Source organism: Chaetodon auriga, chromosome 4, assembly GCF_051107435.1.
Source record: "Chaetodon auriga isolate fChaAug3 chromosome 4, fChaAug3.hap1, whole genome shotgun sequence".
Lineage (NCBI taxonomy): Eukaryota > Metazoa > Chordata > Actinopteri > Chaetodontiformes > Chaetodontidae > Chaetodon > Chaetodon auriga.
Window position 1 is genome coordinate 8,929,694 of NC_135077.1, and position 72,089 is coordinate 9,001,782.

General features: G+C 42.5%; 3 protein-coding genes across 5 annotated transcripts; 1 reads left to right on the forward strand and 2 right to left on the reverse strand.

Annotated features, from left to right (window-relative positions):
- Positions 1-3,151: 3,151 nt before the first annotated feature.
- On the reverse strand, positions 3,152-30,157 carry klhl5 (kelch-like family member 5). Its single transcript, XM_076728546.1, has 13 exons — positions 29,427-30,157; positions 25,072-25,260; positions 19,645-19,781; positions 18,273-18,469; positions 16,651-16,863; positions 12,285-12,471; positions 11,186-11,410; positions 10,425-10,500; positions 9,880-9,966; positions 8,486-8,560; positions 7,964-8,101; positions 7,566-7,737; positions 3,152-5,679 (listed from the first exon to the last, which is right to left on the reverse strand). The coding sequence occupies exons 1-13, from the start codon at positions 30,032-30,034 to the stop codon at positions 5,623-5,625; spliced, it is 2,361 nt and encodes a 786-aa protein (XP_076584661.1). The 5' UTR covers positions 30,035-30,157; the 3' UTR covers positions 3,152-5,622.
- A 22,484-nt stretch (positions 30,158-52,641) lies between these two features.
- Positions 52,642-58,862, forward strand: LOC143320030 (uncharacterized). Its single transcript, XM_076729396.1, has 10 exons — positions 52,642-52,949; positions 53,586-53,882; positions 54,198-54,503; positions 55,277-55,384; positions 55,522-55,575; positions 57,340-57,375; positions 57,491-57,529; positions 57,632-57,664; positions 57,767-57,814; positions 58,686-58,862. The coding sequence occupies exons 1-10, from the start codon at positions 52,862-52,864 to the stop codon at positions 58,745-58,747; spliced, it is 1,071 nt and encodes a 356-aa protein (XP_076585511.1). The 5' UTR covers positions 52,642-52,861; the 3' UTR covers positions 58,748-58,862.
- Positions 58,863-58,868: 6 nt separating this feature from the next.
- fam114a1 (family with sequence similarity 114 member A1) lies at positions 58,869-71,737 on the reverse strand. 3 transcript variants are annotated; one of them, XM_076729398.1, is made up of 13 exons: positions 71,697-71,737; positions 69,824-70,147; positions 69,086-69,170; positions 68,769-68,992; positions 67,690-67,824; positions 67,298-67,450; positions 67,055-67,205; positions 65,101-65,186; positions 63,237-63,464; positions 62,904-63,043; positions 62,710-62,782; positions 61,938-61,991; positions 58,869-61,588 (listed from the first exon to the last, which is right to left on the reverse strand). In XM_076729398.1, exons 2-13 carry the CDS (start codon positions 70,139-70,141, stop codon positions 61,463-61,465), a joined length of 1,773 nt encoding a protein of 590 aa, XP_076585513.1. In that variant the 5' UTR covers positions 70,142-70,147; positions 71,697-71,737; the 3' UTR covers positions 58,869-61,462. The 3 variants fall into 3 exon arrangements, with proteins under 3 accessions (XP_076585513.1, XP_076585514.1, XP_076585512.1); XM_076729399.1 differs by having other exon boundaries at positions 67,016-67,205; positions 69,863-70,147; positions 71,697-71,728; XM_076729397.1 differs by having other exon boundaries at positions 67,016-67,205; positions 71,697-71,728.
- Positions 71,738-72,089: the final 352 nt, after the last annotated feature.

The following is a 72,089-nucleotide window of genomic DNA, read 5'->3' on the forward strand; positions in this document are numbered from 1 at the left end:
GCTGCAGTGCTGAGGCTATAGATAAATAGTAAATCTGTAGAATCTCCCAAAGGCTGTTCACTGAGGCTTATTTACCCACAGAAGCTACGCTGTTGTCTCCTATGAGGCTGCAGGGGACAGCACACACAAAACACAGTGTACTGCTTACAATACAAACTCTGAAAGCCTCACACCTGTTAAACTATTCTTCCCTGTTTGTGCAATGTAAAATAAAGCTTGTTTGTTGGTTTTCTCATGCTGCACTGATCCCAACCACTCTGCTTCCAAGTCCAGAATGAAATCCTGCTCTACAGATTCTTCAGGAAACAATGCTCTCCGTCTTCATTCATCTTTCACTGGAGGCCCACGGGCGAAGCAGCTCTGGCTCCAGCTTCTTTTGCTGAATATTGACAATACACACAAGTTGACTGGATACTTGTAGGTGCTGAATTAGAACTGACAGTAACAGAGTCACAGTGTGATAACAGATTTCAATAGGAGATAGTATGTGATACATAAGAAATAGTATAGAAGGTGGTTAAAAAGCAAGATGCATGTTATAAAGTGTGTAAAACAAGTAAACATACAGTAGAAAGAGCTACAGCTGTTACAGGATTAATACACAGCCGTGTGTACATGGTGAATTCTGTGATCCTTATACAGCGTGCTTCCACCACACATCCAGTCGATGGCAACATCGCACAATTTTTAGGACTTCTTCATTCAGCTTTCACAGTTTTATTAACATCTGCTCTGTCTGATCTTATTCTTTCTGTTGTCCTTAAAGTAATCCGTGACGCTCTGCCATCATCGTCAGCTTCTCCCCCTCAATACTGAGCAGACTCACTGTATTCTACTTGTGTTCATCTGAAATAAATCAAGGTCAGCGGCTCCTACTCTTGTGTTATTTCATTATTGACGAAAGGCAGAGGAAAACACTGGTGACACAGCACCTTCTGTGCTTTCACATATAGTATTGATGGAAGGATGACAGCTTGTTTCCACTGCACAAAGCTGGGAGCTGGAATGAAATGCCAGCTGTGTGACACAAATATTCTTCGCCATCATGCCGAAGCAGAATACACCCTGCTGACTCAGATTTCATTAAGATGCACTGAAGGGAGCAGCTGCATGATTTCCAAGCAAAATGGTAAAATTAGAGCACGGTGATGAAAAAAAACAAAAAGCATGAAAAATGAATGTTGTGAAATGTTTTCGCCAGCGAGATAATAAAGTGAGTTGAGCGGCTCAATGCTATGCAGTCTGGGGGATGTTTTTTAAACTGAAGTGTTATAACATCCAATAACAACAGAGATATTTAATCAGTTTTTCTTGTTTTTCTTCTGGTAATCCCGCAGCAAATCATGACAAGTCTATGATTTACTGAATTTAATCAAATTCACCTGCCACCATTTAACTGCTAAGGTCAAACGTCACCTTTTCCACAGTGAATTAATCTGCTCCATAATCCTTACAACAAGCCCCACGATGACAGACTGATGTTCGAGTTGTTCCAAATGTGAAGGTGTCCTGCAGGATCAATGCAGATAGTCTGAAGTGCTGCAGAAGTGCTCGCTGTCTTGCGTCTGTGTATCACGTAGGTATATGTCTTAGCCCTGAAGGGCATAACAATGAAAGTAAGATTCTGAAGTGGGCGGGTTGATTCCTGTTGGACTGCTTTTCACTCCTGCAGGACAATCTGTTTTTTGCAGGATACAATTAATCAGCAAAATCCAAATGTTCATGCTTAACTAATTAAACAAGGAGTCTTTGTGCCACATACATATTTTATTATGGCTGCATGAATTATACAAATATATTGCAGCCACATGTTGATCAACAAATAAGTCTATTACCAGTCTTTAATACTGTATAGCGGTGCTAAATACACCCAAATTGTTCTATAAATCATCATGAGACTGCAGAACCAGAATACACAAACCTCTCTCTGATACATGTATCTGGGATGATTATCATAACAGTAAACAAAACCATCTCACCACAAGGTCCCTTTAAGAGCATATGAAAATAGAATTTAATATAATTAATACATGTCAAATGTGGGATTAAAACTCAAAATAACTAAATAAACACATAAAATTAATTTACATCACACAAAGTCTGCACAAAGTGATGACAGCTTTGGTGGATGAGACGCAGTTTTAGAGGTGTGTACACTATAATGAGACTATCAATGAGTATACTGAGTGATATATTGAACCCCCAGACTCCATGTGTCTTATGCCTGCAGCATTCAATCAAACAGAAATATTGTTGAAGTCTTCACTTTATACACATTCACCCAAATTCAACTTGTTAGTTTCAGAACTTCTTTGAAATCTGGATCTCCAAGGGAACTTAAAATAAATGTACGGGCTTGAACAATGTTTGGCTGCACAGCATAAGCAGGGACAGGGTTGTGGGGTAACTAAGCTGCCTGGTAAATGCAGCCTTGTGCACCTGCAGTAAAATGTTCAGCTGCATGTGTGAGCTGTTCGCAGGTTACTTCTAGATTTGGATGTCAAAAGTGGAGTCAGACAGTCTGGCACTTTCTGCCTCCTTCTTGTTCCTGTCAGCCATAATGGACTCAGGTGCTGTTAAGGCAGCGAGACAAGGTCACTGGCATTATTTCTCAGCGCCACCAGAAGCCGTTTGTCAGAGCTGGTTATGATTAAAAGCTTCCCCCGCAATAAATAACAGAGTGAATCGGTTGGCTACTGGCAGCTGTCCCGGGGTTAAAGTATCTGGAAATTGTGAGCATTCCTCTCCCTCATATACTTGTTTCTCTGTTCGAGTGGTTGAACCTGCTGTTGCGTCTCTGACTCAGGCTGCAGCTTTTAAGTTTGAGCATCCACACTTTAGAGTAATGAGGGTCCATATTAACCTCCAGACCCAGAGAATTAATTCAGAGCCATACTTAAACAGCAAAATCCGCATAAAGAAATGTCTGAACTGCAAAGGCCATTGCTAGGGCTGCTCCAATGGGTATGCTGTTAGAGATAAGAGCCACATATAAACACACAAACTTACACCATAATGACATTTATAGTGCTTTTGTGACACATGGAAACGGCTTGTGGGTACATCTGCACCATAAACAAGAATTACATGTTAGTGTTTAACTGCTGAACATTAGTATTTTACACAGGGGAAAAAAAACAGAAACAAGTGTTAAATCACACCTTGACTTTAATGTATAAAAGTCCAATAACAGCATATTACAGCAGGATATTTATTGTACATACATAATTCATATAGGAAAAGAGGAGGTGTAGTACTCTGGTACAAAAAGAGGAGATGAGCAGCTTCACCTTTTCCCACCAAGCATCATTTTATTACTTCTTCATCTCAATGCATGGTACAAAAAGAAACACACGATAACATGATATATTTAGTGTACACTATATAATATACAGCATAATGCAATAAGACTACATACAGATTTATTATGTACATAATATACACTGAATATATAGACTGACTTGGAATGTGTCTTTATTATTAACCTCTGACTGAAATCAAACTCTCTGACTACATCTACACAGTGGAGGTGACACACTTCTTCTGCTCTGATCTAAAGAGAATTACTCTCTAAATAAACAGTGGGCAGGTTTGAAGGGGAAGAAAATAGAATAATGCAGCTGTGCATTAGCCTTGAATAAACATCAGCTCAGCTGTAGGGAATCGCTAGCTGGCCCGTGTCTGCTTTTTAGATGTCATGCCGGCAAGTATGGGAGGCTTTTCAATCTTCGCTGGCTCCTGGGGCACTTGGCTTTCAGCTGTGTGGTTAAATGTGTGTGTTTGTGTGTGTGTGTGTGTATATGCGATATGTCCATGTGTGTTTATGAAGTGCATCCTGTGGGCTATATTAGCTCTAGATCTGTCAGTTCAGACAGGATGCCTGCTTTGCCTCTCACTGTCAGGAGTTTGCTCTCCGTACACTAGGCGTGCGCACACACACACATCCACGCAAGCACACATGCACGCACACACGCACCAGAGGAGCAGATTGAGCTACACAAGAGAAATAGACAATTAAAGACAAAGCAAAAGTGACTGTGGCATTTAAGTATTGAACCTGCACTCAGCAGTCATCTCTGTATTCTTCAAGTTTCTTGACATGTGAGTTTACCGAAAACAAGCCCCCGAATATGAACACATGAGGTCGTTTCATTTCCCACTAATGTCTGATACTTTGTCTGCAGCAGCATCAAATCTAATAACGCTTTGAACTCGACATCAAACAAAACGTCGCACCAGCTGAACCAATGTTATTAAATTCATGGTCTCATTATATGGTCTGTTGTTCATTTTGTCTGGGTATCCAATTCTGCACTAAAGCGTAGTGGTGCATGTACTTGTGTGTGCGTGTGATTGTGTGTGTGTGTGTTTGTGAGTGTGGTGATGAAATGGGAAAATGAAGATGAAGCGAAAGCAGCAGGGAATCGACGATGTGGAGAGGGGAAGCGGGAAGATTCTCATTTGAGATAAAAATACACTCCTTGCAATCTCTGAGCACCCCAACACATGTACACACACACACGCACACACACACACACGCAGAAAGAACTACTACAGGGGAAGAAAGAGGGGTAGGACAGAAAAGCTGAACTGACTCTGTATAAAACCAAGCTTGAAAAAAGAGCTGACCCTTTGCTCCGTGGGAAATTGAAAATAAAATTTCCCTACAGGGATCAACAAAGGGCCACACTTACTCTTATTATTACTCAGGCTGTAAACCCAATAATACTTCATGGACCTCAATTATGTGAACACTGGCAGGATTATAAAGTTGAAAAGAAAAAGCAAAAAAAGTTGGATAATTTGCCAGAGTAGCTTGTAAAAAAGCTACAATAACGTGCATATCACAGTGTACTCTATGCTTCAGATGCGAGCTGATGCAACATGGAAGACATACACACAGAAACATTAGATGAAGCCTGATGATATGTTTTTGACTGAGAAGAATAAAGAGCGTCACAGTTTCTTACAGCATGGCTGTTCATAAGGTTGTGCTGATTATGTCAAAAGTCTTTCTTCCATCCGTCAGCGGGCAAGAAAGGGAGAGAAAGAGGAGGAGAGCACTTGCAAACTGCAGCATAAAATAATAGGGAATATATTAAAATAGCATCAATACACACTATCAGATATTGTTAGGAAAACCGAGAGCTTAAAGCGATGAGGCATCTCAACTGTCTTGACAAGCTCTGCCTCTCTCACCTTTCTCAGCAGGAATAAAAGCTGAAGGCCGACATGTAGGTTTACTTGTGTGTGTGTTTGTGTGTGTGTGTGTGTGTGTCCCAACTTGTCTACAGGAAAAAAATAATAGGCAAGAAAAAAAAAGGTGTGAGACAGCTGTTCTGTCATGCTCAGATAAACTGCAGATTCCTCATCAGTGGCAGTGATGGTGGTTCACTTCTATGGCAGACTGACACATGACATAACTGTAACCTAATCCTAAACGTTAAAATGAATGGCGGGCGGTCGCTAAGGAGAGTAAATTCTGACTTTGCCGAAGTGTAAAACCTGATGTGTGTTCGTAATCAGTCTCCAACTCGGTGATCACATGCTGGCGGGCAGACAGGTTTCTTGGTGACACAGAGGGTCACGCCATGCACAGTCCTTCACTGAACGCTGGTGTTTTCACAGTCTGACGGCCACCACACATGCTCCTGCTCTGCCCACACACAGAGGTGCTACCTGTGAAAAGCAAAAAAACAGAAGCAAAACCACAGTCGTGTGAAATCACGTCATTTTCATGTTTTCAGCTGAGTTAAAAGATCCCGTGCTCCTGTTTGGAGTTGGGAAAATTCTATTATATTCTTGAGTGCTGTGGGGGGCTTTTGTCGGATCGTCAATACTGTACGCTCAACGACCTTGAAAACGACATTTCAAGCCAACATGGATGACAAGTCCTTAAAGCGTCTAATCAATATTTTGCAACAATGTGTAATGTTTAATAGGTCACTGGTGGTGATAGACAAACAGTTATCAGCCGACTCTGCAGCTCCCCTCAGCTTTTATACCTGTTTTATTTATTTCGTTTTCCGGCTGCAACTTTACTGCGTTGGTTCACTCTCACTGCTCTCATAGCATTGTTTCTGGCCACCGCAGGCTGCTGATTTAAGTGAAAGGGCTCCAAGGAGTCATTCTAAACTACCTGCTCGGCTTCAAACTGCAGATACACATAGTTAACAACTACCTGGTGAACATAGTGGAGCACTTAGCAGCAAAAGAGCCAGATATTTCTCTCACGAGTTGGTGGAGACCAAAAATAGAGCTAAAAGAGGTTGAATATTGGACTTTGAATCATAAGGTGGACACAAACACGACTCTAAATATTCCTCTGTGTCTGCCTGATGAATAAGTAAATGAGACACTGTTTGCCGAAAATTTCGTCACATCAGTTTCGAAGGTGATAACATGTCAGTGCTGTGTTGACAGCTTGCTTCCTTTGCAGCCGATTGCCCCCCCCCCCCCCCCCAAAAAAAACAAAACAAAAAACGAGTTATTGCAGCTTTAAAGTGCTCAGATAAAATGGAAATTTGAATATCAACATTTCAACTGGACAACTCTATCTGCTGACAAAGATCATGTGACGTGATGGAAAGTTCCTTTGCCATCTGTTGTTTGTAAGGTCAAGAATGAACTTCAGACAGCCAACTGAAGGGAAGCGATTATTATGGGAATGTAGGATATGCACAACATTGATATTCGGTGTCCTGACTCTGACCTTGTCACTCTCCACCAAGGAAACACAGACTTTAGCACAGCAGGGAGAGGGGAGTGACAATAATCCTTCGGCTCTGAGGGAAGCTTTGAGCCTTTTGTGGTTGTCTAGTCCTGTTAGTTTTAGTAGACACAGATAGTCAAAGCTGTCTGTCAGTCACCTAATTTCAAACATGAACACACCACCCACGTTATCTGTCGTGGAAATAAAAAAAATTGACAGATTTGTGCTAACACAGGCAGAGGAAGTGTTGTTACTAGGACAGGACAGACAAGCCATCTACTGGTGTGTTCATTTCAGTTTCTGACAACGAACAGAGGACACAGTTAATGGTCCCCTCACATCTCAGTTAGTCCTCATCCCCCCGCGTCACTTTGAGTGGTCCCTGAATCTGCCCACCCACACCCCCTCTTATTCTCAGCATGGTGCTTGTCTCCAAAAAAGCAGATTTCCAGCGACTTTGGTTGGAAATCCTCGGAGGCTATGCGGAGGTATAAACTGAAGTGCGATATGCTTCTATTGAATGAAACCGTTCAACTTTGAAACAGTCCCCTCTTTCCTCCACTGCTGCCGCGGCAAGGACAATATTAGCATGAGGAAAAGACACATTTACATAACAATGAAAACATGGCAAGATACATGGGAGAGGAGCTGGGAGAAGGTCAAACTGTGATTGTGTGTGTGTATAAATCAACTTTATTGGCATAGATCATGATTTACTACTTCTTCTTACTGAACTACAGTCATATGAGCAAGTGCATGCATATAAATCTCTGTAAGTGTGTACTATAAGAGAATAGACCTTATTAGATTGTACAGACTCTTTCTAGGTGTGTGTGTGAGTTTGGGTGTGTACCTGTGTCCACTCATTTGTCTGAGGGTCATAAGCCTCGACAGTATTGAGATACACCTGTCCATCATAACCCCCCACAGCATAGAGACGGTCACCAAGAAGACAAACACCAACGGCATCTCTGCTGATGCTCATGGGGGCAACTGCTGTCCACACATCTGTCTGAGGGTCATACCTGTACACAGAGACCACACACGATATAAACATGTTCACACAACACACAAAGTGAGACAAGAAATTAAAGTCAGTTCATTTTACTCCAGATCACAGTCAATCACATGTGTGTGCAGGGAATGGAGCAAGGAGGCAATTAGCCTCACTTAGCATAAAGACTGGAAGCAGGGAGAAAGACACACACAAACACACACAGACGAACACACTCTCAGTATGCACAGACTCACCTCTCCACGCAGTCACTTAGCCGAGATGCAAGGGATGAAGCCGGAGCATCGTGACCTCCGATGGCGTATAGAAAGCCGTGCCATGTGGCCACGCCCACTCCTCCACGCCTTTTTGCCATAGGAGCACAACCACTCCACCTGCAGATGGAAGTTGAAAATATCAGGAAGGGAAAGAGAAAAAAAGCTGATTTTCCCACTGTCTCAAACACTGAGGAACCGAGGAACTCAAAATCTTTCACAATGTATTCAGTTTTGTTTTTTATTTAAAAAAAAAAAGGAGATTAGGACCAATAAGAACCTCATCTCAGCGCTTCCAGTGATGACTGTAATGAACACACTTGATAAACAGAAGCTGTTTGAACGTGGTTTATTCTAACACCCTCAGAGGGTTAGGTGTCTCCTTTGATCTGTGAGTAAATAACCTTAAAAGCACAGAGGCGCTTGGCTACAAAGAGCAGCAGACATGAAATAAAACAGGAGTTGGCAATTAATTCTGGTCGAATGAGGTCCCTTGTCTCTGACCTGTTGGTGTGGGGGTCGAAACACTCCACTGAGCGCAGGCAGGATGAGCCGTCACGACCTCCTACTGCATACAACCTGAGGAAGACAGAAGGTGGTGTTATCCCTCTGGGCACACACTCACAAAACATTGCCCACATTTCTGGGCAATGTTCTGCCACTTTGGAAGTCCCTTTTCAATTTAGTGACACTGAAACAGATGGTATAAGGGTGCATTTATGTGTGCGTGTGTGTGTGTGTGTCTGTGTGTGTGTGTGGGGGGGGTGTATGCAGGATTTGGGGACAAACTGAGGTGAGCAAAATCAATCATCCAACATTCTTGAGGCATCACAGTCCTGAGCAGTCACTCAGTGTGTGTGCATGTGTGTGGTGTGTGTGTGTGTGTGCGTGTACAAACATCCACGAGTCTAGAGTTGGGGGGGTGAGGAAAGAAGTGCATCAGAACCAGTCAAGCAAGTAATGAGCTCCATCAGGAGAAGAGCCCAGTGAATACACAACACATACATGCACACTCACACGTGCACCCAGCCCTGCACATGCACGCATGCACGCACGCACGCACGCACGCACGCACGCACACACACACACACACACACACACACACACACACGCACACACACGCACACACACACACCAACACCCACACACCAACACCCACACCCACACACACACACACACACACACTGTTGGGAATGCTTAGCCGAATCAGTTGTTTCTGTATTAATTAGCATCTATAAAGCCTTTCTCTGAAGCGTCTCTCTGAGCCACTGAATAATAAAAACGACGGTGAAATATTGCAACTCTAATAAATTCTACTGTCGGCTGCTGGAGAATTCTGGGGCAAGTGAGGAGATTCAAGTCCTGAACTTATCAAATTTCCACTATTAATATGTATAAATGTGTCTGTGTGTGTGTGTGTGTGTGTGTGTGTGTGTGTGTGTGTGTGTGTGTGTGCATGTGCGTGTGGGTTTGCTGTGTGACTGTGAGTATTGTCATCATTTCCATTACTGTTTGATATTGCAGTTTGTGCAGGAAAGGAGGCATTTTCGCACAGCAGTTAGAGTAACATGACCTTGTCTCTGTTACTCTCATCTTCCAAACACACAGATACATGACGAATTCTGATTTTTTCCTCCTCTGGATAAAAAGCTTAGGTGCTTCCTGCAAGACTGAACCAGTTTGGTTTCATGCCAGTGAAAAATGTTTTCCACTGGTCTCTGCTCTCCTAACTGTTAACACTGGATTTATCTTACAAATGAACTATTTTTATGGCATATGGAGCCTATGTATCATCACGAGCAGCCAAAAAGCATGTTCAGTGCTACAGTGCGTGTGCTAATATTGAATGTTTAACTTGGATAATGTCCATATGTGAAGCAATGTGTGAGGTCACTTACTTGCCGTTGAGTACAGCTACTCCCACTGTGCTTCTGGGTGTAGCCATACTTGCAACAAAGCTCCACTGGCGAGCCTGAGGGTCCCACCTAGTAAAAATGATGTAAACAACTTCTCAGTCATGCACATGGTGAAACGTGACTAATCTGACCCTCTAAAAACGTTCCAACAAGAGATGCAGTGCAGTTAAGAGATTGTTTTCACATCACTGCATCTTTCAGAAGCGACACATCTTCCCACAAACATAAACATCCACAGAACCTGCTGTCAACAGCTTGAAAAAATATTCCTATACCGCTACTCCTATTAACTGTCACCTCATTGTGTTGGGATGGAGACAGAGATTTCAGACTCAAATATCTCAAAACCTTGTCAAATACAACCAAAACTGTTCGCATGGCTGGGTACCAAAGAGGTTAGTGAGAGAAAAAAAAAAAAAAGAAGAAGAAGAAGAAAAATATATATATATATTTTGTACGGTAGCTGAACTGATCCTTTATGCAAAGTAAATAACAGAATAAAACAGCTGTGTGGAGTATCCTCTTACCTCTCCACTGTGCTGAGGTAGCTCCAGCCATCATGTCCGCCAACTGCGTACATGGGCCCCTCTAGGACGGCTACCCCTGCGATACACAATTGCACATGTATGGTTAAATCGTGGCAACTCGCCAAAACACCATCAGCTCGGACAAGCTCATAAAACCACACACGTTTAGGACAAGAGTGTGTGTGTGTGTGTGTGTGCGCAAATACAGCAAGGGCATTAGGCGTGCAGAGTTAGCAGCATGTTGACACCTCCATACGCAAGGGATTTATCTGCCAGAACATCTGTGGTGCCAGATGTGTGTTTCAATCCCCATCTCCCTTCACGCACACATGCACACACTTATAAAAACAATGAAGCACCAGCACAGCACGCCTTCTCAAATGTTGTCATTCTAATAGTGGGCTTACACAGTGAGTGGGGAGACTGCCCTCCAAACAAGATAACACGGGTTCATTTCAGCCTTTTGAAGTGCTCTTGAGCATGACACTCAATAACTTACTGGAAAGGCGCTGTTCTGGAGCTGAAACTGATCTTTGACCTCACTGTGTTTGGAGCGAAAAGACAATTTTAACCAAAAGATAAAAAAATTAATGAAACAATAAATAAATAAATAAAATATTGTAGCATGTTTCTTTAAAATATGTGTACTTCTGTAATGTTATATTTATAATCCAAACAACAAAAATATTATCCATTGTCCTTCCGACTAATCAACCTTTGCAAACCCTTTTCAGCGTGTAACAGTGAAACAAGGGGCTCACCTAAGCCATGCCTGTGCGTGGACATCGGGGGCATTACGCTCCAGGTCTTGCTGTGCGGGTTGTAACACTCCACAGTGTTGAGGGTCTTGAGTCCATCTCGGCCGCCCACCACATAGAGACGGCCGTCGAGGACAGCAACGCCGAACTGCAGTCTCCGTCCACTCATGGTGGCCACCTGCCTCCATGTGTCCCGACGCAGACAGTACTGCTCGATGCTGGTAGCACCTGCAAAAAACAACAGGATAACAAATCAAGTAAAACCGTGGCCCCTTGTGTTCCAATTTTGCTCTTCTTCACATTTGAACTGTCCAGCTACATCGAATGTAGCGCCTGCGGCTACATCCTGTTCCAGTGCATTCATCTGCACCTTCCCAGGAACACCTTTCCCTTTTTGGTGTCGTTTTTGCTTCCCATTATCAACACAGTGTGTAGAATACTGGCCAACCTGACCAAGGATACCCACTCTTGAGATGTCAGGTCAAGGTAGGACTGTCCCACTTTCATTTATCCCCTAAAATTAGACTGTATCTTTGTGTGTAGAGACACAGAGCCTGCAAGCACACATGGATCAATGAGCTCTGTTTATGATTATCTCCACTAAAGATTGGACTTTTCTCATGATTACAAAGGTCTAATAACTATGAGACAGTTATTCCATCATGTCATAATTAAGATAAAATGTCTGTGAACTTTACATTCTTTAATTATACATCCTACTGGCTACATTAGGGCTAATTGTGTATTTTCTTATATACAAAAAAAGAAAAAAAAATCCCCACATTTTAGCCATTTATGCGTAAAAAAATCAATTGATTACCAAAATAGTGATTACTTTTTCATTGACCAACTAAATAATTGACTGATTTAAGATATACTGACCACATCATCACAATGTCCCTGATTTGAGTTTGACTTTAACATCTTGTCAGCTCTCTACTGTACACTATTGAATAAAGGCAAAAATGACCTGAAAAAAATAAAACTATACAACTCTATATACTATACACTATAACTATACTATACCTACAATAATATGAATTATATACACTATGCAGCAAATTTCTGGTTGTGTGTGGTTATGTGCAAGTGACTATTCTACCTTTTGTGGCGTCCATGCCCCCGACGGCGAACATGGCCCCAACGGTGGCCTTGCGGGGCCGGGTCCGGGGACTCTGAAGCAGGGGCCGGCGCTGAGGCAAGAGGTGATACTTCATCCCCTCCATCAGCAGCCGCTGGCACTCCATACTGTCCCGGAGCAGAGGGTTGGACTCTAGGTCTGCCAAGAACTACACACATAAAAAAGAAGAAGAAAAACACACACACATGAACACACAGGGACATGTGACAAATGCTTTCAACAAGCAGTTGAAGCAGGGTGTGTGTGTGTGTGTGTGTGTGTGTGTGTGTGCGTACTGCGGGTGTAGGTTACGATGTTATCACTGATTGTGGAGGTCTGAGGGTCGAAAGAAAGCTGTTCTCTCATTGATTGAGAGATTAGATCAGTTCAGACCTGCAGCCATTACTGCTTACACACACACATACACAAGAGCACACACACACTGATCATCTGACACACGAGAGGACTAATCTGTCCTCAATATCTCATCAGCTTTCAAGTCCATACCCTCTAACCTCATCTATGATCACACACACATACACACTCTCTCTCTCTCTCTCTCTCTCTCTCACACACACACACACACACACACACATATACAGACAGCCAGGGGCTGCAGCATGAAGCACTTAAATCCACCAGTCTGTTCCTTAAAATACATCCACAGGAAATCACTGCCTGTGAGAGAGGCAGGGTGATGAGAAACAAGTTTCCCCTGAGGGCAAGAAGGCATGAATTACATGATTTACATTTAGATAGGTGTGTGTTTGCGTGTGTTTGTGTACGCATGTGTGTTAATGGATGGAAAGCAGTCGCGGTTCCAGAGGAGACTGATTTTTTTCTATAAAAGTCATTTGAAGTTTCCAGACTGTGTGTATCCCTGCACCTATGTGTGTGTTGGCTGAAGTGAAGTCAGTGGGGACACATTCAGGAACGGCTGCTACCATTCAATCACAGAGTGACAAGTGCAATAGGAGATATTTGATAAAGGGGAAAGAAAATGCTAAATTATTTCTACACCCTCTTTTTCCTCCGTGCTCTCCGCCATAATTCCCACGAACCACCATGAAGATTTGGCCTAAATAATTCAATTTGGTCACTGAATATAAAATCAATTTTCCCAGGCAGACGTGGAGAGCGTAAAGCAAGCATGGTAAATGGATAAGCAGCTTACACGCCAGGGTGAACCCACGCTTCCACTGCATACAATCACAGAGGGACAAATTAGGGTGAACTCTATTTCAGCATTCGTTTGTGTGCGTGATAAAGAAGGACAGAGATAGAAAACCGTGTTTGTCCTCTCCTGTGCTATTTATCCATCACGCTGTGAGGGACTGAATGTGGAGGATGAGATAAGACTGCATCCTGCAGGCGTCCCACCTTCTCCTCTCTGTCCTCTCTTTACCGCACAGTGGGCAGTGAGAAAGTAGAGCTCTCTCCTCTCTGTTTCAGCTCACACTTAAAACACACAGCATGGACACTTCAGACAAACACATACACACACATTTCCCAGCAATGTATATTTTTCATGCTTTACCCCCCCCCCCCCCCGCATTCCCCTTGCAAGATATGCTCTTACCAGCATCTACCTGTCTCCATCTTGACTTTTTAAGAACAGCCTGCCTTTCCACCATCTCCACACGGTCCCCACAATGTAAATACATGGGCACACATACATGCACACACACATACATACACAAGACCTAAAATTATTAGACAGTTAAGAGTAAGTCATTTACATGGATGGCAAAATCAGTTTGTTGGTTGCTAATATTCATTGTCCCCAGAAGATGAAGCATACTCTCTATTAGTCCCTCGCTGGTCACCACTGGATGGACTGACCTGAAATGTTGTACAGCTATTTATTGTACACAGAGACTTAAACCTATGACCTTTGTTGATTCCTTGACCTATCTGCGCCATTATCCTGACAAAATTTTACCTCAATGCTTAGTGCTAATTTGCAAACGTTGGCATGCTAACATTCTAAACAAAAATGCTGAACATTGTTAGCATTAGCCTTGCTAAATAGCAGCATGCTAGCATTGTTATTGTGATTATGTTGGCACGGCTGTAGACTCTAGTTCTGTTGAGCAAAAATGCCAAAAATTCAACGGGAAAAGGGAAATTTCACTCATGTCCTTGTCCTCTATGTTAGGAAACTGAATATATTTGGGTTTTGACCGGTTTTCAGAAAATTAAGCAAATAAAATAAAAGAGAGACAGAAAAAAAAGCTGTGATGGGTATTTTTATTTTATTTTTTAAACAATTCTCTGCCATTTTTAAGACTGATTACTCAAGAAAACAATCAGCAGATTAATTACTGATTGTTGATGAAGACACCCACACACCCTGTAAATCTGTCCGATTAACAGCCCACAGATGCTCCACTGAGAAGATTACAGACCGAGTGAGTGTGTCTCTGTTAGTGCGTGTGACAGTAGGGAGAGGGGATTAAAGGTATTAATTTGATGCATTGACATCTTCTTGATGAGTAATCGCATAGCGGCCTAGATAGAGAGCTGACTAATTGGTTGATGAATATTGATCGGTTGACTGTGTGAGGTTTATACGTTGTTTTATTGGCATTTCACAGCTCATGAGGTTGCTGAACGTTAATTCATTCGGCAGTTTGGCATGGTGGTGGTGGTGGTATACACTGTTAAAGGTTGAATCGACCCTTACTTCCACGTCTGCCTTGCTGTTGCTCCCTCTGCTCTAGTGCTATTCTACTGCTTTACCTCTCTGCCATCCATCTTCCCCCCGATTACATGTTAGAGCTGCTTGTGATTTCAGCTGACCAGGCTAAAGCCATATATCTGAGATATTCATACTGTATACCACACAAGTGCAAAACCTGGGAGATGTATAGACTCTGGCAGACAAAGGGGAGGGGGGAGGGGCACAGGGGGAGTTTTATCTCTACAGTTTCTTTATATATAGTGTGGGAAATGACTGATGAGGGAGATGGAGAGAACAGATAATTTAGCTGCAGTTAAGAGAGATATCACATTTCATCAAGGTTTGAAATGTGTGTGTGTGTGTGTGTGTGTGTGAGTGTGTGTGTGTGTGTGTTTGTGTGTGAGTGTACCCGATGCCCTAGGCTGTAACTGAGGTTCTGCCTTGCATATAAACTTTTCAGCATCACATTACCAGTCAAGATACTGCTATACAAGCTAGGAAAGGAGAGAGGTGGAGAAAGAGTGTGGAGATACAAGCACACGCACACACAAACTCAAATACACAGATACAACCAAAGCATACACCTGTAATGGTTGTGTGGTTGTGATCTACAGTATGTTAAGTGCAATGGCAATAGTCCCTCTAATTGCCTAAAGAGGATACTGAGTGGAAATTAACCAGCAGATAATCAGGAGGAAGACTGATATAAACTCTTGCCGCACACTTTCGCTGTGAGAGCAACAAAGCTCCTACAATATTTATGTCGTAAAGTTTCAGCTTCAAAGTGTGTTGATTGATGGCACACATCAAGAAAAGCAGACAACAACCTCACAAACACAGAAGTTAACTAATGTGCGCTTGTTAACGCTTGTAATTAATCTTTCGCGTCTCAGCAATATACAGATTCATTATTGCCCATTTAACTGATTTAAGAGCATGAGAGAGAGAAGGAGACGACAGGGAAGAGACAAAGGAGAAAGGAGGGACAGAGACAAAGAGGGAGGCAGCTGAGAATGTAGTGACACTGACAGACATGAAACTGTTTTATGAGCTGTTACTATTTTACTGTTATTATCAATGATAAGGATGCATCAAGCTGACACACCAAATGAGTATCAGTGTAGATACTTAGTGGATAAAATACGTATGTATGTATGTATTTGTTCATGTTTTACAAAGTGTTAAACCAGAGCCAAGCCATACAACAATGATAACAATGATATCACATCCATACAGGGTTCGTGCCAATATGCAAAGTTCAGGTATCAGAATTGGCACTGCGAAAAATGGTATGGGACCATCATTAATTTGGAGTCGTCTTTCTAGCCACCAGACGGATGTTAGTCCAATATTCACCCTTCTTCTAACTCTATTCTTGGTCTCCACCTTCTCCTGAGGGAAATATCTGGCTCTTTAGCTGCTAAATGCTCCACTATGTTCACCAATGAGTCGCTAACTGTGTCTGTGGTCATTTGGTGCTGAGTATGTAGCGTGCACTTTCTAGAGCATTTTCTCAGAAAACAGCTGCCTGCTGGGGGCTAGACAGTTAAACACACACAAAGCTGCATCAAGCTGAGGGGAGCTGCAGATTCAGGTGATAATTCTATGTAGGTTCATTGTTTGGAGTGACCCCTTTCACATTGTTGAGCCCATCGCAGCTCTCACCTGTGGCTGCAGCAGCGGCAGTCGGATGTGCGCCAGCAGCGAGGGTAGGTGACGTTCTCGCGAGGCGGCGTCATGACCGACCCACGTTAACAAGGAGGTTACCACGGTTTCCTCGTCCGGCACGTTGACGTCATCAGACGTGAGGAGCCTCTCCATCTCCTCCACTGGGAGCAACAGGAACTCCTGGCCTCCCACCACATCCAAGAAGTGTTCCTGGTGGACAGAGAGATGAAATGGCTTTAAGAATAGAGGAGGAAAGAGTCAGATCAGTGTCACAAGAGTAAGGACGAATGAATAATGAATTGCAGATGAAAAAAGGAGTGAAAACAGGAAAAAAAAACTGTAGGAAGATATGAGTGGCGAGAGGAAAGGGATCGAGGGCTGGCAGGAGAGGGAAAAAAAAGGAAGGAAATGAAGGCTTGAGAAAGGTCAGTGGAAGATGGATGAAAAACTGGAGAACAAAAGGGTGGATGAGAAAAGGGTAGATTGATTTAGAGGTATAAGAGGTTGCCTGACAAATGGAGAGCAGGGCTGCAACTAACAATCATTTTCATTGTCGATTAAACTGCACATCATTTTTTTTGGTCTACAAAATGTCACAAAATAGTAACAAATGTCCATCACAGCCTCCATTAAAGCGTAAGGTTACTTCTTCAAATTGCTCTTTCAGTTAACTATCATAAAAGACAATCCTTGTAATTAAGAAGGTGGAACCTGAGGATTCCTTTAACAACTAATTGATTATCAAAATAGGCTGCAGGGCAATTTTCTGACAATCAGATAATTAACTTATCGTTTCAGCTCTAGCAGCAAATGAATGCAGACGGAGTAGAAACGAAAACTGGATACACAAACACAGAGTCCGTTCTGTAAATGATCTATTCATTTTGAGGGAAATATTGAAATTGGAGAAGGGGAAGAGCACGTAACATGTGAATGTGATCTGATTTCCACATGAATAGAATATCTCAAATGAAAAAAAGGAAACAATCTAGACGTCTCTCTGGCCAGTCTATTGTATTGTATAGCTCCTGCACATGTGTGAAGTGTGTGTGTGTGTGTGAGAGAACTACAGACACAGGCAGACAGTCACACCCAGATAAAGCCACCTCCACGACATAATTACCCCAGATTAAAGTTTAACAATAATCCACTTACAGAGAAACAGACAGAGAGAGGAAGAGAGGAATATTGACGCTGTCAGACTCACAGGAGGAGGCAGGGTGGAAAAAAAAAAGGCACGTAAAGACAAGAGAGAACAAGAAAAGAAAAAGAATGATCAAGTCGATGGAAGAGCTATTTCACAGTCACCATAGCAACCATGTGCTGAAAACTGCCATTGTGGCGATAATGGTGTGTGGTGTGTTGAGAACTAGAAACCAGTTTGTTACCAAGAATAACACGAAGGCTGGGAGAATGACCAAAGTCTGACAGATGAAAAGAGAGGTAGTAAACAGTCGAGAAAGGGAGGCTATTTATTCTTCTTCTGTGAATTGTTAAAACCTAAACATCACCCGTGGTCTTTCTGAAGCTACATGATCATTTTCAGATCCATATTTTCTCAAGCAGTTGTTTCATTCATTTTCTCGTGGCGGCTCTACGATCGCTGGAGGTGTACCCACCATGGTGTAGGCGTGAGCAGCCCTCTGCAGGTCATGGCAGCCCTGAGCGTCGGCGTAGGAGCGGATACCCAGACAGTTGGAGGGGTGGAGCTGCTTCATGAGGAACGAACAGCAAGCCTGAACCACCGACGACAACTGCAGCAGGCAGGAGGCCGACAGCAGAGACTCGATGGTGTCCTCCCTCAACTCGAGACGGCCTGGAAGACAGAGAGAGGAGATGGAGAAGAAAGAAGAAGAGAGAAGACAGTCAGATGGCAAGAAAGACAAGATATCACAAAAAGACTGCACATATTACAGTGTTTATCATTTAAATGGTTCTGAGTTCGAGAGGAGCAAATAATCATGAAAGTCCTTCATTTTTTATTCAAGTGAGACTGAAATGAACCATTTCGTTATCATGGAGGACATGATGGCTGCTGAAGACGAGTACTTGGAGATCCTTTTTCACCTCAAATCCCAAACCAAAACCCACTAAAAATTAATTATACCTATCCAGCCTTTCACACTGTTCTACAATTACAAAAGTTAACACATGCATAACAATAGCTGGAGGGGTTCTGAAGGAGTCTGTCGCCAACAGAATTATCGTGGCAATCCAAAAAATACTTAAAACTGTGTGACCCATGTGATGCAGTGGTGTAAACAGAGCCAATCCATCACTTAGCTGAGGCTGAGATGTGCATGGCTACTGCATGCGGTCCTCATATTGGAATCTGAATTGTTCATTTACTGTTAAAAATAACTTGTTACTGTTAGGTAGATGGGAACAACGTGTTAATCCGTCTGTGGCACTCAGCCCCAGGCCCATTTGTTCCTGCAATACTTGTATATATGAGATTAATTTCTTTTTTGTTTTGGTCTTTAACAGCGTGTCGATACAGGATGCATTTCAGCTGTGTATTTCAGTTGTCTGTCTCATGCACGTCTGTTGGCAAAAATGTGTTCCTTTAATCAATACAGCTGTCTACACAAACCAGGTAAGGGCTTGCTTTTTTACTCACCTCCAGCGTATTTTTACTCTTCAGGTCTATTTTCTTCTGTTTTATGTGTGTAACTACAGTGACTCTGTGTTGAGCTCTGAGTGCTGCCAAACCGTGGGTGACCTACTGTGCCTGAATGCATCTTGTTTAGACAAAGACAGAGCGCAGAAGCTGCCGCTCTGCTAATGTGCTGCTCATGCTACCCCTCCCGTGTAAACACAGTATAAGAAACATCTACGTTCTTTTAAAATCCGACATCTTGAAATATAATGAATAGTTAATGGTTGAACGTGACTGATTTACTACTTGTATAAAAATTTAACCAGGTCTGGTAACTACCAGTTCGTCACAGTACGTGATTTTCTCTACAGAAATTTGAGGAGCCCGTGTACCTGTGTATGCATATTGCACCAGGACCCACAATGCATCAGGGTCTACTCCCTCCATCTTCACCTCGTCCTGCTTAGCTTCTCTAACATCACTGGTGAACATGGCCGCAAAGTAGTCTGACACGGATGAGAGGACCAGTCTGAAAAGGGAGAGTGTCAGACATCACTTAGAGAGGATGGACAGCTGTAATGGAGGAAGAGAATGTTCTGACCTTGCTGACAGGACAAGTCTGGACGAGCAAGGAAAAGATGCTGCCTGGAAATGAAGGGACAGTATTATCATCCTGAAAGTACATCACAGAGTCACATTAAAAGCATGAGCATGCTCCAAAGGAGGAGCTTGTCAGATGATTGATTAGCGTCTCAAACCCCATGCCCCGACGCCTCACAACAGCTGCGTCCAACAAATCGTTCTAAAACCTGCAATCCAACATTCACACCCACGTCACGCAGTGATTGGCCAGCTGTGTGGAGGTGAGAAAGTAAGCAGGGTTTGAACCTCACTGTCAGGTTTTAAAAAACAGTTTCTGTCACTTTCCATGTGAACCAACAAGCGCGTCACTATGAAGTCCTTTGAGGACTGTGAGGCATATTGAACGTCTTAGTTTCCTCTATGACAGCCTGCTTTCCATTCTGCCTTCGAGTATGACCGTTTACTAGAAAACATTTCCTTGTAGGACAACATGTCGTAGTTACTATACTAGTTTCCATAAATCCACTCACTGCTTGATTTAGACTTAAACCCCTTTCAGACCCCTTTATGTTAATCTGATGGTAATTAAACAAGTGGGTCTCATGTCTGAACATGCACCAGGATTACTTTTACACTTTCAACACAGCACAAGTCTGAATTAAACGCCGTCTAATGCCTTTTATCTCTCCAAATGGTTACAGGGGGACAACCAAGTGGGCTGAAAAACAGTAAATAAATGGACCATAATTATTATTGTGCTAGAGCGCAAAAATCCTCAATGTATGCACTCCAGACATAATAAAAATCACTCATTAGTGCATGTAATATTAAATATTAAATTGCCTGATTTCCCCTAAAGAAATAAATCTCCTCCAAATGGGACCCATCTTGGAGGCTATACTCCTCATTCTGAATAGACGTTGTTGGAACAAAACTGTGCAAACAAAAGCCTGGCATGGGCCTGAGGCTTCTCCAGATGTCTGTGCATAGTGAGCATACTGAAGATAAAGAGCTTGACGTCCTCAGACGTTTCAATGCCTTATAGTCAAACTGCAGTGGAGCAAGTTTCTCCTCAATAGAACCATGTTTTTAATATTGAACATGAATTTTCATGACTTGTGACACAAGGGAGATTTACCTGAACTTATTTGTTTAGAGTTATTCACTCTTTGAAATCAGAGCAGCATTAGAAGATCTCTCAGTTATGTGAATCTAAACTGATATTTGGAAAAGATGCTGGAAGAAGTGGCACAATGTACACAGAGATGCCATAAGGGCCAGAAGCTCTTCTCGCATTCACACACTTTAACAAGTCGGTAACACATCTCCTGGCTTAACATAGTGATATTCTCTGAACACTCATAGATTTTACAAAGCAAACAAATGAGCAAAAATAACCATGGTCATGCTACTCGAAGGTCAGCGCTGTACTATAATTCAACATACAGCCTGTTTCCTTATTTCATGTTCTAACTCTCAACAGAGGTTTTTGTTTTTGCGTCAACCCTGTAAAATAAGCATATTTCTATTCACTACATTTCTCAATTCTTTAGTTACACATGGCTTCATCTTTTTACACAGACGTGTCTACACAAAACAACAGAAAAGAAGTCAAAGCCCTGGCCAGATCAAGTCCTGGCATGCTTTGTAAAAGACATGCCAATCCGTGCAGTCGGAGAGGAGATTATTCAATTTGCACGTATCAATCACAGCAACTGAGCTCACGGACGAGAGGGAAAGAAACAGAAAGAGAAAGAGAGAGGAGCATGCTTAGTGAAAGGTCAATGTAAAATTTAGAGGCAAATGAGTCGCAGAAAAAGATAAATGGCATAATGGAGAGCAAGCCAGATGAAGGACAGAGAGGAATTATCTTGAGGACACTGATAAAAAAAAGTAAATTAATTCCCCACCGCAACAATCCATGACCCTGCCGTGTCACTGTGATTAAATAGCACCAGGAAATACTCGTTATTTAATATTTCACGAACAGTAGCTTCGCTCTTTGCTCTTGGAGACGATTTTGTAAATGACTTTGTGAGTGTTGAATGGGTGCAAAATGACAGTGACATATACATACATACATACATACATACATATAGCAGTCCTGTGATCACTGCAGGGTTCAGTATTTTTAATATCTTGATCTGTGTGGCTGATGATAAGTAAACAGATCGCGATGAAGCTCATGTCAGAGCTCTGTTTGACAGATAAATTAACAGATCTCCACAGGTTCAAAATGATTTTGTGCATGCACAATTTTCGGCTGATTTTCTGCTTGCACTGTTTTTGTCCTTGCGTGTGTTTTTGACTTCACGGCTGACATGACTGTGTGTGTGTGTGTGTGTGTGTGTGTGTGTGTGTGTGTGTGTGTACTTAATGTGTATATGTTTATAATTTCATTACTGTGTGTGACACTGGGACCTTGACAGATAGCCTGAAGCAGAGAAGAGTGGTGCGAGCGTGTGTTTTACAGAAAAAGATGTCAAAATACACTATACTCAGCAGGAAGTTGTCCTGCCAGTACTCTAGTCGGGTATCTCTTTCTTATCTCTCTCTCTCTGACACACACATACACACACACACACACACACCATTTTTACTTCTTAATTTTTCATGTGGGTCTCTGTCTGACTTGCAGTGAGCGACACAGGCTATATACAGCGATGGGTTATTTACACACAAATGCATCTTGCTGAAGACAGAGACATGGCAGGCGGTGTGTCACATTGCAATGGAAAGAGCACAGAGTAGACAAAATGCCAGAGTGAGGAGAGCAGGAAACAGCCGAGTTGGACTCAGGAAAGAAGGCAAGAGCTGGAAACTGAACACTGTGTGTCTGTTTGTGTTTGAACGTGGATGGACTGTTTGGTGCAGAGATACAGCAATGGAAAAACAGAGAAGGGAAAACAACAGGAGGGCTGGTACGAGAGACTTATTCAACTACCGGTATTATGAATTTTCTCTACACATACTCACAAATTAGGGTATAGAAGACATACCTTCGGTTGGTCACCAGTTTAGCCTGAAATACCTCAACTATTGGATGAATTTGCATAAAATTTAATACAGACATTCATGTTCCCTGGAGGATGTTTCCTGATCCCCTGACTTTTCACACCACCAGCAAGACAAAGTTTTGTCATATCCAGTGAAATATCTCTACATCTACACCACGGACAGGCATAAAAGAAGACATTCATGATTGACGATGCATCCTACTGACTAACTTTTCCTGAAGAACCACCATGAGGTTTTGAGCAAAGTGTCTCCACAACCATTGCACCGACTACGATGGAATTTAGCCTAAATTTAAAATTTGTCCAGCACTTTGTGACCAAGTTCCTGCAAAACTAATGAAATTAAAATCTACCTCAGCTGTGCTTTGTTAGGATTTAGCTCAAAGCTAAGTGTAGCGTCACAGAGAGCATGGCTGTATAACACTCACACACACAGTCTTACTGTCTGTACTAAAAACAGACAAGAACCATATTACGCACATGATGTGCCCCAGAAGCATATCTACTGACCTACAACAGTAGCACACTAAATGTTTCTGAACTAAAGGTATACTAACTAAAATAGTTAGGTAGCACTCTTACAGAAGTGTCTATGTGGGGGTACAAAAATAGACTTGCAAGGTAATGTATTTCTGTAGGGTATAGCCCCAGAGAAAAAAGCATAATTGTGCTCTACTTTTTTAAAGCACGTATACAGAAGAGCTTAGGTTTTGCTCAAAATGCACTGCTTGCAACATACTCCACAAGAAATATGCAGCTATATACAGTATAAGTGGCCTATTCAGCATGTACAGTGTATCTGTCTGTGCGTACAGGTAAGACACAGAGAGAGGGAGAGAAAGGAGGTGCATGTTTTGTTCTGGGAGAAGCGCTTTTATCCTACACATACAATAAATCAATTGCAAACACAACAACCACTTTCAAATAAAGACGTCTTACTCCCACCCCCTTGCTGGCACACACACTCTCACACACACACAACTTCTGATGCCGACACACTCTTTCACATATACCATTAGGATTCTCGTAGAGCAGGGTCTTTTGTTTGTCACCATCTGTGCCTGGAGGACTAAATGAAATGAGGCAGAAGAGGAAGGCAGTGAGAGAAAAGGAGTCTTTCTGCTGGTGGAGGACCACTCTTCAGTCTCATCCTTGTGCAGATGGACCCTGCTGCTGCACCAGTGGCCACATGCCCAGAGAGCAACAGGGACAGAGCAGTGTAGTAGGGACTGTGAGGTGGGTGACAGGCGTGTGTGTGCGTGCGTGCGTGCGTGTGTGTGTGTGTGTGTGTGTGATGCATGATTCAGAGGCTCAGTTGACTATGTGTAGCACAAAGAGACTACAAAAATAAAAGGGACTTTTATGTGTGTGATTGTGTGTGTGTGAAAGATTCTTTCCAAACAGTGTCCTGTGTCCATCTGAGCATGTGTCTGTGTGTACACACATACTCAGCTGTGATCGATGTGTCATCATTGCATGCAAGAGTTAATGGTAATGTGTGTGCTTGTGTGTGCATAGTAAAAGCTTTACGTACTTTATGTACATGTTGGATTTAGGGCTGCGACTAATGATTGTGGAATGATCGATTAGCCAGTATCTTGTATATAGACATGAGTCTATAGAGTGATAATAAGTGTGTGCGTTTGTGCATTAACATTGATAATGTGTATGATTTACAGAGTGACCAGCAGGTTGTGGGTAAGAAGGGGCCAAGATAAACCTCTGTCTCAAAAGAAACATTTTCACAATATGAAAGCTGAAATTCCTTATTATACTTCTGCCTTCATTTTCCACAATAATGTAAAAAGCAAGTTTTGATGATTGCAGTCATCATCAAATCTTTCATTCTGTCACTATAACAGTAGTATTACACAGCTGTTTACAATGGCAAAGAACATTTATCATTCATAGTGCTAAAATTAGTAGCTGAATAATTGAGAAAGTCAATTAACTACAATTTTGATTAATTGATGAATGCGTTAAGTCATTCAGAAAACACTGACAGGTTGCAGCTTTTCAAATGCATGTTTGATGCTTTACTCTATTTTGCATCATGTAAATTGAATATCTGTGTGTTGTGGACTGTGAGTCTGACAATTGAATGAATGAATGACTGAATCTAACACATAACAAAGAGCTTAATCGATGATGAGAATAACCATTAGTTACAGCCATAACATCTTCTCTGCAACGTATATTCTCGTGTCTCTTTGCTCCTACCTGTGAGCAGGTATCCGCCTGTCTCCAGCCACCAGTATGACATCACACAGCTGTCGGGTCCTCAGGTAGCCCTCCATCTTGCGGAAAGTGACGTCGGCGTGGGACAGAGCGGTGAACATACACTCCTCTGGACATGCGCATGGCTCCATCGACACACATGAGGACAGTGTGGCGCTGCTGTTTGACGTCCTGTGCCAACACAGGGACATGCAGACAAAGACAGGTATTAACACACACACACGGACAAACAGACACAAAGAGAAGGAGACAGAGGCTCTGAGTGCGTGTGTTGATGCTGATTCCCTTTTGCTCAAGACAAAGAGACAGATGTGTGAAAGGAACTTCACCAGCTGCTCTGTGTCTTCCATGTGCCATCTTTTTCTTTGTACCATTCCTTCACATGTATTCGCTCCTTCACTTTTCAACAGGGTTACTGTATGTCGCCAGAAGCAGACAAAAGCTCTTTAATGGTCCAATTACTAGGAGTAAATGGCCAGATAAATTTAGCCCACTTAAAAGAGAAGCTGCCAATTAAATAGCTGTGGGAGCTGAGCCCATAGGATATGCAGTAATTTACTCTGCTCCCTAATGGCAACCAGTTTCCTTGTATCTATACCAACAATGGGAAATGAAGCAGGATTTCGGGCCAGGATGGCTTCAACATTCACTACCCACTGGTGGATGTGTAAAAGCCCAGGGCTGTTATGTCTTATTCTTCTAGTCTGAGCTGATGAGTTAGTGTGTTCATTTGTGTTCATCAAAGATAAGCACTGAAGTATGGCTACCCTGTGAATCATCAGCCATCATGGCTCCCAAACCAGCATTTAATTTATGAGAGCAAGAGCTCAGCTTCCATTTTTAATTTAACAGCAGAAGAGGCAGGACTGGCCCTACAGCACAAAGAGATAAGAAATGAACTGATACTCCAAGGATGAATCACTTTGACTCTACAGTGTCAAGAAATCGTGCTCTTTTAGAGATGTGGAAGCACGTGTTTGTGTGTGGGTTTGCTGCTGTCCTAAATTGCAATTTTCCACACGCATATTCTCTCAGGAATAAACAGAGAGAAAGCAAGACAGAAATTCTGGGAAGGCACTGGAAAATGTGGCTCTGTGTACATAACGTGATCTTAAATGTGAAGACTAAATGATCTTAAACAGGATTATAAATCTGATATCATTCCTGTGTGTATCTGTAGTGTCTCCTCTTTCTGGTCCAGATCCTATTAGCACTTAGACTTACACTCACCAACTCCATGGAGCATTTGAGTATCTTTTTGATCATTGGTTTTATTTTCTGTCCCTTGGCTTGACTGTTTTGGTTCACTCTCATCTGCGTTATTTTTGCTGTTTTATGCATAAAACTTTCTGATAAATCTACTGTATGCTCCTGCCCAGCACCAAACGGTAGACAGACAAGGTTAGCGAGTAGCTAATGAACACAGGGGAGCATTCAGAAGCTAAACGACCTGATATTTCTTTCAACAGTTGACGAAGGCCAAAAACAGAGCTAAAAGAAAGTCAATATAAGACTAACACTCATGAGAGAGACATGCAGAAATACGACTCCCAATGAATGCTAATGTTGTTCCATGTCTGCTGTTTGCTAATGTATTCACTATATCAACTTCAAAGGTAATAAAATGTCAGTGTTGTTTACATCCTCCTTGCACTGCCCACAAATAACAAAAAAACAAACAAACAGCAATTGTAGGTTTAAAGGTTTATCTCAGATACTATTAAAAAAGTTTTATGAATGGTGTGAGTGGCGTTCACAGGATGTGCATTCATACACACATTCAGGGTTTTGTGTGTGCAGCTGCTGATGTGTCATCTTCCATCTGCCTCTGTCCTCTACACCTCTATATCCGTCTCCTGTCCTCACTTATATATCTCCAACTAGTCCATAACTCACTTCATTCCACCTCATCCCATCATCCCAACATCAATCTTTGCCTCTGTTTTCTCTCTTCCCTATCCCACTCTAACCCTCCAAGGAGGCTTTTTGGCTAGCTTTCCTGCCCGCTTGTGTGAGCGTGCACGCATGTGTGCGTACGAGTGTGTATGTAGACGAATGGTGTGGCTAAATACTGCCAGAGGAGATGGCTTTGAAGTGGGGGAATGCTGCCTTCCAGTCCTCTTAATTGAGCCCGGCAGGCACTCAACATGGACTGAGAGAGAAACAGAGAGGGAGGTAGAGAGAGAGAGGAGAAAGAGAATGTGTCTGGGGCAAATCAACACCATGCAGCCAGATTTTTTAAACCCCTGCACCAGGCAAGGACACTCACACAACTGCCATTTAGTGTCTCTCTCTCCCTGCCTCGCTCTCTTCCTCTCTCTTACACACACATTTGCACACAGGCACACTCCCTTGCGATTAACTATCTAGCCTGATTAGCCTGTGGGCTAACAGCTAATGCAAATGAAACTTAGTTCTGTTACTTGATATACGACGTGATCATAGAGCCATGATGCCTGCATGGTCACATGTTACACCCTCCGTGACACACATACAAACGCTTTTGTTTCCCCAACACATTAGCAGGGGAAAGAAGAGAGGGCAAATGAATGGACAAGGGTGGGCAGAGATGAACACGGGACAGAGGGGGGGGGAGAGCATAAGGGAGGCACACCAGGATTAAAGGGGGGAAGCTGGGTGGGGTGAGAAAGTAAAAAGGGAGAGGAGGAGATCAGTGGAGTCGAGGCGAGCCTTCAGCCACTCTGGGATTCTGTACGCGTCCCTTCCCATGATCCCATTTGGGATTCTGCCACTCGTGTTCTTGGAGTATCATACTGTACCCAGGAGCTCTCGGAGGGAGGGGATGAATAGCATATAGGAAGACACAAATCACAAAACATACATGCATGAGGCTGCACATGTATGCTGCAGAAACTAATATCTGTGCTGGTATGAAAACTATAGCATGTGCAAGGCCATGGACATGCACAATATGTACTCAAAATCTGCTCAGATTCACATCATAAAATCCTCTTTGTCAATGTTAATGAGGCTGGTGTGTGTGTGTGTGTGTGTGTGTGTGTGTGTGTGCATTGCTATTAAAGATAAGTAATTTCCTGTCTAAGTGCTGCCAGACTCCCATCATCACTGTAGATATGACATCAAGCCCTGCATAATAATAGAGAGGCTATTTTTAAAACCATATTTCTCTGCTTCTTTCTGTCTCTCACATAAAATCATACAGATTTGTGGAGAAAACAAATGGGGTGGGTGTAGAATGAATAAAATCAATTTTAAAAATTAAACCTGCATTTACTCCCACTGAGAGCTGTTTTTTAAGTGTGAGTGTGCATGTGTGTGTCTGTTGAATCATTTATTTTTTCTGATGTGTGTCTTGGGAACACAGAGTGTAATGGGAGGCTTTCAGATGCATCATTATGCCAGCATAGTAAACTCACACATAAACACACACAAACACACAGACACACACACACACACACACACACACACACACACACACACACACACTCTCTCTCTCTCTGCATTTCTCCCTTTACTTCATCACATTTACTGCTGCATCATAATAAAAACATAAATCTGGGGGTCTGTGCAGATGCGCTCAAAGAGGTGTTATGATGCCCTAATTGCTTGTTTCGCTGTCTCCATGGCAACTATTAATTAAATTCCTTGTCACACCAATGCAACACACTCCATCATGCATGTGCACACAAACATGTAGGGGCTGAGGGTTGTGAGTAATAGCTGGAGCATCAGTCACTGAAAACAAAACAACGTAAATGTCAAGTGCAGGATGTGGCTACATGCGGAGCTCAGCCCTGGAGTCATAATTTGACTTTGAAAATCTCATAATCACAAGAGTGTGAATTTTTGTGTCTGTGTGTCTTCTAAATGAGCCCGCTTGGTGAAGCCTCATTAGGTGGTTGAGGGGAGAAATCAGTGGGCCACATGCTGTCCCAAAGGTACTCAGCCATCATTTTCCGTCTCCCTCTTTCTGTCTATCTGTATGTAATGAGCGGACCTCCACTACTGCTTATACTGTTTCAGCAGCATCTTGCTTAGCGGACACCCCATCTACTTTTTCTATAGACTCAGTGGGAGCACGTTCAGTTTCCACCTGCCCTGTGTGTACCAGAAATGATGAACATGATACCGTTGAGGTGACACAATGTGAGTTGGCTGGAAGACGGTGGTGAAATGTGATAAAGCAGAATGATTCATCGCTTGCTTAACTGTAACTGTAAAAGCTGATTCAACGCGTGGAGAAGGTCTCCTTCTGCTCTAACTTTTTAGGAGTGTGTGTATTTTGTGAATTACCCTGTTAAGTTTAGTTTCTGTCCCAAAGCAGACATAAAACTCGAGCCTCCTCCTCCTCCTACCTGCAAGAGCTGGAGTCTGTTTCCGGGTGGTTATTCTCCTCGGTGCCCGACGCTCCCGGTGCCGCCGCCACCTCCTCCTCCACCCCGACATGAGCGTAGGGCTCGGGTACCAGCTGGGGCACCGGAGCCTCGCCGGGGGGTTCCATGCTCGTCACTGGCCGAGAGCGACGGTGAAGCGGCGGGGAGACCCACGACAGCGCCGCGGCGGAGCTCCTGCACTCTGGCTGGCTGAAGGAGCGAGGGCAGGAGCTCCCCGTCGCTCCAACTGCCGCTCCCCCCGGACCGCCCCGACTCCCCGCCGGATCAGCAAACTTTCTGTTGCTGCCGCTGCCGTTACACAGGTTAGACCCAGCGCTACCGCTGGCCACCAGACCGCCGTGACTCCCCGAGCTGGGGTTTACGCTGGCTGAAGTCGGGTTGCTACAGCCGCTAACTGAAGGTCCGTCCCCGGAGCTGCCACCCGCTCTTCTCCCGGCGAAGTAGTCTCCCAGCGGCGGGGAGTGAGGCGGAGGGACCGTGGGGTGACCGAACCACCTCCATCGGATCCTGAGGATCTGCTTCACATCGAACTCCTTCCGCGAGGAAGAGCCCGAGCCGCTACTCGACATTCCAGGGCTCGGCACGAGGAAATGGCGGGGGAGAGCCCGTGCCGCTCTGCCGTTAAAGCTCTACGCTGTACTGCACGCGCGTCTCTCCTGACAACCGCACGCCCGTTAACCGCGACTGGAGCTATTGAGCGGAATATAGCGAAGTATATGAAGAGAGAGAGGGAGCGAGAGAGAGGGAGGGAGAGAGAGAGAGGTCTGCACAGAGTTTTAACATCAGTGCCAAAGCCTTTTCATGCACAAACCAAACCACAAGCATTTGCCACAAGGACAAATTAATGTCACATGTCTGCCAAGTAATGCAATGCAGGCCACAGGCATGTTGTAGCAGAGAGGAATGATCATTATTGTTATAATCATCATCATCATCATCATTCAACCGGCCAGGCAATCAGTCAATAGGCATAATACCAGTCAATCTGTTTGGCCCCAGTGTACAGCCTGGAGGGCAATAGGTTTCTCTTTTTGTGTGAAGGATTGTTTGCAGCTCAAACAATAAATCTATAAACTGTCAAAACACAAGATGTTTATCACATAAAACAGAGGTGCCAATTCTCACAGTTGAAAATTCTTGCAGCCACGTGAAGATTCACCTCAAAAAGTACATTCTCATGAGGTAAACCCTTACATTTCTGGGTTATGGCTTGGTTTTTGAGGATGCATTTTCCATGGAATAAATATACCAGGGGTAGAAAAAGTTTTTCCCTTGGAGAGCCAAAAGCAAACATCTCTTGTATTGTTCAAGCTATGGTAGGTAATGTGTTTTAAGTAGCATTTTTGTTATATTTGTTGACCTTTATTATCACCCTGACAGCAATCAATAAATCAAATGCTCGGACCATCGGCCGGAATGGAAAGAATGGAAAGTGCAGCCAAAAGTTTTCAATACTAAAAATCTAGCTTGAGCTCTGAGTACTAACAATAGCCATGTTCATTGTTGAAGTTCTTTATGATAATGTGAGGTGCTTTCTTTCGTGTGAATCAGACTTGAAGTAGTTGTATATGATTAGCAAAGACAACATGTGCTGCGCTTGCAGCACAGCACATAGCCCCTGAATGAGAAAGCAGCTGCACAGTGACAGACTGGTTCAGCAGCTAACCCAGCAGCACAGTACACACTCACAGCAGTGAGAAGGAACTACCGGGCCAGGCTGCCTTCTCAGACCAAAAGTATGCTCCTTATGGATAGTCTGCTAGTGTTTATATGATTGTGGCATTTAACAGAGTTAGTAAATGTATGTATTAACCTGAAAAAGCTGAGAGCTTGTGAAATGAAGCCAACTTGCCACTCACACACATTTCCCAGCTGGCCAGCTGGAGCTATGGAGCAGTGAGCCAGCCAGCAGTCTCCAGGCAGTGCATGTGTGTGCATGGGAGTTTTTTGGAAGCTGGATAATTTCAAAATATAGCTTACTCTTACTGGTTTCTCCAACTTTCCAGATGCAAAATGGTACTAGAATCCCAAGTTTGTGTACAAAGTGTGACTCAAAACTAAACTAAAAGACTAAAAAAGGGATCCTTCATATTTAAAGAGAAATTTTACCTCTCAAAAATAACACAGCACAAACAGTGGTTTATCTTAAAACATTTTTTGGATGATTTTTTTTTTTTTCTTGAAACATCAGGCGGGCCAAATCGAATTTGGCCTGTGTGCTGCCCTTTGGGCAACTCTGGAATGTATGTAACTGCAGTGTCTTCCTATAAAAACATGTGTCTTTGAGGTTGTGTGTACATGCAAGTATGCCAGAGAGAGTGAACAAGCTACAGCAATCATTACATGGTAATCAAAGACTCTGAAATGTAATGAGGCGGTGGACACATCCTCTTTATCATCCTTATGTCTCTGTCTTTCTGTCTTCATTCACTCCTCTCAGCACCTGCCTCTCTGTGAGTCTTATTGCCTCCTAACAATCACTCTTTGTTTAGAAGTCTGGCTCCAATAAGCTGATGTGTCAAGTTGTTGTTTGAGCAGATATTGAAAACAGAAAAATAGCCAGCATTAGTGTGAATCACCACGCTGGGGGTCCTGAGTGTCCTTGAAAATGAAATTTCCCTTGTCCCTCCCCTCATTTGCACACAAACACACACACACACACACCTTCTTATTCCCAGTTCCCTGTTTCTCCACAAACCATTGCTCTTCTCCACCCATCACAGCACTTCCTTCCCCATCTACCTCTCCTCCACTTCCCTCTCTTGCCTCCATCTGCAATGCAGCAGCTATTCTTAGACAATAATGATCAGTGGGAGCGGGTCCTGTGGGAGCCATCTTCCAGGCGCCCGGGGCACCCAGCAGTCCAGCTGCAGACCAGCCAGCCAGAGCCTTCCTCACCTTCTGCAGTAACCCCAGGACAACCACAGGATGAGCCGGAGCCACCGAGCCGGAACACAGTGTGTTCTGGATGGAGTCCCACCAACAGGATGGGAGGGATGCTTTAGGAGCCCCAGTCTAGTGAAAATCAATAAGTCAAACAGCCGAGGTCAGTTTGTGAATTACACAGACGGGAGATGTGTTACTCATAAATTGGCCGCACAGACTATAACAGCCAGGCCCGCAGACTCATTTTTTCCGTAAATAAATGACTGAACGGAGCAGAGGACTACAGCTGATTTAACTTTTACCGCTTTTGTTTGCCAGATTCTGAGAAAAACATTGCTTTTCTTTTCAGGACCACCCCGCTGCTCTAACTGATCAATACTACAAAGTCAATATACACACACACACACACACACATACACAAGCCAAGTCTGAAAGGAGGCATGAAAACAAGCAGAAGCAACTTAAAGATGGCGCAGCGCGAGTGGCAGCCAGTTACAGCAGCTCCTACCATTTTTCCTTTTTATAATCTGTACATAATGTACATATGCATAGTTGATTTTTTTTTTATCCTGCATCCCTTTAATCTTTGATCCCTCTATGCCACTGCTATTAAGGCAAAGAAAATAATGAAGGGTCAGAGCAGAGGAGCAGGATGTCACAGTGAGCCAGACTGGATACACACCTCGCTGTTGTTTGGGATGGTTTGCATATTTTGGTTAAAGCGCCAACCAAATAGCTAATACACTGCCTTACCCCAAACAGACTTTGTTATCACCCATGTGCACGTTGCCATAACACCATGAAAACATTATTTTTCACATCCAAGAGGATTTTCAAATAGGAGCATTATCACATGTATTACAAAGAATGTTGTTTATATAGTCACATCCTATCTCTTGAAAGCCTTAAAGTGCCTGCATAAGCTCTATGATTGAAAGCTTATGAATGTACTAAATTTCTAGTGCGTGGCAATTCTTTTTTATGGTCAAAACTCAAATGAAATTAATCGCTTGTGCACCTGTCTTACATATTGTTTGACTCTCTTAATTCTAAACTGCCTCAGGAGACAACTTTGGCCAAGTTGTAGTGGTAAGGATGGTGATATGTCTACATCAGCCTGTGATTTGGGAAAAGAGAAAGGATTTTGCATGCTGTTTCATGCTGTTTGAGTTTAAAAGCCCCACTATTAAAGGGTTATTGTATTCCTTCATAATGTTATCTTTCAAATTTCCAACTAAAGTTATTCTCCCTCCTACAGAACCCTGCAAAGAGAGTAAACCAATGCATTTCTGCAACACTCAGGATGGAAATGCCGTCCTGTTACTGGGGGAGGCTGGGAATGGGACTCTGAGGGCAAATGAAGCTGAGGAATGACGGGCCATTCAGCTCTGGTCTCTTTGAGTTGGATCTAATCATTGGTCACTTGGCAGGAGCCTCCTTAAGCCGCCTACTGTTATTGGTCTCCTGGCTGTGGTAGTCTAAGGCTATCACTCAAAACTCTCTGGCACAGCTTTACAGCTCTACGGCACTCTGGACACACACACACACACACAAACATAAACACAGATACACGTGATAAAGTGACACCATGAAATCCCATTCACACACTCTTCACACTTGATAATCATCCTGTTTATGTGCATTCACACATGCAAGCATGCATGCACGCAAGTGCACACACGCAAATGGCGGCATGCGATCTCATTTATGCACACTTTGTACTCTATAAACATTCAACTACACACACGCACACAAGTACACACACACTGTATACACACAAATACAAATACAGAGCCAAATAAAAACAGGTAGCAGTCATCTGGGGAGAGCTGTCGTAAAACATTTTATGGGGCCAGAAAGTGAAACATTATCTGTCTGGCCTGTCTGTGATGATCAGCTCATCTCTCATGACTGATGCTCATCCTCCAATGGCTTTCTTCCTCTCTCTCTCTCTCTCTCTCTCTCTCTCTCTCTCTCTCTCTGTTTCTTTCTTTATTTCTTCTCGCTCCCTCCTTTCTGTCCTCTCTTCACTTCCTTACACTGCGCTTAGTTTGAACCTTTCTTTCCTCCCCACACGCACTCTCCCCTGTTCTCTTCAATCTCCTCCCCAACCTCAATTTCCTGCTCCCCATCCCTGCTTTTATACTCTGACACCAAGGGATTGTGTGTGTGTGTGTGTGTGTGTGTGTGTGTGTGTGGGTGTGCGTGTAATGGTGGGACGGTGGCTATGACTCCCTGAGGTGGAGACCTGCAGGGACGACTCTGCAGGAGCCATTGTTCTGGATAGGCTCACAGGCATAGACACATCATAACGCACACACACACACACACACACACACACACACACACACACACACACGGCTTTGAAAAACATATACCCACTATAAATTCAGCATGCATACACATAAAAACACAAGGACAGACTTTCATTCAAGTCACGGCCCATACATCACAAACACACACATGCTTACACACATTCTCACTGCCTGTTTCCGTTGTGTAATCAGAGTGTTGGTTGGTACTGTAGCTGCAGGCGAGTCCGTCCTTGAGACTCAGAGCAGGCTCAGACTGGCCAAGCAAATAATTACCTCTCCACGCTGACATGGAAGCTCCTCCCAACATATGAGCGAAACGGAGAGATTGTGTGTGTGTGTGTGTGTGTGTGTGTGTGTGTGCAATTAAATTGATCTGGAGGCACAATATTCAATGTTATTGACCAGAAAATTTATTTCACACCAAGGTTTGCAGAGTGGAAGGAGATCCACGGTTTGAGCATGTGTGTGTATAGTTGTATTTTTGTGAGGACCAATTTCAGTTTTAGACCTTGGACATTTGTACAAAATGAGGACATTTCGACCAGATCTCACTTCAGGCTGGACCTCCAAAGGACAGTTTGATTTAGACCTGTTTTCAAGGTTAAGATTAGAATTAGGTTTAAATTCAGTTGAAAATTAGGATTGGGATTAGGCATTTAATTGTAATGGTCAAAAGAGTACTGCACCCCTTCAGCATTGCACTCCGACTGTATAACACTGTTGGACTCACGGACAGTTAAACAAAAAAGATCAAAATTGACGAGCAGAAACAGACACATAATTTTTTCTGTTTCACACATTCTTCTTCCTTGTCAAAACCTGCCACATAAATTACCCACAGTGCAACGTTCGTTCGGAGATTCAGAGATGCTAGTAGCTTATGTAGGGTTCAAGCTGCTGGAGTCAAGCAGAGATGAGGAGCGGTTTACAGAATCTGCTCATATCTTTTTAACTCCACACCGGCAGATTTTCTTCATTTTCAAACTCGTAGTCTTGACACCACTGGAGGCAATTTATCAGATTTTCAGCCGCTCCCTCTAGAGCCACAAAATGCATTATACAGCTATTTTTTTTAACATTTGCAGCCATCCTCAAGACCTGTACATCGATGTTTGTTTGTAAAATTGATGGAGATCCCCCTTTAATGTTAGGGGTAGGGGCAGGGGAATGGCGAAATTTATTTAATTTGCCTCATAATGTTTAGGTGTAATTGTTGGTATGGTTTGTACACGGTGAAGGTCGGACACTGGTGTAATCAGAGAACCTCCCCTCCCCCTTACTGTTCTGTATGTCTGTGTTCTTTGAACTGTACTATGCCTTGCTGTGCAACCAATTGTCCCCTGGGGACAAAATAAAGCTGAAAGTTGAATATGAAAGATGCATTATGTCAGTGAGGGTCCTCACAAGTATAGAAGTACCAAAATTTGTGTGGCTAATCTCGATAAAATGCAGACCACCTTCAGCTGGTAATTTTCCTCTTATCCCCTATCATATCAGTCAATAGGAGATGCACACAGATCTATGATGGCATTCTCTGTGGTCTGTGCGTGTGTGTGTGTGTGTGTGTGTGTGTGTGTGTGTGTGTGTGTGCGCGCATTGGACTCTATCTGCATTCAGGGAGTGTGTGTTTTAGCTCCAGATGGACTATGTTGTCCCAGTTTCCCGAGAAGTAACTAATAGGAGAGATGAAAGAATAAAAGAAACTCAACATCAGTCCATCAGCAAATTTTAGATTCCCCACTTCGCCGCTCCTCCCCCACTCTCTCTTTTTATATTTTTTCATCACATTTGTGTGTTATCAGATTAAAAACATGCAATAAAGTTCATGAAGGGGATTCAGTCTTGCATCCGTCACAGCGAATGGTGCCTCAGCTCGTGATCAGTGGAGCAGCTCCTCCATTTCTTTAATGCCTCCTTTTTTTTCTATTCTTCCTTTGATCACCTCCTTTAATAACCTCCCCCTGTCCATTTAGCATCCTCCACTGTTCTCCTATCCATTACCCTTGTCCTCTCATTTATTTGCTATCCTCCCCCCTGTAAGAGATGGATCTATTGTATGAGGAAGTATTAATTAAGCGTGTCTTGTGTGTGTGACTAGAAGACAGCTTTGAGTGCAGAAAAGTGGGAGGAAAAGTCGAAAAAGACAGACAGACAGACAGACAGACAGACAGACAGACACGGAGGCAGAGAGAAGGAGAAAGAAAGCCTGTGTGATCTGAGAGATGGCAACACAGCGGGCAAGGATCAAAACACCCAAACTGCCCACAATTACATCTCTGCCTTTCACTGACAGAGGGAGGCACATGCACACATTCTATCTGATCTCATATTGGAGCCGAAACCTCCTGCTCCGTCTGCGCTGAGCAAGACTTTGACTTTGACACACTTTTACTGCCATGTTTTATTAAACACAAATGTAGAGAGAAAACTATGTTATTGAGTGTATGTGTGTGTGTGTGTGTGTGTGTGTGTGTGTGTGTGTGTGTGTGCGCAGTTAAAATGATATGTGCTGTGTGGAAGCATTTTGCTACCAGGTCTGCAAGGCAGAGGATACACACAAAACAAACACACACACACACACACACACTCATATGCACACAGGGCTTTGGAGTGTGAACCAAACTGTCCAATTACTTTGATCCATGCCTGTTGCCGTGGGAAGAGGAAGTAGTTTCTCCCTTTTTGCTTTAAAACATATCACCTGGATACACAAACACAGACACAGACACACACAGACACACACAGACACACACAAACACACAACCACCCACCCACCCACACACACAACATAATGGCTAAGGTCTGGCTTGCTAGCTCTGGTTCCTCTAATTGCCCAAGAGGAGGGAGAATGGAGGATGCAAACTGCCAAATTTAACCACATTTGTCGAGCTGTGCATCTGTTTAGCGAGCCCAGAGCATGAAGAGGAGGAGGATGATGATGATGATGATGATGGGAGCAGTCACAGCTGAAAAGCAATGGCTTCTGGCTGTCATCCAGTCTAATCAAGCTTCTTGTTATATCAGCTCCTGCCTAAACATGCAATCACATTTACATCTTTTTGGAGCAGAGGCAGCAATCGATCTGCCGTCAATCTGTCGGGATCTGACCTTTGGCCTTAGTGTGTGTACCTGTTCAACTCTGACATTAAATTCTGCCGCTGCAGGACAAACAAGTTTATGAGCAGATGTTATAAGATCATATGACCCCTGACAAACCACACTGGTCCCTCCGGCAGCAGCATCCATCCAATGATACCATGCGGCAGGAAAACAGTGCTCTGACAGCTCATCCCATTGATTCCCAAAATAAAAAATATGACACTGAATTTGGATGTTGTACTGCTAAAGAATATACAAGCTTGTTGCAATTACAGCCCGTCTATAGCATGGAGCATATGTTTCATTTGTGTGTTATTTTATTAAACCTGTCCTTAAACCTGGCTTAAAAGAATTTTTTATTCATGTGTATAAAAATATTAATTGGACCTGCTTTGAAGACCAAAGGCTTATACAGGAGAAGCAAGACAGAAGATTAAGCGGTAGTGCAATTATTTTGGAGAAGTGCAGTATCAGATTATGTTAAGTAGGTGCTGGCTGATACATTCAAAAACAACAGATTAAAAAGTAGACTATTAACCGGACCTAACCCTTTTCTGTAGTCAGAATTTCTTACAGCAAGAATCCCATCTTTACATACATTAAATGTCTGTGTGCAAAATGACACAAACGACCACTAATCCTCCCGGTTGCGTGTGCACACGTGCGCATGCCGTGTTGTTTGCTGCTATTAAAATCGCTGAGGCATGAAGTCTACAGATACACACAACAGGAGATAATACACATCCTGAATTATTGATGGAAATGAAAACAACTCCATTTTTCCTTTCTGCTCTCTTTCTCTTTCAGTAACCGCCTCTCCTCCTCTGTCTCTTCCTTTCGCTCCACCCTCGCCCATTTGGCAGTTTAACGGCTCACTAATGGCAGCAACACTCAACTGTTCCCTCTGTTGTTTAGTTTGCACGCACATTCACATACTGTGCACATACAAACACATGAACACGTGTACACACCGGCTAATAGTCTCTATTCTTAGGTATAAAGCAGGTGTGTATGTGTCTGCTGATGCACTCCGGTCTCCTTGAGGGCAGGTTGCAGGTGGAGGATGGCCTGCTGTGCAATTCATCAGCACTCTACCTCTGTCAGTCCTCCCTCTTTCTCTTTAATGTTCCATAGCTCCTTTTCCCATTTCCCTACTGACATCCTCTCTCCATTTCTGTCCATCTCCACAAACCACATTTGTCTCTGTGCTATTTTGCCTTTGCTTTTTCCCCCCTCGCTGCAGTGCCTTCTTATCCTGTTCACTCTCTTCCTAAATGGGCTGAGTGCTGAGGGAGGACAGGAAGCAGAAAACAAGAGGGAGAGAGCTGGAAAGAGAGAGAGAGAGAGAGAGGGAGAGAGAGAGAGAGAGAGAGAGAGAGAGAGAGAGAGAGAGAGAGGGAGCATTTATGGCCAAATACAGAGCAAGCCTTAATAATTTACTCTGACCTGCAGCCACAAGCCAATCACTCTCTTAGAAATGAGAGAGAAAGGGGGGTGGGGGGTGGTGGTGGTGGTGGTGGTGGGGGGGGGAGCTGCTACGTTGCTCCTGACAGTCCCTTGATACTGTGATAAATTGTTTGAGGCGATACGCTGGTTTAAAAGCCTTGAAACATTCACTGTCAAATGTCAGGAAGAGAGAAACCGAGGCATCCGTGAAAAAAAACTGGAAAGGAACAAGAATTTTAAATAGCTAAATTTAATGACACACAGCACGGCTCTGTAGCAAACCAGTGTTTGGGTTGTAAGATCTTACTGGGATTTTTTTTTTCTCAACTGCATGTGAGAGTTTCACCGAACAAAGTGAAATATTTATAATTCGATGGTTTGAGGTCAGAGACTGTGCCAGCATATCTTGTTCAGGAAGCCGTTTTATACTGTGGTGGAGAACGCACTGCAACTTGAACCTGCATTAATTGATTTTTTGGGGCCAGTTTGGAGCAGCAGAAGAAGCTATAAACACAGCACTGACATTTTATCACCTTTTAAAGTTCTTGCGGTGAACATGCTCACAAACAGTTGCCTATTTACACACCCAGCATTCATTTTGCCTTGTGTTTCTGGGCAACTGATAGATGTAAATCCAATATTCACTCTCCTTTGAACTCTGTTTTGGTCTCCACCAACTTCAGGAGAAAATATCTGAGTCTTTTGCTGCTTTTGCTTCACTTTGCTCACCAGGCAGTCACAAGCTGTTTGCTATTTGTTTCCTTGACAGATAGTGTGCAGTTGATTTTTAGAGGATATTCACTGAAAACTGCTGTCAAGTGCAGCTGAAACCTCATGAGAGCGTTGAGAGTGAACCAGAACAGCTAAAGTGGATTCATGCTTAATGCAGGGGGTTAAGGTTAAACATGCTGTAGGTACCTAAGGTGTTGATTTATATTTGAGCCGTTGGTGACAACAACTGAATTCACTAATTGATATCACCACTAACATGCAAGATGCACAGTTTTGTACATCTATATTCCCCACAGTAGCTTCACATTCCTTCACAGTGGATTGGAACTGGAGTCACAGCCACATAACTTTTAATGTTATTTTATCTTGTCCTGTTATTAAAGTGGAAACACTCCCCCCACCCCCCACCCCCACCTCCCCCGAAATGGTATTATTGTTGGCACCACTGTCATAAAGAGAAGCAGATCCTTTTTCCTCAGAGCCCAGCAGCTACCAAAAACACAGGATATACTGCATTTCCAAACTCTCATGAAGAAACAATCAACACCACTTCAGAAAGAAGAGAGAACAAAGACGCATGTTCACTGAAGAGGTAAAGTGAATTTGTTGTAATTCTATATGGAGTAATAACGTAGTTTGAGTATTGTAGCACTGAAGCAGAGGTTGGCACCAGGATGGAGGAGCAGAAGAAAACATGAGGAGAAAAAGCAAATTCTTTAGTATGTCTTGAGAGAGGAGAACTGGGTTGGTATTGCGTTATGATTTCACAAAATGAAAGAAACTGTGCAGTGGAGATGCTGATAACAGGTTTTTTGTCCATTGATTTTCACCTGAACAAGTAATTCAATGAAGCCTACATTTTCTCAGGTGATCAAACCTGGTGGCACACAGAATTGCACAATGAAAGTGAGGCTTATCGGGAACCAGTAAGCAAAAAAACTTGTCTATTGCCAGTTTGAATTGGAATCTACTGTGGTGCAATGGCTGTGTTTATGTTGCAGAGATGGCAGTGAGAGGGAGGTTTGCAGTGCAGATGCAAGGTGTGTGTTACTGAAAAGCAGCAGATTATTAAGCCTTTGTGCCCACTGTCAACAAAGTCTGCTGCCATCAGAAACTCGTAGCAGAAAACACAAGCAGCCACTCACTGTTCTTACCATGGGGTTCCTCTGCAGCCTCCAATAGCCCCGATTATTGCTACATTTAAGAGGAGGGGTATGTTTCATGGCAACAGTATTCTTAAACTTTTGTATATAATGTACATATATATATAGTTGATTTTTATTTATTATTCTGCGTCCTTTTATATTGTCTTTTTGATCTTATTATGTCTCTTTTATTCTTTGCTGTCTGTAACAATTGAATTTCCCAGCGAGGGATGAATAAAGTTTTTATCTTATCTTATCTCTGTTAGCTAAAGCTAGGCCGTAACCCCTTAATGTACAATTACAAAGCTTAAAGCTTAAAGCTGAAGGCAGTAAAAAACAAAACAATGAGCTTTAAGACACTATAAAGCTGAGGGGATCTGCAGAGTGATAATTTTCTGTGGGTTCATTACTGAGAAACACCTTTTAAATCACTCATAGGCATTCACATATGAATTATTGCAGTTTATGGTTGTGTTGAGCTCTCTTGAACGCCTCTGTTGGCCTCACACTTGCACTATATACACACACAGAACAGATTTACCACTTTTGTGTGTTTTCTGTTTATTAACATTAATTCCCTGCAAGTATGCACTATCCTTAACCATAATGAATACAAGCCTCAGCCCAAACCTTAATCTAATCCTAACTTTACCCCAATGGAGACAGAAACCACTTCGTGCTGAGGTCAGTTGCAGTGAAAACAATTGAGAACACCAATTTTTCCCCAATTAGACAAGTCATCCTCAATCAGCTGGTATGACTCAAGAATTTATCCCCAAGTGTGACACACACACACACACACACACACACACACACACACACACACACAGATTCTACTGTGTTCTCTGGCTCATTCTGTTCCTCGTGTGAAAGAAATAGATAGTGCCTGAGAAGCATTTTTAGTCTTTAGGTGAGGCAGCGCTCTGTGCAGCGAGCTCTCGGATTGGTTGGTCTGAGGAAGGTCACCTTACCCCCCACCGATCATCGATCCATAAACCTGTGAGGCAACAGAGAGACACGCAGGGAAGAGAGCAGCAAGGAACAGAAAGAGGAACCAAATTATAGAGGTGAAAGAAGAAAACGAAAAGGTGATCAATGAATATGACAGTGGCGTTTAAAGACGTAGCATAATTGACTGGCTGCTTCTGTACCTGAACGTTGGTCCAATGCAAGAGCTATCAGAGACCACAAGTCACAGCCTTAAAGTAGTTAGTCAGCCAGCCGACACCTGATCAATTCTGGATCAATTCCTCACTTAGTGTGAGTGTCCGGAAGTGATGCTCTGTGTTTTATTTTAGCCGTTCTAAAGAAAAGACAAAGACAGAAATGGACAAGAAAAAGTGGAGTAAGCATGAGGTGGCCCTCCCCTACACGCTTTCAGCATCAGAGACGAGCGTGCGTTTGATCACCTCTTGTCCTGTTACTGCTGTCACTGTTGTTACACCTGTGTGTCCAAATGTAGATCTGAATATTCATCATTTAAGGCCAAACTGCCTCTAAAATACTTTCCAATGGAAAGAGGAAATACTTCCTTTCACATAGTTTTTGCGATGACATCCTTCATACGAGGAGAAGAATTCTCAGTAGAGCAAAATGACTAAATATAGGAAATCACTGACTGGAACAGAAGTAGAAGAGGCAGAGTGAGAGGAAAGAAGGAGCAGCAACGAATTAAATCAAACAAAGTAACTCCTGGAAAGCAGTTAAAGAAAAAAAAAAATCTGGTGTTTTTCAAACTGTCTTACTCACATAATTATGTCTCTTTTGACTGTACTGGGTCATGTTTACTTCCCACCTCCCTGCTTCATTCCCATCCAGCAAATCAATATATATCAAGGCAAGCTGAGCGAGTCTCCTAAAGTTCCTACGTAAACTTCAATTTTACAGAAATCATTTAACCGAAAATAAACTCACAGAAATGAGCCTACTGCAGCTAACTGTACAGCGATCTACCGGGGCAGCTTGGCACGATTTAAACCTCTGCCTGTTAATTTGAACACCCTGATTGGTTTACATGTTTGAGGCTGCGGCTGTCGCATGCATGCATCCTAAGCAGCAGCAAACCAGACAAGGTTTGTTTACGTTATTGCCCTCTAAGGACATTCAGAAACATAACTGCAATGACCCATGAAGTATTACAGGGGCGATTGTGTGTCATTCCACTTTGATGGTTGACTTCATTTGAATCAGTGTACAAATGTGCACAATAGAAAAAGCAACTGGAGGAGGAAGGACGAAGAACGGAGACAGATGCAGAAAATCCTGCAAGACAACATCAAATTGAAGTTTATTTGGGAAGCTTTTGCAGGGTTGTGCCCTGATATATGTTTATATATTTTGCGAATACAAAATTGACATAACCTATAGTCAGAATGGTCACAATTAGAAGAGTTTAAATTACAAGCATTCAGCGGCGGTTTCTAACATGCAGTTTGAAGAAATTCCTCTGCTTGTTGGTGACTTCCATTTAAAACCCCTAAAGCTGTGAGCCATCTGCCTTCGAACATCCAAAAGTGAGCTTGTGACTAAGTGCAGGATAAAAGGAACATGGCAGGATGAAACAGGTTTTGAATAAGAATTAGTGGGTTGAGGTCGTGTTAACGATAAGAAGGAGAGGAGGAACAGGCAGGAGGCCTTGTCAGTAGATAATTACTGGAGGGGGGGCATTTAGAGGACGCTGACACTGCAGCTTATCAACTCATAACTGGCCCTCAGTACTTCCTATTTCAGCACAAGGGAGCATTTAGCATGCATCTGGTTTATTGAGAGAGTGAGAGAATGAATGAAAATGAAATCATGATGCACGTGTGTCAAAAGAGAGTCGGGAGATCTGTGATAAAATGTTAATCACACCGTAATGGCTTGAATGTTCTCACTGATCTATGAGTATATTTATGCATGCCAAAACCTATTACAATAAACAACACGGAATGAAGCTGCTTCCCCTGAACGATAGGATGTGTCCTTTATCTCAAGCACCACACAGAATTTCAACAAAAATGCGAGAAAAGCCATTGTCACCAGAATGTCAAGTCTACCAGCCGGCATTCTCCCAAAACATCTGCTCGCTCCTCTATCTGGAAAACTCATGAATAATATTATCCTAAAATAAACTTCCTAAAATAAAATTACCTCTCATGCATGAGAAAGAGCGTATGTGTGTGTCTAATGTTTGTGTGTGCCGCTTTCCATTATAACGTTAGATAGGAGGCTAATTTTATTCTCATCATACAAGCTGTGCTACAAGACGTGACAAGAATAGTCAGGCCTAGAAACACTGTACGCTTTAAAAACCAGGCAGAGAAAGGAGAGAGAGATCTTTTATCAATCTCTTAGAGTATATGTTTAAAGAGCTCTATACATAGCAGGGTCATCTTAGCTCAAATACTGCGTACAAGTCTGTAAATTCCTCCACAGGACCAGCAGCAAGGCAGACCACTCAGAGCAACACTGTACAGTAGATCATCTTCACCTACTTAACCCATGAACAATGACGCTTTTCAGACTGTAGTGCTTTGATTTTAACTCATCACTCAATGACGCTGATGAAATACTCTGAAGTTCAAAATACTGGCATGTTTGTTTGAGTCTGGTCTCAAGTATCGCCGCTTTGTCGTGCACTTTGGAGTCTCATACAGATGCTAAAGGATACCTTGTGCTTGGGCTTTCAGTTAACTCCACTGTAAACCGTATTAGACACTCAGAGCAAGGTCACGCAGTATAAAGAGCAAGAAAGTCCACAAGTGGAGGAAGGTGGGGGTGGATGAACAAAACACACCACTTTCATCCAGGAGACCAGGGTTTGTGTCCTGTGAGAAACCAAAGATCTTTCCCGTACCTAACCAAGCAAACCTAACTGCGACTGGTTCACAACATTAAGCATGGGATGAGAACATGTTGGACGGCCGAATCAGTTGCTCTGAGCGTCTAATATTACGACAGATGGGTTTACATTGGAGTTAGTTGAAAGCCCAGATGCACAAGGTACCCTTTAGCATCTATATGGGACCCAAAGGGGCATGACAAACTGGAGGTATTTGTACACAGATGTACAGAATGTGTGACAAAATAATCTCTAACCTAAAGGGTCACTTAAACGCAAATTATGTAATTTAGGCCACTAGGGGTCTCACAATGAAACCAAAAGACGCAGTTTGATGATGTTGAAGTAGCATAGGATCATGGGAGCCATTGTCTTCACTGTTGAACGACCACCATTGCCGATGAAAATCTATCTGATGTGATTCATGCAGAAATGTTGACAGAGGAGTTAATGTACTAAAGTTTCTCCTGTCGCCATTAGAGTCAAGACAATGAAATGCACCATTAGCTTGAATCAAGTTAGGGAATTATCCAGATTTAAACATTGCTGGATACATGCAGAAATGTAACATATTGTGCTTTTAATAGTCTTCATCTGCAAACGGTATTGGCTCAGGTGTCAGCGTGTGAAATACCAGTCACATGGTTACATGTGTTTAGTCTCATAATTGTAATTTTCTTAATCTGCTTATTTACACGTCCAGCAGACATGTAGCAACATTAGTATTTATTTAATGTCATGTTTGTGCCCAATTGGTGACTCTAAGAATCAATATTCACTGTTCTGTTGCTCTGATTTGAGCTCTATCAAAGTCTCTGTACCTACAGGATGCTTAATCTAATAGCCAGTTTTGACTGTCTGCTGTTTGGTGCTGGGCAGTCAGCCTTATCAAAGTCTTTTCACTGAAACAGCTGTGTCTAGAAATGTTGTAGAAACGCTGTAAGAACCAAAACAAGGAGCTGAAAGTATAGAGTTAAGGGGAGCTGCTGAGTTGGGTTGGTAATCATTAGTGGGCTTGTTATTATAAGCCACAACATTCACATTACAAAAAGTCATTTATTCAGTTTTAAGAGTATCATTAAGTGTTTTTCATCAAAAATGATGTTCTCTGAATGAACACATATACAGCAAATACAGCACTGAATGCTGCTGATTTGCATATGTTAAGAATAAAGGGGCTACACTTTTCTCTCAACCCTCATAAAAAATTAAGAAAAAAGACGAAATACCACTCTTGAAGGTCAACAAAGACGTTTGGATCAATCATTTCAATGAGAGATTGATTGGGTGTGGGTGCATGGTGTCTATATTTATCATGTATTTTACTGAGGTTTTATGCTAATGTGTGTGTTTATTGTTTATTGTGTTTTCATTGTTTTTATGTTACATTTTTACTGCAACCCTGCCCACAAGCCTGCTTTCCCTTTCAGGACAATAAAATTTGATGCCGTGAGTTGTGACCAATAAAGCGCTTTAATGCGTAAAATGTTTGTGTTAAGTCATATCAACATACATGCTTTTACCGAGCAACCACCCTGTGAGCAGAACCACTCATTTGTTCAGAAGGCGGGTTTGAAACAGGGTGCACATTGATTTTTCCTTATGTTGAAAAGCTCTTATTGACATGGCATTTTCTCACCAGGAAAGGTTACAGCAGAGGAGAAAAGAGAAGGAGAGAGAAGGTGAAACATAAAGGGATACAAAAGAGATGCAACACCGTGATGGCTCTGAGCTGCCAGTGAATTCACCTCACTTTAGCCCACTTTAGTGTGTGCTATCGTTTGAAGTATTGCCTCTCCCCCCCCCCCCCCCCCCCCCCCCCCCACACACACACACACACACACAAGAAAGAAAGATGTGACTGAAACTACAAGCTTGACACTGAGAGACAGTGTAAGAGAGCCCTTTGTATTTCTTTGCTGAGCAGAACAGTAGGGAAGTAAGGAAAGTAAGGACTAATATAACTACAGTATTACAGACAGGCAGCATGACAGACAGACAGACAGACAGACAGACAGACAGACATATTAGAGCCACGAGGAGGATAAGTCTGGAAACCTTCATCACCTTTAAAGGTTCGCTCATAATGATAATCTCTTTGTGGAACATCGTAATTTCTCCATAAAAAGTCATAAAAGCTTCACTGTGGCTTCGTCTCTGGAGAACAAGATGACGCCTTACTGCTGACACAGCACTAAATCACCACGCTCTCCCTCTGCCTCTGCCTCTGCCTCCTCCTCCGGCTCTGTTTTTAGTGGAAAAACATGCTCACACCTCGCACCTCATTTCCCACTTTTTCTCCCCTATTTGTCTTTCTTGTCTTTTAACTTGCTTTCCATACTGCTTATCATTACAAAGACCTTCGACATTGTCTCTGTTAATAAGCACACCATGTAAATATGTATACTTTTCACGTTCAGAAAGGTGACTATTATTGATTTATTTTCATTTTTGGCTCCTTAGGGGCAGTGGAAAAACACAGCTAAACATTGACATGTGTATCATCACCTTGTTAGCAAACATCCCTTTGCACAGCAAGATTATCATTCATCGTGTTTCTGGCCAGTTGATGAATGAAGTCTAACATTCACTCACATAGCTCTGCGTTTGGTCTCCTCCAACTCCTGAAGGAAATATACGCCTCTTTAGCTGCTAAATACTGCACCGTGTTCACTGGCTAGTTGTGAATTGTGTTTTTCTGCAGTTTGGTGCTGAGCAGTTAGTGTACAGTGGGGCTTTTAGGGGTTTTTCATAGTCTATTTGTGTATGCTGTGTTTTGGCTTCAAATCCTTTCCCAACACGGGGAGCTCCTGAGAGAGCTCCGAACGGAAAACTGGAGGGGTTTGTGACATGCCACAACAGTCGGAAACTGAAATTGCAAGGACCCTGAAAGAGAGACTAAATGAACACAGAAAAAAGAGAATGTGAGCTGTCACAGCATCGACTGGGAAAAGGTCAAAGTCATCCAACAGAAGTTTGATGCCCAGAGAAAGAGGCATTCACTTTCCACATGAGACGTTTGAACAGAGACAGGCGTTACAATCTTACCCCCGTATACAACCATATGCAGTTTCACAGCAGCCTTAGCAGCTTGTAAATGGATCTTTGAGCTTTTATTATTTAGTATTTCTAATGTTCCCAAATGTCAAAACTCTCACATTGGCCTGACTCTACTTGCATGATCATGCTGGGGTTTTTTTTTTTTAGCAGTCTGCATCCATGCTAGCAGCTCTGTGAGGCCGCGCTGAGGCACAGCAAAGCTTTGAGCTAAATGCCAAAGTCAGCATGCTCAAAATTACAGTGCCACCGTGGTGATGTTAGCAGAAACTGTTTATCATGTTCACCACCTTAGTTAAGCATGTTAGCATGTGAATATTTGCTAATTAGGCCTATTTGGTTTTGGAGCCATGCTGCAAAAGCTGGGTCAAAAAGCTGCCAGAGGTGAGACAGAGGTGAGTCTGCTTTCTCCTGAGACGCCAGATGTTAGATGAGAAGCAAAGAGGAAAATCTGACAAAGTTAATATATGAAGATGTAGGCAGCAGGAGATCTGTCGCAGAATATTTCTTGTCTCATTAGCATGTTGAATTTTATTCAGCCATATGACTGAAGCAAAATCTAAACTGCAATATGAACTAAGCAAGTTTATGTTAGATTTCATCTTGTTCATTTTGTAAATTATGTTCCCATTTAGAGTAAAAGAGATGATGAAGCAGGGCTTTCTTTTTCTTAGGGCTGATTAATGATGACAAGTCCCTACCATGGCGTGTACTCAGGTTGTTAGTGAGAGCCAATCAGGATAGAAGCATAGCAAGGCGTATCCTCCCCAGCTTCACCCTCTTGTTCAAATGTGGTCACTTCTGGTTCCAAAACCACGATGGCCATGGCTATAATGCCAAACTTGAGGTAGTCCAAAAACCAATGGGTGACATCACGATGGGTTTACTTTCGGTCACAGCAGACAACATAGGAAAGAGATACTGCAACAGCGGTGATACTAACACAGACACCAACACATACTCAAGGAGGACATTAGTGTAGTCCAGGAGAGGCCTAACCATGAAATTACAACAATTTGATACAGCTGATCACTAAAACATAAAAGTGATGTGGATGAAAACAGGGCCAAAAAATAAATATGAACTAAAACCTTAAAAACGATGTCAAAAATATAACCTGTATCTCAGAAAACAAGCAAGCATCACACATCAGAGGTGAAAAAAGGATGAAAGAGAATTTCAAGTCACTGTAGCTATTGATGCCTTCGCCTATCTGAGAACGTCATTGTGTAAAGCATTTAAAGCAGATCCGGGGATTAAGTTGAGACATCCCAGTGAGGACATGGAAGGATCAAATGTACAACATCTAATGCCTGAAATACAACCACAACCTGTGCGGCGCCTGCCAAGCGTAGCCTCTTGTTGAGTTCTCCTCTCCTGTACCTAAATCCCTAATCTCATCATGCTGTTATATTCAATCTCTAAACTCTCGACATCACATTCTGCAGTAATGCAGCGCTCCAAAAATATCCCACAGTATCTGTTGAGTGATATCTGTCCGAGGTGACCCTGCGGATTGTGTCTGACAGCATGCATGGTTCAAGTTCATAAGATAATTACTGGGTCTTGAAGAAAAATTGCTTATAAAGACACCCCTCCTCCTGTCTATCACACACACACACACACACACACACACACACACACACACACACACACACACACACACACACACACCTCACCCAGACAGCATTTGCACTGCACTATATTCAACATTAGAGTTTGTGACTGCAGCATAAAAAGTGATCGATGTGTACTGTCAGCTGACTGCGCAACAGAACAGGTTAGTACGGAACAAATCACCCCTTTGATTGAGTCAAATGGTGGAAATGTTCTGAAGGTATGCCAAAACTGGGTATTTGCTATAAGTGAGACTAAACGTCTAAAGTTCTGCCAGTAATGTCTGGAGGCCCATAAAAGTATTGGAAAGAATGAACAAAATAATGTCAAAAGAGCTAAAAATATGAAGTTTGTCCTGAGGACAGTGAACCATGGAGTCATTAAAATGAAAAGATTTATCTTGAGGGCCTTAAATTAATGGCAGTCTGCTGTGAATTTTTATTTCTCTTGTGCACATTGTGAGTGTAGTAGCACTAGAGGAAAGGTCATTGGGCTAGCAAAACATTAGGATTCAGCACCGCAAGGAGATGTGGAAAGAAAATGCTTGCTGAATTTACTTGCAATCTGGCCACTTGTCAAGATGTCTTGCTCTGAATCGACCAGCTGACGCAGTCTCTGGGAAACCTGCTCACATCCGTGCACTTTGGCACTCCTGCTGGAAAAGCAGTAAAATGGATGGTATAACATCCTGAATCCTGAGCATCTGAACACCTGTCAGATCTGCCGAGGGCCCAGCTCTCTCCAGGCGTCTTCAGTCAGATCTCAGATTTACTTCTTCCATGTCCGTCTGCTGGAGTTTCCACTCGATCGACAACGGTTCTGATAGATTTTTGGCAAACTGTCAGGTTAAAAGTTTGGCTCACGCTATGGGGAACTAAAAGGAGGTTTTATTTTCATCTCTATGCCGGCTGTCAGTGAACACAGCAAAATCACAGCAGTTTACTAATCACACACACACACAAGCATAAAGGAGAGCAAGTCTTTACCTGTGGTTTTCTAACCAGGTTTCAAAGAGACCTGAGGATCCTGGAGGTGTTTCCAGCTGCTCCCCTGAAAAATGTGGAACGCTCAATTTCGCTCTGTCACTACAGCCAATAAAAAGTGTTTTGATCAGTGTTTCACCCCCCTCTGCTATCTTCTAACTCTCAGCTTGTAGCATCTGTGTGTTGTGAGATACCATACTGAGCATTAAATACACAGAAGAGGGGTAAAACTTCAACAACTAGGACTGCAGCTAAATACTGTATACTGAATTTTCTGCTTGCCATTTTTCCTGTATAGATTTTCCATTGTTGAGCTGACCTGCTGTACACTGACTAAGGACTCTCTAGTAATTAATTGGAATTAATTAACTGGAAAAATACCAGTTGAACAGTTTTTTTTCCAATATATTTCATTGTAATTATTATCGAAATACAACTTCTCTTTCTTTTTTTTTTTTTTTACCTCAGGAGATGTCTGGAAAATTATTTTGAAATTACAAACCAATACAATAAACAATATTGATGAGGGCGTTATTGGTCTTTGCAGGGAAAATCGAAGCTTTTGTATACAAGATCGGAATACAGAACAGCATCCACAGAGCCACATTATGAGTCTTGCACATGGGAAGACACACACACACACACACACACACACACACACACACACACACACACACACACACACTGCTATTGTATATGGCACAACTCTGTCAGCAATCACAGGTAGTATGGTGGTAAACACATTTCAGCCATACACACTAAATATTTGGAAACGCTTCAAGTGTCAAGCAGTTTTGATTGAACATAAAAGGGTCGAAAAGTGATTTTTTTCTTAGTTTTGGCTGCTTGCATCTGGTTCTAAGCTGCCGACTGAGCCCTGAGAGAGGCAAGCCGCTGCGGAGTGGAGATAAGGCTCCACCTGCCAGCCATGCTCATCGCTGTGTTTGTGTGTTTGAGTATGTGTGTTTGTCTGATCCTGTGTGTGTGTGTGTTCCTGTCCCAGGCATGCCAAGATAAGTGGCTCTCAGGAACCCAACCGTAAAATCTGAGCTACACTAAACACCCAACAGAGATCAAGTAGAATAAAATGAAACGAAAACAATGAAAAGACAACTAGAAAGGTAATTTCCTCTGCAGCTGCAATAGAAAACCCTATCAGCTCTCCACTGAGTGGTAACATTAATTAAATGACTGACAGCTGGCCCAAGGCCAATGGAAGACCGTTTCTGCCATGTGAAAAAACGTCCTTGTCAGAGTTATGAGAAAGGATCTCATAATTAAGACTATCTGAATTAATACCTCAGAATTATGAGAAAGCCGGCTATTGAGGACGCAGGTATAACCAACTACCTGGCCTGGTGGTTAACAAGCCATTTTTCCCGCCATTTTTCGGTCAATTTCTTGCATTTTTCAACCTTATGAACAACAAGTTTTGGTGCTCAATAAAAGCTCCTTGTGGTGTCTCAGTTTGATTGATCTGCACAACCGTAAATGGCGCAAAACATCTGCATTTTGAGTGTGCAGGAAATCACTTCTGGCCCTGCATCTGCAGTTCGCGCCACAAGGAAAGAGTGACGTGACATCATCTGCAAACATTCTATTATGCAAATGTTTGTCATAATTCTGAGATGACATATCACAACTATGAGAAAGTTTACCTCCTCTGTTTAACACCAACTGCAACTGAAACAGTGGGTACATTTGCATAATAGGTCGTTTGCAGGCTTCTCTCTGTTTAACACAGAGGTATAAAGAAACATCTCTTTGTTTCTGTCTCTGTTTTACACAAACAGATTCAACCCATAAGCTGATCTCTCTTTACAGATACACACATATACAACACAGGATTGATCATCTGCCTCTGTGTTGTTGTTCACATGGAGCTTCAATTCAATTTTTCTCTTCTTTAGAGAGGACAGTTGGCATCATAACACCACCTCCCATGCAAATCCACACCCGGAGAGACGCACATTTCTACTTACTTTCTGCGGATGCAAACTCTGTCGTTTCTGCAACTCTCCATTTGTCACTCGTTCTGAGGACATGACAGGAAGTGCAATAGGAAGTGAAGTTGCTTTGTGTGGTGGATGTCTCGTGTTTAGTTGTCGCCTGCCTCTACAAGAATTATGAGAAATTGGATAAGGGCATTGTAGCCTTTAGCGAAGGCTGGTCCGATGGCCAGTGACAAGGTGTGAATCAATGGGTTTGTTTCAAGAAAAGGAAGCAGCTATCACAAGCCGCAAGTCATGCCCGTGTCAGCCTGAAGAAGTGTGTGTGATCATATGGCGCAACCATGACACGAGCAGCACTCACTAAACTTCTCATCCTTGTGATCCTCGCCTTCATCGTCTGCCTACCAGAGTTCTTCACATTGTACAGAGGTGGGTCATCCAGCTTTGGTTTGGATAGTGGTTTATTAACTCTGTGTGTGTGTGTGTGTGTGTGTCTATCTGTCTGTCTGTCTGTGTGTTTTCCCAAATGCTTCACTGTAACTTTTCTTTTGAAGCATTAAAAAGTAGATGCTGTGGCTGTGCTTTGGCTCAGTTTTGTTCAAACTTTATATCAAAGGTCACCCGTTCAAAGAAGTAAACTTCATGTTGTTGAGTCACTTTGTCCTGTTTCTTCCTTTTCACGTAGACTCACTCTGATTCACCTCTCTCTTTTTCTGTCTTTCTGAGTTAAAAGTCGCTCCCAAATATAGCTCTATACAACACTGACTGACAGCTGCTTTGAAAATGCTTCTGCATTGTGTTGCCTTGAAAAGCTTCGATTTTTAGGAGCAGCTTGCTTTAGGCTTTGTACTCGTGCACGTGTTTGCCGTCAATGGCTTTACTCTTTGTCTGTGTCTCTCCTGTCTGTCTTTGTCTGTCAGATATAAACTGAAGGCAACAGCTTCCATTTTGAGATCTTGCTCTGATTTCTGACTTTGGAACATTTTGCTGTTTTTCCACTCTTAGCCCGCTCCCGCTGAGAAATCACTTTGAATTTTCTGTTGTTCCTTCTCTGTCTCCTGTTAGCATCAAAAGTTAACTTCCTCTGTCTGCCCTACCGACCCTGTGAGCGAGGGAATCAGGTGAAGACGGGAGGAAATGGGAAGATCGGGGAGGCTGAAATTAGGAGGAAGGGTATGTGCGACCCTTCACAGACTGCAGAACTTGAAAAGTGGGAGCACGTCTGCGCACAAAAGAACCAGAGCGAGATGACAGATCCTGGATCAGACTCCAGGAGTGACAGTGAAGACCCAGAAAGGAGCTGGTTCATCTGTGAAACAGATATGGATGTGACGGAATTACACAGGAACATCTCATCTTCAGGTATTGCAGTTTTTAAAGATAAGCTTCTGTTGCTTTTAGCCATGCTTGTGATGTAGCTTTAAGGATGCCGGTCAGTCCACCGAACTGCAATATCTCAACAAGTATTGGATGGATTTCCATGAAAGTTCACTCAGACAGTCATGGTCCACAGAGGAGGAATCATGATGACTTTGGTTACCCGCTGACTTTTCCTGAGGTTGATATTTCTGGTTTTCTCCTCACATCCGTTTAATGGGAACCTCCCAGATGAAACAACTGCGGTGCTGAGAGAATTAAACTCTTGTCATGTTGTTCTATCGATCTCTCTGTTTGCAGCTTTAAAGGTACATTTCGAGGTGTCAGTGGAGCTTCAGCTCAGAGATGCAGAGACCCTGAACCTCACCTTGTACAGTCTCAGTAACCACAGCTTCTTACACCTGCACCCACCTGCGGAAGAGGAGGAGGAAGAGGAGGGTGATAAGAAGGATGATGAAGGACAGAGGAAAGCATTTTACTGCTGCCTCCCTGCCCTGACCACCTCGGAGTCAGCCAATCAAAACCGCTGTCTCCTTTGGCTCGCCAATCAAACGGTTTTGACTGCAACGGCAAAGGAAAGTCCGCCATGGAAACCAATCCTGAAAGGTTGGTGTGAGGATGAGAGGGCAGTGCTTCTTTTGTTCCAAGTGTGGCTTTGCTTTAAGATTGGAGGGGAGAGGAGACAATAAAAGACTAAGAAACTGTCCAATCAGTTCTCATTTGAGGTTAAATTGGTTCAATCTCATTCAAACCCCTCGTCTCTCTCAGTTCACAGTGGAGTCATTTCTTTCAATAAAGCAAATTTCCCTCACTTCTTCTTCTCTTGAATCCAGCTTTGGCTCTGGGATTTGTTTCCCTTCCTCTCTCTGTGCTGTATGATCTGAGAGTTACAGTTCATCTTAATCTACTGTATCTCCAAGGCCGCATTGATTTTGGCTTTTTTTCATCCTATTCGACTCTCCAACACTCCCCCAAGCTTAAAGCTATGACTAAGTCATATTTTCCAGTGTATTGAAAGCTGGAAATCCATTGAACTTTAATTTCTCTGCCCAATTTCCACCAAACCTTTCCATAACCTCCCTCTCTGTTGCTTTTCTGCTTGTATTAGTTGCTGTATCTTCACCTCCTGCTATTATTTCTCCAGTTTTTCCCCTCCTTTCTGTCTCTGGCATTTCTTTCTCTGAATGGATTTATTTCTTACATCCATGTGTCTGTATCTCTTGTTTTTAGATAAGAACTACTTACATTTTCAATCTATTCACTATTAATGCCACTTCTGAAGGATTAATGTTAAACATTTGCTGGTTCCAGCATCTCAAATGTGGTGGATTTCTCCCCTCGTCTCTGTTCTCATACCCAAATCTGTCTCTATCCTCCAGATGAGTGGCGATGTGTGTTCAGGGTGCTCTGGCTGGTTCTGTTGTGTTTGGTGCTGCTGACTGTAGTCACAACTGTGTTTGGACAAATCTGGGGGAAACGCTTGTGCAGTAAGACACGCACACACACACACACACACACACACACACACACACACACACACACACACACACACACACACAAACATGCTCTTTGGGTTAGTTTGAGCCTTTGAAGTTGACTTGAAAATGTCTCTTATTGCCTTCAGAAAAGCCCAAGGTGCACCGTGTTGGTTACAACTTCACTGGCCGGCAGTCGAACGGTAACTTTAAATTGTGTCTTCTATTGACTTTTGAGTGTGTTCTCTTGTGTTTGGGTGTTAAACCAAGATACACACTTCTCTCTCGTAATGCCTGTGGTCAAGAAAAGAGTTAAATACACAGGGTTTAATGGCAGTGCTCGATCCATAGCTGCCAACAAAATCCAACTACTAAGTACATCCCCGTTTCCAAAAAAGCTGGGATGCTGTGTAAGATGTAAATAGAAACAGAATGTGATGATGTGCAAAACACTGAAACTACATATTTCATTGAAATTACCACAAATGTTGAAACTGAGAAATGTGATTGTTTATGAAAATGATATCCTCAGTCAGAATTTGATTGCAACACGTGTTAAAAAGGTTGGGTCAAGGTCATGTTTAGCGCTCTGCTGCATCACCTCTTCTTCAACAACACTCTGTAAGCGTTTGGGAGCTGAGGAAACCAACTGATTTGTCATTTTGAAAGCTGAATGTTTTGATGCTTGATTAAGATGTGAGCTGCTCAACAGTTCGGGGTCTCCTTTGTCGTATGTTATGTTTCATAATGTGCCAAAATGTTCAGTGGGTGACAGATTGGGACTGCAGGCAGGTCAGTTTAGCACACTGACTCTGTCACTACGGAGACATGCTGTTGTAATACTTGCACAATGTGGTTTGGCATTGACTTGCTGAAATAAGCACAGCCTTCCCTGAAAAACTTGGCAGCATATGTTGTTCCAAAACCTCTCTCTCTATATATATATCATTCAGTATTAATGGTGCCTTCACAAATGTGCAGGTTAGCCATGCCATGTGCACTGCCTACTGTGTTCACAGACGATGGTTTTTGTCCACTACAGGATCGTGTCTGTTTTCAAAGCAGTGCCCTCTGAGGGGCTGAAGATCGCAGCCATCTTGCATTGGTTTTCGGCCTAGTCCCTTTTGTACAGACATTTCTTTAGGTTTTCTGAATCTTTTAATGACATCATGTACCGCAGACAATAAAATCCCCAAATTCTTTCCAATTTTACATTGAGAAACATTATTCTTAAGGTGTTGCACTATTTGCCTGCACAGTCTGTCACAGAGTGTTGAACCCCTCCCCATCTTTCCTTCAGAAAGACTCCGCCTCTCTGGGAGGCTCTTTTTATACCCCTTCATGTTACTCACCTGCTGCCAGTTAACCTAATTCACTGTGAGATGTTGCACCAGCTGTTTTCTTTCAGCATTTCACAATTTTTCCAGTCTTTTTTTGCCACTGGCCCAACTCTTTGGAAATGTGCTGCTGACATCAAATTCTAAATAAGGACATCATTTTCAAAAACAATGAAATTTCTCAGTTTCAACATTTGATTTGTTGTCTTTGTGTTATTTTCAGTGAAATATGGGGTTTCAGTGTTTTGCAAATCATCACATTCTGTTTCTATTTATGTTTGACACAGTGTCCCAACTTTTTTGGAATCAGGTTTGTAGAATAAAACTAAATGTCCTTCAATTTGTTTTTACATACATGCAGTCTAAAACAATCCTGATGGCATCGGCTCAAGAGACGATTATGTAGATGAACTGGATGGAAAGCTTGTGTCATATCATGTCGTATGAGGTGACAGGGACTTCTGTGAAAAGTGCCTTTATGACTGTCGTTTCTCAGAATTATGATACGTTATCCCCTAATGAAGAGGAAACCAAACAGATATGATTTTTCAGGTCAGGGCAATTCACCTCTAAAGGAAATGAGTAATGATAAATATGACTGAAATGCTGTATGTTTTCCACTTCAATTAGATGGTGAGAAGCACACAGAGATGGTCATTCCCAAAGGTAACTGGCTTTGGTCAATTACACAGTGACACTTTATAAACTCTACAAAAGGTCTCCATCCTTCTCTTTTTCATTCAGTAAATTTAAATTCTAATGACTTCTTACTGTCTAGTAGGGATGACCCTCCAGTCCAATGGGTCCAGGTCTTGGTCAGGTCAGTTCCTAAATGATACGCACAGTTTGGATGAAAATCATTTGATTAATCTGTTTTTTGAGTCCTTTGATAACTTTTTTTTTTTTTTTTTTTGATGGACAGAGCTCTCACCCATTCAGGAAGTTGACAGTCAAGGTAGGCACATTTTAACAGATTCAGAGAAATGAATCAGATCTCATGCAAACACAGTTCTTTCTGTGACTTTGTGTATTAATTGTCTACTTAAATATTTTTCAGATGACATAGAAACACTGCTGGATGGAAGCGTTGAACAGTGTTATACAGGTAAACTCACAATAAGAACAGTCAAACAAGCTGAATGAGGCTATTTTGTTTCACAGTTTGTTTCCATTGAGTGGACTAGTGTAGAAATACTTGGTTCCTGTCCAAGTAAAAGTCATGTATTCAAATTTTTAGTTCAATAAAAGTATTGGCAGTGAAATATAGTCTAATTTCTGCATTAATGGGTACATCACATTAATGTTGTAGTCGGTGAAGGTGGGGCTGATTTTATTATTTTATATACTTTGTCTGCTGGGAAGTTTGCGATTGGGATCAATAAAGTTTTATCTCAATCTATAATATTACCTCATAATTTCTTAGTTGATTATATTTTGTATCATTAACCTTAAACTAAAGGGAATTGAAGTGATTGGATAAATGAAGTAGAGTAAGTGCCTCTGACATGCAGTGGAGGTGAAGTGTAAAATAGCATAAAATGGAAATACTCAAGTAAAGTATATCAAAACTGTACAGTAAAAGGTACAGTAGTTTAATACTTTCTTTCCACCACTGCTATTAGAGCAGTCATACAAGCTGAGAGAGGCTACTTTTTGTGTGTACTTTTTTCCTCAATTTGTTTCCACTGAAGACCATTATGGTAAATCTTAACAGTGGACGAGGAAGCACTCAGAAATAAAAATAACAAGTACCTCAAAACTGTACTGAAGTGCAGTACTTAAGTAAAGGTACTTTCTACTATTAGTACTGTTCATACGTTACTGCCATTGTCTCAAGCCTGAATGAATTTACTGTAACAGGCAATCAAATGTACCACTGCTGAGAGTTAGCATCCCCCCACCCTGACTCTTTTCACTGTCATCGAACTCCAGTCTGTTTATGACATTTTGTTTTTTTTTATCTTGTCTATATTTAGCAAATCTGCATCATCGCAACCATCCCTCCACCTCTCTCCTCCCAGAGGAGCAGGCCTGGTGACAGACGAGCAGCCAGAGGAGGACAGAAATGGGCTTAAAGTGCAGTAGAGGAAAATAAAAATGACAATTTCAATTACCAGCTACCTTTAAGGTGAAAATAAAAACATCTGAGATCCATGAAGTCCAATAAAACCTGTTTATTTTCAACATCTCATCCTCAAACAGTCTTGGGGCATGTTATTAGAGGAGAGGGGATCTTAATATATTAGTAAAGTGTCCAAACCTTAATAGATGACTTGGCTCACAAACATTTTTCATTCCCCATTCCAAACCATTTTATAGTCTAAGGCAGAAGCACGGCTGATAAACAGCCTTACCCAGCTGGCTATAGCTGAGAGGAGTCTTAATATGTTTCTTGCCTGTGTCAATGTATCTCTAAGAGAGAAGAAGCAGAAGTAAAGAAGAGAGAGTACTTGATCTCTTCCAGAGATCTATGTAACTGCAGCCTGGAAGAGCCAATTTAACACTGGATGTTAAAAGCCAGGTGCACTGTGAGCACCGTGGAATTGCTGCTGAGACTCCATAGGTGGTTGAAGAAAAGGGGAAGCAATGGAAAATGGTTGAGATGTATTCCTTTGGTGAGGAAGGAGTGTATAAATTTAGATTGTGGCAAAGCAGCATTAAAAGCCTTTCTTCTGGAGGGCAAGACGAAATCAAAAAAAAAAAAAAAAACACCTTCAAGTTTTGGCTAATGCCTTCTTCACCTTGAGGATGTCTCTGACAGAGGGCATGATAAGTGATTTTGTTATAGAAGAAATAGTTCAACATTTTGGGAAGTACTCTCATTTTCTCTGTTGCCAAGAGTTGGATAAGAAGATACCATTTAAATGTCTGTGTCTTAAAAATATAGCTGACACCAGCAGCTGGTTAGCTTAGCTTAGCATTAAGACTGGTAAACTGCTAGCCTGGTTGTGTCCAAAGGTAACAAAATCCGCCTCGCAGCACCTCTAAAGGTCACCTATCAACACATTACTGGTATATCTTACACATGCAATCTGACTTCAGCGCCTGCAAAAAGAAATCGGATCGTATAGAAGTCTATGAGAAAAAGACCCTACATGTCACTCGATTTATTCCCTCAGTAAAATATTTTCCTAACGAATTTATGGTCTCAACTGCTAGTTTCAAGTCTTCTTCAATACAGCATGATGTTCATTTTGTAAATTATGGTCCCATTTAGAGTAAAAGAGGTGATAAAGCAGGGTAAGCTTTAGGACGGGATACTTAATGATGACAAGTCGCTACCACAGCATGCACCTGGGCTCTTAGTCAGATCCAATCAGTATAAAGTCGTAGCAATGGGTATTCTCCCAGCATTTTTAATTCTCCCAGCTCCACCCGCTTGTCCAAAACCAAGATGGTGAAAGCAATAGGTGACATCATGGAGGGTTTATATTGTCTTTGGAAAAAGCCAGGCTAGCTGTTTGAGCTTGTGTCTCATCACTGTGCTAAGATAAGTTAGCCGGCTGCTGTAGAGAGGGGCCTTTGCATCACCTACACGCTTGAAAGGAGAGGGTGAGTGGAGGGTATTCAGTTGGTTGCAATCTGCAACCTCACCACTAGATGCCACTAAGTCCTCCACACTGGTCCTTGAAGTGTAGCAGCATAACAAGAGATAATTAGAGTTTAATTCACTCACATTACATCTTCAACATACATAAGAAGAAAGGAGAAGATGAACAAAATATTGTCTGATTTAAAGCATGAAGATCAGATTTTTCTTACAAATCAAACTGGATTAGAGTGAAATACAAAGGTAGTGTTGCTTCATATAATTTAACATAAAAAACAAGCAAAAAGGTATTGTGTATAATCACTAATACTGGCATTTTGTATTTTGTCTCAAACCAGATTAAAACATGTCAGTGGAACACACACTTCACTAGTGTCAGTCACTATTCCTTATGGTCCACTGAAATAACAATGGACCATAAGGAGTGCAAAGAAGGCTTCATATACATTAATGTAGGAGACAGACTTCGAGACAGCCAGTAATTTTCTGTTTTTGGTTCAGCTTTTGGAGACGATAGAGACACATCTTTGTCAGATAGAATAAAACTCACAGCTGAGCTCGAATCAGCTCTCAACTCTGTTTGGTTCCCCAAAAGCAAAAAATCAACTTCTAAACAGTCAAAAACAATATTCAGAAATACAGTGTAGAAGAGACGCACATACAACCTGCATGTGGATCACTCCTACTCCAATCTACTTGTTAAATTGTTATATCTGAGATTATATTATGTATATACATCTTGTGCCTGCTGCTATGGCACTTAATGTACATATAAGAATTGACAACCCTGATTTCAAAAAAGTTGTGACGCTGTGTAAAACATAAATAAAAACAGAAAGCAGTCATCTGCAAACAAACTGTGTTTACAGACAAAGGTTTCATGAAACAAAGGTTTCCTTTATGCAATCATGTGTTCACAACATGCTGCTGCATCAAATTCTGCATCTATTTACAAAAATCAGTGAAGTTGATGAGGTAAAACATCAGATATATTGTCTTTGTAATGTTTTCAATTGAGTATATGTCAAAAAATGATTATCAATTTATCAGGTTCTGTTTTATTTATGTTTGACACAGCGTCCTAACTTTCTTGTCATCAGAGTTGTGTTCTCTATACTTCACTGTACAACAGTAGACACATTAAGACAAGCGGGTGAGCAGGTAGCGCGTGTGTGTGTGCATGTGTGTGTGTGTGTGATAGTGTTAGGGTTGTGTTTGTGCTGCTGGTTCTGTGGTGGACTGACAGTGCTGGCTCTGGATGTGGGAGATCTGCAGGACGGGCAGCAGCAGCTGAAATGCATTCTGGATGTAGTTGGTACTGTTGGAGCCCTGCAAATGGGAGATCCATTACCACCATTACCATTACCATCATCATCATCATCAACATCAACATCATCATTTCCTATATGGACAAAAAATCTAACAAATATGGTCACAAAACCACACTGAAGTATTTAATGAAGCACTAAAGCATAAAAAAATACTAAAAACAAAGCGCCTCTCACCCTGTTATCCATTAACAAATGAAACACGATCAGTTATCACATCAGTTGCAAGGATTGTTCTTATTTCTACCATTTGTACTGTAGCAGCGTAACCAGGCCGGCATTGCATTAATGTCCCCATTGTTACTGCACTAAAGGTCAAGATTGTCTGAGGAAAAATCAGCGCAACTCACCTCTAGCAGCACACTGTCTACCAGTGGATTCAACTCCTCTGCTTTCCTCTGGCCCTGAGAGACAGAAAGCCAGAGATGAGAGACAGAAAGCAGCCGTGAGCGAAGATCATAATCAAAATGCTCAGTGCACTGACGTCAAATCAGCGCTTTGGAAGGAAAGCATGCAAAAAACTACAAGGACAAACGTTAAAGGATGAGGCTGGCGATACAGGAAATTCCAAACATGAGCCACACGTTTCCACTGGGCGACATTTCCCATCATTACCACGAGCATGTTGACGCTGCTTCAGCTCATCACCATGTGCAGCATGTGTTTATTTTGTGTCAGTGCCACAAAGACGTACGCCGTCCTGCTGCTGCACATACTCGCTAGATAGTCCCAAATACATTTCTGTTTGTTTCATGTATCAGTGTGAGGAAGGTTACATCATATCTGTGTGGGGCGATGAGGACACGTTTTAATCTGCGGACACATCTTCTTCTTTTTCGTCTTCCTCTTTTTCTTCATCTTCCTCTTTCTCTAGTTTTTTCTTTCTTTTCGTCTTTTTGTTCTCCTTCTCCTTCTTGTCATCTCTTATTTACTCAACTCAAATGAGCATTTTTTTTCGTGAAATTTTTGACTTTTGCCGTTTCCATCAACCTAAAAAAAATGACACAATGACACCAGCCTCATCTTTAAACAGCAGTAGTATTCACACACACACACACACACACACACGCACACACATACACATACACACACACCCACACACACACACTCACTCTCACCTACCCCAACCAAAACTAGTGTATCAGAGAACTTCTTGGCCAAACACTCCACCTCCTTACACATGGCACACGTCAGCCTGGAAAGAAAATGTATATTTTAGCAAAAGTCCCTGCTTTGTCACAGACAAACAAACACACACACACGCACACACACACACACACACACACACACACACACACACACACACACACACACACCTGGTGAGGATGTGGGCCTGGTCTCTGGCAGGTTTCTCCAGCTCCTGCCCGTGTAGGATGAGCTCTGCCACCTTGTGGAGCTGTTCGATACTGCGAGCTGTCACTTCAGCCAGACTGCCGACTGATGACAGGTAGACAGCCTGGAAAGAGGTAGAACACACACACACACACACACACACACACACACACACACACACACACACACACACAGAAATATTGCATTAAATCAAATCAGCCTGTGACAGCAGGAGGATGGGGAGATTAAATTAAAATAAACAAAAAGTCCCTGTTGTTGCTGATTTTAGTCACATGACATGGCTGAGTTGACCTCACCTCTACAGATCTGGGGTCTTTCTCCTCCTTTTCCTCGCCTCCTCCCTTCACCTCCTCTCCCTCGCTCTCCCTCTCCCCACGCTCCTCTCCATCTTTCGTCTTTTCCTCCTTTTCGCTCTCTCCAGGTGAGGCCTCTCCTCCCGGCTGGTCCTGCGTTTCCCTGCCAACCGTCTCCGTAGTGACAGGCTGTTCCACCTCACTCACCCAATCATGGGCCTTCATCCGAGCCTGGAGATGCATAATTACCAGCCATCAGCTCTGCATGGTGAGAGATCGCCATGCTGATGTATGCTAATCAGATGCATATACATGACATTATGCTAATGGAGGTTCTGTAAATGTGAATTTGAATAAGCAGAAGCAAAGGTGATAACTTTTATATTTCTTGAAGACTGCAGCAGGAGAGAGAGAGAGAGAGTGTGTGTGTGTGTGTGTGTGTGTGTGTGGGTGTGTCTGTGTGAACCACATAATAAACAAGAGTTTCAGCTTAATGTTAGTTCAGTTTATTATGAGGGTTAAAAGAAAGTGATGCTCCCACAGGCGTCAGTGTTTTGTTACTACGTTTGTCTGTGATGCTCAGTGTATTTCAGGAGTTTATCTACATCATCTCAGTGGACTTGTACTTCTACTTTACTTTCACTTCTGCTAATTTTCTACAGCTGGTTTCACACTATTCTGCTGATCAACAGTGGCGAGTGGCAACGTGCCAAAAAATGCCGCAGCGTATTATCTAAATATGGAAATAGCAATAGCTATAGAGATGAATAAACAAATGCAGTTTTAAACCGTATGGGGAGCAGTATTACTGTCTGTGAGTATATAAAATCATAGTTTAATACGGAGATAAGTGGGTGTTCTTGATAAAGATGAACTGAATATGAAGGTTTCTGTTCATTTACGCTTGATGTAGAAATAAATATCATCACATTGAGGTTGACCTTGTCTGTTTGGGTGCTTGGTATAATAATATAATATGTGTTTATGTGTTTGTTTTTCATTTTGTGAGTTTGTTTTGATCATTGTTTCAATTGTGAGTTTGTTTTTTGGTCGACATACAAATAACATGAAAAAATAAAGAGAAAAGAAACCCTGGTGACAGGCAGAAGAGAAGAAGAAGGAGGAGAGGAAAGAGGGAAACACTGATGCAGACAAATCCAGAATTTAAACATTTTTTGCATTAAAAAAAAGTAAACTGTAGAAAAGTAAAAGTAAATGCACTCAACACTTATGAGAAACACTTCATGTAAATGTACTTTTGTTACGGAAAGTACTCGTACTCATTTGATTTGTGTAGCTCAACCTGCTGAGACACTGAACGAGAACGATGGATGCTGGAGTCACACTATGAAGGGATTACAGCAACCAGTGAATCTTCTAATGTACGTATATGAATCTGAATAATGTACAAAGATAAGACTTAAAACATCCTGAACCTTCAGCATCTGTGGTCTGCTGAGGCTGCTGCTGGTGAACAAACCTGGAGCCTTCCTGCTGTGTGTTGGTGTGTTTTAGGGTTTGAATTAGAATTAGGTTTAGGTTGGGGAAAGGATTTAAGTTCGACATGTAGTGGAGGGGGCTAGGATTAGGCAGCGGTGGAGGAAGTATTCAGATCTTTCCTTGAGTAAAAGTACTTACACCACGCAGTAAGAATACTCTCTTTTCATATGTTTTGTGTTTAAAAGTATTAATTTGTAAAGAAACTAGTAACTAAAGCTGTCAGATAATTGTAGTAAAAATAGCAATTAAAAAAAAGTATATTTCCTTCTAAAATGTAGTGGAGAAGAAGTAGTAAGCGCCATGAAAAGAAAAGACTCAAGTAAAGTACAAGTACCTCAAATTTGTACTGTGCACGTGTGTGACTCACCTTGTTGAGTTTGTCTGGCGTGGCAGCAACATGGAGCTCAAACAGCAGCTCAGTGAGGACGCTCACAAACTCCTCACCATCAGCCGCTGGCAGAGATACACAGTCACACAAAAAGAGAGAGAGAGAGAGAGAGAGAGAGAGAGAGACACACACACACACACACACACACACACACACACACACACACACACACACACGTCATGTCAGTATACTTCAATTTACACGGCATATGTTAAAGCCATAGATGCATAAACGGTCAAATGAGAGCAGCGCAGCACGTGCAATGGTTTGATTTCCCCCAGGCTCAGATCATAATGATCATTTTTATGTTTGCTAACAGCACAGCAGAGATTTGATGCACTTCTGATTCTTCTTTTCATTTTTTGAAAGCTCCTGTATATAAATTACAATTCGTGCACAGCAGACATGCAGATTTAATGTCTTGATCTGTTTCTGTTGGTTTTGTTTTGATGTGATGTGAATGTGTCAGTGGCCCCTGAACACCAACACTGGATCAGCGTCAAACCCTCGAGGTGAAGGGACGCCGGCGTGCTTTGAACTCTGCACTGCGGTGACGTCGCCTGAGGGCACCTGTCGCGCTGTATCAGGTTACATATAGCTTTTAATATGTAAAGTGACAGGTGGCTGGTAAGATATGATAAAAACGCAAAAAACTTGGCATCCCCTCGACGCTGAATTTCACTTTGCCAGAACATTTTCTACTTTGTAAGCGGAGACAATAGATAGATCACGAACAAAACGCCTCCAACACTGTTTCCCGTGAGGCGCGAGGCTTTTCTGGGCTTTTGCAAATGGGAAAAATAATTTGTGGAAGTTTTGAGTGAATCAGACAATATTACTGTCAAATATTTGGGAGAAGCTAACAGAGAAACGCTCAGAGAGACTGTGCTTTGAACGGTTTAAACCTGTGCTGACGCTCAACACTGACTGCTCTGCTCCTCACCCTGACCTTTGACCCTCCCTGCGAACGAAGACAATGGAAAAGAGATTTCATCCACAGGGATCGATACAAATCAAACGCCACATAATGTCACAGACTGACAGCGATGCGTTTGAGTTGCTGTTCTGTTGTGACTGAAACAGAATTGTTAGTCCAGATCGGGACGTTTGGGATGAGTCGGACTGTCAGTCATGTTAGCTGCCTGACTGTGCGAATAATAGACTGTGTGGAGGGTGAGAAAAGGGAAAAAGACGAAGGATTCGCATCACTTTTTTGGTTCAGACGTGGAGCAGAAAGGTCCAAACAAAATATTAACAACTCTGCAGAGGGTGTTTCGCCAAATAATTTTCTCACAGGCCCTAAAATACCTGGTTTTGTTTTTCCTGCTCGTTAGAAGATATCCAGTCACTCTGTAAGCGCTTAACACAATTAAGTGCTTTCATGTGTCTACAGCGTCCAGGAGCCTGTGTGCTGCTCATCTTAATACGCTGTCAGTGAAGCCAGGCAGCGTCTTGTCATCTGCTTCCTGTGAGATGTTCCGATGTCATTCTGCATCACACACTGTGATGGAACACAGATGTGCGTCATTTGCATGAAGTGAGTTTGGGAGCTTCTAGTTAAATTGAAGCAGCAGAAGCCAAAAAAATCCTAATTCAAGCTCCAAAATGCTGGATTCTACACTTTCTTTCATTTGCCTCCTCTTGCTTGGTAAACACTCTGACCTTTCAAACTCCAAGTGAAAAGTCACCCGACCTTCAGTGACCCTGCTGCCTTCACACTGACAAGTGAAATATCAGGTCTGATCCCAAACTTCTGATGCACAGTCAGAACTCATGACCGTCTGCTAGAGTTCAAACAGAACGTGGGAATAAGGTCAAACTGATCCTGGGTCAGTGCTCAGGGACCGCCTCTTTCTCCAGCAGCTCTGGTGGTTGGTTGGTTTGGGTTACTCACATAGGGGGGTAGAACAGTGTAATTGGGAACTTAGATCACCGTTATCCTTCGTCTGTCCTTCTTCTTCTTTTTCCTCTTCCTCTCCTCCCTCCTCTTCCTCTCGCTTGATGAAGATGTCCTTGATGAAAATCAGCTCCTTCTTCACCTCCTCCTGCTCCTCTTCCACCAGGGAGGAGAGGAAGGCTTGGACCTGAGAGCAGATATATACGACTTCATCCACGCTGTCCTGAAAAGGACTGTGTTTCCTGAAAGCGCTCTATATTCCTCACACTTGTTCCTTACCTTGACCTCGCTCTCATTGGACAGGATCTCCAGGGCCTCGAGGTGTGACAAGCCCTGGTAGTCGTCAAACAGAATACCGTAGTGGGCTGTGGGTGCACTGATTGGCTGGTTGCTCAGACGTGCCCGCTCTTTCTCTTTGGCTTCTTTCAACATCTGAAAAAAATCAGAGTAAAACCTGAACTAACTTTGCTGCAGAGCTGTCATTTCAGAGGAGTTACTGAATGCGGATTTTCACTGAAAATCACCCAATGATTCCATCCACGCACACACACACACACACACACACACACGCGTTTTACATTATGTATCTGACAGGAGGAGACGCACTAGTTTTCAGTGAGTGTCTATGTGCGTATGTGTGTGTGTGTGCGTGTGTGTGTGTGTTTGCCTGCCTGACTCAGTGATGCGGTCTTCTGCATCAGGGTCTTGGTCTTTTTGAAACCCGGGTCACTCTCAGCAAGAACGGTCATGGTCTTCTTTCCGATGAACTCCAAGGCATCCAGACCTCCACTGATCACAGACTTACCCTGAGAGAGAGAGAGAGAGAGAGAGAGAGAGAGAGAGAGAGAGAGAGAGAGAGAGAGAAAGGCAAATTACCAGAGCGAACAATGAGCAATAAAATGAATTGATGAAAGAAAGAAGAATTAAATTAAAAGGTAAATGAAAATGATGAGACACAAAGTGGAACTTCTGACCTACTGAGTTATAATTAGTAGATGTTCGGTAAAAATTATGGGATTGTACGTCAAAATTCAAAAAGTCTAAGATTTTGCCATTGAAAAAATTATACGTATGAGATGTTCACCCCTGCTGTCAGTTTCATAGCAGACATGGAAATATTGACAGGCTTCTGTTATTACTCCCCATGCAAACTGTGGGGGGCCTTCCTGGATAAAATTTAAAAAAACTGGTTTTAAGAAATTACGAATAATCAAACAAAGAAAAAATACTCACGGCAGATAAAGATTAGAACGAATAAGTCAAAATTCTGACAAACCAAATGAAAATAATAATAAAATATGTACCTGTAATGTCCTAATTGAGACTGTAAATCAAGATTTGGATGGCCAGACTCACCAGAAAATTACAAAGACGTGAGGAATGAAATGAGGGTGAATGAAAACCCATACGTTACCGAGTCATATTAAGTCACTGTGAGCTGCAATTCAGACTCAAATTATTGACTTTCAAAGTGAAAATGATGAGACAGCAAATCAAAATTTCAATTCCAAGTTAAGATTATGATACCTCAGTGAACTGTAGGACTTTTTCCCATATTTTATAAGAAAATGCTATGTTTTTTCCAGACTTCAACCTTTATTGTAAGCGCATTCAGCTCGCTGCCCAGCTACAAACCTTCGTGCAGAGTAAGTCACACACACGGCTGTCAATTTCTTGAACCAAGCAGATTTGCTGTGTGTGTGTGTGTGTGTGTGTGTGTGTGTGTGTGTGTGTGTGTGTGTGCACTCACTGTGTTCTGCACAGCGTGTGTGATGGTAGAGAAGACTCCCCTTCCAGAGGCTGCAGCACTCACAGAGGCCTCCCCAGAGCTGGACAGGTCAATGTCTCCACTTTCGCCTCCTCCCTCTGTCTTCTCCTCTGCCCCCTCCTCTTCTCGTGCCTCCTCTCCTACTGAGGTCCTGTGGAGACGCAGCGCATCCCCTGCCTTTGCCTTAACTGAGGTCAGGCTCTGACCTGCACACAGACACATTCAGAGCTGAAGGCTTGAGAGAGAGTGTGGACGAGCGAATGTGAGACGGTGAAAGGAAATAACAACAGAAGACGTACCCACTGTGGAGGTGGCACTGCTCAGGAGAGACTTTCCCCATGAACTCCAACCTCCCCAACCTTTTTCTCCCTCCTGAAGTGACTTCTGCGCAAACAAACACACAAACACACATATTACAAGACCAGTTGTCGGCATTATTTTTTGAGATACAGCTATATCTGCTGGCCCAGACAGAGGTACAACGCCTCAAAGGCCGCACTTATTTTCTTTTTCAATTCATCTTTTGGTCTACAAAATGTCAGAAAAACACACTTCGATCCACAGTCCAAAATTTAAAAGACACTAAACTCTTACTGTCACACAAAACAAAGAAAAGCACCAAAACCCTACAACTGAGAAGCACATATGGAAACAGCAGGCGTTCACCAAAGTGCTTTGCAGACAACCTCTTTGGCATTATTGCTTGAAAAGTTACCTGAACCAATTTTCAAAACTGTCCAATTGATGGACTGATCGATTAACTCAAAGTTCAGTCATAACTGAATTGAGGTAAAAAGCTCAGGTGAATATGGGCAAAAGGCTACACAATTAAACTGCTCAGATTGACCTCAGCTTATTGCAGGTAAACTGGTGTCAGTGAATATGTCAACTACTCTGTAATAAGAAACTTCAGTGCAGAAAAACCACAGATATGCCTAAAAAATCCAGGATTGCAGAGGTTATAGTGTCGTAGGCACTGTATGTCAAGAAAATGTCATCACAACTCAACCGCAACCAGAGAAACTACTGCTGCAAACCTCCACATCCTCCTCTGCAGCCTCCGGCTCCAGGCTCACCGGTTGGTCACATTCGATCAGCTGACCCTCAGTGGGCGGCTCCGGTTGGTCCATCGGACCCTCTGATGTCTTGGCAGCAGGGTCCTCTGTGGTCATCTCCTCGGTGGACTGTGGGAGGGCGAAACTCTCCGGGATCAAAGGAGGCTGTGGAGGGGCTGCAGGCGGTGCAAGGGCTGCTGGGACATCCTGACAGGAGCCATGGTCAGTGTGAGGGGGTTGAGTGGGTGGAGGAGTGATGTCAGCGGAGGGGTCTGTGTCTGAGGGGGCGGCCTGGGACATGGTGATCTGGAGGAGAAGAGATCTTTGATTTTAGCAGACTTTAGTTGAGAAACTGCTGATCTCAATAAATCTTTGCATCCTGCAACCAAAACTCTGCTTACATACAAAATGTACATAACGTATAAAACAGATGTTTGAATTTTGGAAACATATCTAATCTCTCTGTGTGCTTGTGTTGTGTGATGAGTACAATTTCTATTAGTTCCGTAACTAATAATCATTTTTATCAATCAACCTGCAGTATTTATCAGTGAATCAATAGCCAGTCCACAAAGTGTCGAAGGTGATATCTCATGTGCCTTGTGTCTTTTTTTCTTCCTTTTTTCATTTTTCAGTCATGTAAAACAAAGAAAACAGGCAGATTCCCACATTGGAGAAACTGGAACTAAAGAAAGTTTGACACCTTTTTCTTGATGATTGACCTAAATTATTAATTCATTATCAAAATAGCTGGAGATGAATTTTCTGTCTGTCGACCAAATGAATAACCGACGAAATCATTAGCAACAATTCCAATGTGCAGAACACCAAATCACATGCTCAGACACCTTGCGTTGGCACAAAGTTCAAAGGCTGCAGGCACACGCACCACTAAATCAATGCAACGTGTTTGCAGACATTTCCCCTTACTTTAACAGCAGGGTGACCATCGTGGCAACATAATGACCAGTCACTTCATCACCAGATGCAAGCATTTCAAATCAAATGATAAATCAAATGATGAACACATACAGATCGTGTTACTCTCTCTTGATGCTTGATGCAATCCAAATGAAGAGAACAGAATTTGTGTTAAAATCACTGGTTATCGCTTCGTGTCTCAACACCACCATCTAGTGACCATTTGCTGTACATGCATCCACATCATGACTGTCATCCCCATGTTTGCAATGATTGATAAGTTTGTTTAAGGCTGTTTCCCGGCAGTAAAATGTCATTTAGTACATTTTTTTTCTCTGACAAACTGTATAAACCGGTTCCCAATACCAATTCACATCTGTCCAGAATACAAGGACTGCAGTCTGTAGGGCAAGGCGCAGTACATATGATGTGACAATATTTTCCTTTTGATTTGGCGTAATACAGATATAAAGGTGGTACTTAAATCCAAAAAAACTGTCAAGACATCCTCTAAAGATCAATTTGTTTCCTACAATTGATCACTCAAACGGGTAAAACCAAAACAATCATTGCAAATCATCAATATGAGCCTCCTTCACCACGTATGTCAAAGCCTCTTCTGCTCCTTTCAACAGGTTGAAAACATTAATACACGTTGACAACATGCACAGAAGATGTCAAGCAGACACTCAACAAAGACCACTGTTGTGTCTGAGGGCGAATATGACAATTCGGCTATTATCCTCAGCTTTAGGATCTTGTAAACGACAAATACACCGTTTCAACACTGCAGCCATTGAGCGAAACTTCATCGCCCTTTGTTTTTGTTTTTTTCTTCTTGTTACACATTTGTGTCTTTCAGGTGTTGCAGGCAAAGCAAAGTTATAAGCTCAAAGACAGTTTTTGTTTTTGTGAAAGTGACAGTGCAGCTCACCCGTTTGGTGTCAGCCAGCGGCTCCTCTTCCGCCCCGCCACGTCGGCAGGCCGGTAGGTGACCGCACCGAAGAGTAGCAACAGACAAGATGAGTGTCTGCCTCAGGAACGGCGGCCGGCTACTGTCTGACTTTGGCTGATAAAACCACCCAAAATTCAACCTGCAAGTAAGCCAGTGCGTACAGCAGCGTATTTAAGACAATGCTCGATAGGAGCAGCCTTTAAAATAAGCATCAGATAGAAACAGGCACAGTCTTTATTGTCTTATTATGACATATATTCTCTGTTTTTATTTGTTGTAACAGTAGAATCCATGCAAAATGGCTACGCTAAAATGCATTGTTTGAATAATCAGGAGTTTAAAATTTTAGACACGAATGCATAAACACGTTTG

Excerpts from the sequence above, each read along its gene's own strand:
- klhl5 (XM_076728546.1), bottom strand. The coding sequence starts at position 30,034 with ATGTCGAGTAGCGGCTCGGGCTCTTCCTCGCGGAAGGAGTTCGATGTG. Across the intron at positions 19,782-25,071 it reads AGGCGGATACCTGCTCACAG|ACTGGTCCTCTCATCCGTGT; the intron begins GTAGGAGCAAAG and ends CTCCCTTTTCAG. Across the intron at positions 8,561-9,879 it reads GTAGCTGTACTCAACGGCAA|GTTGTATGCAGTAGGAGGTC; the intron begins GTAAGTGACCTC and ends TGTCTTCCTCAG.
- LOC143320030 (XM_076729396.1), top strand. The coding sequence starts at position 52,862 with ATGACACGAGCAGCACTCACTAAACTTCTCATCCTTGTGATCCTCGCC. Across the intron at positions 55,576-57,339 it reads CACTGGCCGGCAGTCGAACG|ATGGTGAGAAGCACACAGAG; the intron begins GTAACTTTAAAT and ends CACTTCAATTAG. Across the intron at positions 57,376-57,490 it reads AGAGATGGTCATTCCCAAAG|GGATGACCCTCCAGTCCAAT; the intron begins GTAACTGGCTTT and ends ACTGTCTAGTAG.
- fam114a1 (XM_076729397.1), bottom strand. The coding sequence starts at position 70,141 with ATGTCCCAGGCCGCCCCCTCAGACACAGACCCCTCCGCTGACATCACT. Across the intron at positions 68,993-69,085 it reads CAGTGCCACCTCCACAGTGG|GTCAGAGCCTGACCTCAGTT; the intron begins GTACGTCTTCTG and ends GTCTGTGTGCAG. Across the intron at positions 65,187-67,015 it reads ACACTGTTCTACCCCCCTAT|CGGCTGATGGTGAGGAGTTT; the intron begins GTGAGTAACCCA and ends TATCTCTGCCAG.